General features: G+C 29.3%; 10 protein-coding genes and 1 non-coding gene across 17 annotated transcripts; 2 read left to right on the top strand and 9 right to left on the bottom strand.

Moving 5' to 3' along the window:
• Positions 1-16,846: 16,846 nt before the first annotated feature.
• Positions 16,847-20,280, top strand: LOC137812078 (uncharacterized). The gene is made up of 3 exons (XR_016518755.1): positions 16,847-17,013; positions 19,153-19,311; positions 20,035-20,280. It is a non-coding gene; the product is annotated as an uncharacterized LOC137812078 (transcript).
• A 5,287-nt stretch (positions 20,281-25,567) lies between these two features.
• LOC137812077 (protein DEHYDRATION-INDUCED 19) lies at positions 25,568-28,620 on the top strand. The gene is made up of 5 exons (XM_068613966.2): positions 25,568-26,022; positions 26,137-26,276; positions 27,260-27,337; positions 27,449-27,741; positions 28,081-28,620. The coding sequence occupies exons 1-5, from the start codon at positions 25,938-25,940 to the stop codon at positions 28,187-28,189; spliced, it is 705 nt and encodes a 234-aa protein (XP_068470067.2). The 5' UTR covers positions 25,568-25,937; the 3' UTR covers positions 28,190-28,620.
• Positions 28,621-30,451: 1,831 nt separating this feature from the next.
• LOC137812076 (18.5 kDa class I heat shock protein) lies at positions 30,452-31,271 on the bottom strand. Its single transcript, XM_068613965.1, has one exon. It carries the CDS (start codon positions 31,062-31,064, stop codon positions 30,582-30,584), a length of 483 nt encoding a protein of 160 aa, XP_068470066.1. The 5' UTR covers positions 31,065-31,271; the 3' UTR covers positions 30,452-30,581.
• Positions 31,272-33,510: 2,239 nt separating this feature from the next.
• Positions 33,511-34,285, bottom strand: LOC137812075 (18.5 kDa class I heat shock protein). The gene has a single exon (XM_068613964.2). It carries the CDS (start codon positions 34,123-34,125, stop codon positions 33,643-33,645), a length of 483 nt encoding a protein of 160 aa, XP_068470065.1. The 5' UTR covers positions 34,126-34,285; the 3' UTR covers positions 33,511-33,642.
• A 3,650-nt stretch (positions 34,286-37,935) lies between these two features.
• On the bottom strand, positions 37,936-38,713 carry LOC137812072 (18.5 kDa class I heat shock protein). The gene has a single exon (XM_068613962.1). It carries the CDS (start codon positions 38,537-38,539, stop codon positions 38,057-38,059), a length of 483 nt encoding a protein of 160 aa, XP_068470063.1. The 5' UTR covers positions 38,540-38,713; the 3' UTR covers positions 37,936-38,056.
• A 4,114-nt stretch (positions 38,714-42,827) lies between these two features.
• Positions 42,828-43,644, bottom strand: LOC137812074 (18.5 kDa class I heat shock protein). Its single transcript, XM_068613963.2, has one exon. The coding sequence runs from the start codon at positions 43,431-43,433 to the stop codon at positions 42,951-42,953; it is 483 nt and encodes a 160-aa protein (XP_068470064.1). The 5' UTR covers positions 43,434-43,644; the 3' UTR covers positions 42,828-42,950.
• A 3,583-nt stretch (positions 43,645-47,227) lies between these two features.
• LOC137812071 (18.5 kDa class I heat shock protein) lies at positions 47,228-47,955 on the bottom strand. Its single transcript, XM_068613961.2, has one exon. The coding sequence runs from the start codon at positions 47,857-47,859 to the stop codon at positions 47,377-47,379; it is 483 nt and encodes a 160-aa protein (XP_068470062.1). The 5' UTR covers positions 47,860-47,955; the 3' UTR covers positions 47,228-47,376.
• Positions 47,956-48,750: 795 nt separating this feature from the next.
• LOC137809491 (18.1 kDa class I heat shock protein) lies at positions 48,751-49,155 on the bottom strand. The gene has a single exon (XM_068610599.1). It carries the CDS (start codon positions 49,153-49,155, stop codon positions 48,751-48,753), a length of 405 nt encoding a protein of 134 aa, XP_068466700.1.
• Positions 49,156-49,835: 680 nt separating this feature from the next.
• On the bottom strand, positions 49,836-53,658 carry LOC137812070 (mediator-associated protein). 4 transcript variants are annotated; one of them, XM_068613959.1, is made up of 6 exons: positions 53,084-53,189; positions 52,850-52,972; positions 52,326-52,466; positions 51,678-51,762; positions 51,507-51,587; positions 49,836-50,404 (listed from the first exon to the last, which is right to left on the bottom strand). In XM_068613959.1, the coding sequence occupies exons 2-6, from the start codon at positions 52,850-52,852 to the stop codon at positions 50,052-50,054; spliced, it is 663 nt and encodes a 220-aa protein (XP_068470060.1). In that variant the 5' UTR covers positions 52,853-52,972; positions 53,084-53,189; the 3' UTR covers positions 49,836-50,051. The 4 variants fall into 4 exon arrangements, with proteins under 4 accessions (XP_068470060.1, XP_090154949.1, XP_068470061.1 ...); XM_090298823.1 differs by having other exon boundaries at positions 52,805-52,972; positions 53,084-53,155; XM_068613960.2 differs by lacking the exons at positions 52,850-52,972; positions 53,084-53,189 and adding an exon at positions 53,524-53,658.
• Positions 53,659-57,305: 3,647 nt separating this feature from the next.
• Positions 57,306-60,403, bottom strand: LOC137812069 (phosphatidylglycerophosphate phosphatase 1, chloroplastic/mitochondrial). Of its 4 annotated transcripts, none has more exons than XR_016518754.1 (7): positions 60,188-60,325; positions 59,241-59,826; positions 59,068-59,166; positions 58,894-58,971; positions 58,656-58,729; positions 58,450-58,557; positions 57,306-57,613 (listed from the first exon to the last, which is right to left on the bottom strand). XR_016518754.1 is itself a non-coding variant. In XM_090298825.1 (7 exons), exons 3-7 carry the CDS (start codon positions 59,366-59,368, stop codon positions 57,500-57,502), a joined length of 675 nt encoding a protein of 224 aa, XP_090154951.1. In that variant the 5' UTR covers positions 59,369-59,634; positions 59,718-59,826; positions 60,188-60,371; the 3' UTR covers positions 57,306-57,499. The 4 variants fall into 4 exon arrangements, 3 of the variants coding, with proteins under 3 accessions (XP_090154951.1, XP_068470058.1, XP_068470059.1); XM_090298825.1 differs by having other exon boundaries at positions 59,068-59,634; positions 59,718-59,826; positions 60,188-60,371; XM_068613957.1 differs by having other exon boundaries at positions 59,068-59,826; positions 60,188-60,403.
• A 1,161-nt stretch (positions 60,404-61,564) lies between these two features.
• NSL1 (MAC/Perforin domain-containing protein) lies at positions 61,565-66,908 on the bottom strand. The gene is made up of 7 exons (XM_068613956.2): positions 66,372-66,908; positions 65,362-65,600; positions 64,633-64,837; positions 63,845-63,919; positions 63,547-63,730; positions 62,871-63,043; positions 61,565-62,459 (listed from the first exon to the last, which is right to left on the bottom strand). Exons 1-7 carry the CDS (start codon positions 66,636-66,638, stop codon positions 61,773-61,775), a joined length of 1,830 nt encoding a protein of 609 aa, XP_068470057.1. The 5' UTR covers positions 66,639-66,908; the 3' UTR covers positions 61,565-61,772.
• Between the last annotated feature and the right edge of the window lie 4,594 nt (positions 66,909-71,502).

Below are 71,502 nucleotides of genomic sequence, written 5' to 3'. Positions count from 1 at the left end.
AGGTCAATTTGTGGTTTAAGGTGTACAAATGTGGAGTTGTTGTGAATTTGGGTTTCTTGAGATGGAACTAGAAATATTAATTATTTGTTGGTTGGGTGTGCAGAGGAATAATAATAATAATAATAATAATAATGAAATAAATAATAATAAATGGAGTGATTTTTGAAGGCAATCGATTGCGGTTCTTTGGTCCGTGATTGGGGGTCTAGGAAAGAAATAAAGTGTTTGGTTGCACTTTATTTATTCGAAGGGTTGTTACGGTTTGAATATTTAAAAGTTGGGCACAGAAAGACCACTGCACTTGCCTCTTGCATTTCCTTAAATAATTGACGAGGGAACACACTTTCCACAACACTTAGACACACTACCAAGCAACTAAATCTAAAGTCTCACCTATTTTGCCTACACACTGTACAACTCTACAACAATTTCTCATTATTTCACAATAATATATTCATATCTCGTATATCCAATAATCTAACATCAATTAAAAATTAAGATAAATAATAGTTTACCTACATCTTTCTTCTTTAATCTATGACATCTTTTAAGAATAGAAGAGTGAGAAAATTTCAAATATGAATATGTAAAAAAAATACATATACACCATTTTGTTTTAGTTTTCCTTTTTATTCTCATAGTTGTTTTTATTTGTATTACCTAGTACACTAAATAGTGAAATTGTATTGCATCTACCAATTTTCTTAATTTGGATAGTACATGTTTTGAGAGATAGGGGGAAAGAGGGCAGTTGAAAATGTTAGGTTTAGATTAATTGACGGATAACCTAAAACACCTAACTCCTTTCAGACACACCAATGCATGCAAATAACCATACATGCCATCAATTAAATAACCTTCAAAAATACCTCTATTCCTAACTTTTTTTTAAAACCTTTTACTCATTCTTTCAAATTTCTCATAAAATATCAAAATATTATAACTTTCAAAGAAATGTTACATATTTTTTTCTTGTTAACTGTGAAGAAAAAAATGTATGTATTATGAGACTTATATCAATACTTTACATTTTATCTAAATTTTGTAATAGACGTATTTGTGTTACATTTATATTTGATCATATGTTGGTTATAATACACAATAGCGCGTTTTCATAATATTTTTTTTTTTGGGTAAATGAGCATTTTAGTTCTCAAAAATATAATTCATTCTTACTTAACGTTATGAAAAGTATTAAAATTTAAAAAATAAAATAAAATTAATTCATGTCATTTTATGTTACTTTTAGTTATGTTTATATTTATCTGACATTACTATGATAAACTTAACTATTAATATTCTAGTTTATGGATGTTTTTTTTTCTTCAAATTTTGAATTAAGTATATGTAGTTTATCAGCATATATTATAATTCTTTCGTTCACTTATATTTATTTATTTTATATTTTTCTTACCTTTTTCTCACATGCTTTTATAGTTTTTCTGGACTTATATTATATCTCCACGTTTGCTTACCGGCACCACTGTTCAAAGTTTAAATGAACTTGGAGTAAAATGTTAAGTCCAAATATTTATTTTTCATTTTCAATAGTATAGTGTATTTTTTTTATAGAGAATTTTAGAAGGAAAATTCATTTATATGGAAATTTGAAATACTTTACAATAAAATAAAATATATTGTTTGGGTATTGAAATATTAGAATTTTATTAGAGTCATTGAATTGCTTAAAATTAAGTAATTTTAAATTCCACCTACTGACATTCTTCCTATTTTTAAATTTATATGTGTTTTTTTTATATTATTTTCTTAATTTGATTTTGATTTGAGACTTGTTAATCAAACTAAAATTCATATATTCTTGGGATGATTACTTTTTTATATTCTCGATTAAGGATTTTTTTTATTAATGTTGATAGAAAATAATTTTTATTTAAATTATTATAATTATTTTTTTATTATCGTAAAAGACTATTATATTTTACTCGATATTAATGAAGATTTTATTGATTAATATTAGGGAGATTATCTTTAGACAAATGTAAATTATGATTATTATTATTTTTACAATGTTTATAGTAAAAAAAAAATCATTATCTACACAAATATTATTCTTTTAGTAATAGTTTCTTTGGATTTTTTTTAGATATTGATTGAAAAAAAACCACCTACATTAAATAGGATGGTTTGACATTAAAATAATTTTCTGTATTTGATAGTAATTGAAATACTTAAAGAAGAAAATTAAAATTCAATAAGTTTAAATTCACTTATTCAAATATAATATAGTTGAAGTTACTATAAATTGGAAAATTTACTATGCAAAGCGAAGGTAAAAGTAAATTTTAACTTGATATCTACATGTTAATAGCATAAATATTTCAGGTGGTCAAATCATCTTTAAATTTATTTAATCATGTTATTAGCTTGGGTAGATATATAGGTTTAAAGTCTACCTTTTATAAGAAAAAATATATTTGAACTTACATTATTTATGTATTTTTAAATTATAAATGCCAAATATATAAATGGTGAGGTCATAGTTAATATAAACTAAAATGTATATCCTAATAATTTTATATTCATAATGATACTTAATTAAAATTCAAAAGTTTTACTAAAAAAACTAAAATAACATAAATGGTAAGTTTGGCGTCAAAATGACAAAGTCACACAAGTACAAATGTTAACTTTAATGGATGTCTTATAACGATAAGATTGACTAATTTTATCATATTATTTTAAAACATTTTTAATTTTGATAAATGTTATTTTCAATTACTCCGGGTTTAGTTATCACTTTTAATAAAAGAAATATATTTTTATTAACATTGTTGAAACCAAATGATATTTAATTGTAGGCTTAATTTGTTAAAGCTAATTATTTCTATTTCTATTTCTATTTTTGTTTAATTTAAAACTTGTGCGGATTAACTTTTCATGCCACCAACTTAGGTCCCTGATAGGCGAGGCTTCCACATGGTTTTATTAAGAAGGCACAAGCTAAGGGTACTTAGGGTATGCCTTCTAGATAGAAAAAAAAAATTCAAAATAAAAATTATTTGGTTAAAAAAAAAAGTAAGAAATATAGAATGAATAATTTAGTAATATTTTTTTTATGCTCATAAGATTGTTTGATCGAAGAGAAATATAAAAAAAAAATAGAATAAAACTTACTTTTCTAAACATTACTGTTTAAAATAAAATAAAATAAATATTATTTTACATTTTTCTTAATTAATAATTATATTATTTATCATTTAATATTTTATTATTAATGATATTTATTATGATGTAAAAGAAATCTGTAAAAAAAAAACAAAAAAAAATAGAACTCCGTGAATATTTTTTAAAATAACACAACGGAATCGTATTTACGTTGTGTCATATTTTTCAGACAAAAAATAATAACAAAACAGATAAAACTTAAAATTAAGGAGAAGGAGTGAGAAGAATATGGGCTCTTGTTCTGCTCTGCTTATAATGAAGGCCCAAACTTGTTGCAGTTAACATTTGGCAACTTCTTCCTGCACCTCTACAAATTTCTTCCTGCACCGCATAATTTTCAAAGAAGACTGTTTTATCAATCCGAAAATAATAAAAAAGTGTGTTCCAGAAAAAAGTGTTTTAGAATGATTTTTTTGTCTTTCATAATTTTTATTTCGAAAATATCTTTTACTTAGGGAACTACTATTCTGGAAATATCTATAACTGTAAAGAATAATTTCAGTATTTTTGAAGAAGGAAGTAAAATGTAGAGGTGCAGGAAGAAATTGCCTTAACATTTTGCTTTCTGAATCCCCATAATTACTAACCTCCTCTGCCGCATCACACTGCTGCTGTCACCGCACTTTCCCTATGGTCATCACTTCCATCACCGCTACACCGCTATCTATTACATACACATTTGTTCTCCATCGTCGCTGCATTTATTGAGAGGAAAAAGAAGAAGGGAGAGAAAGTTGCTCTAGAAAAGTTATTCTAAAAGATATAATATATATTTTACTATTTTAGAAAGTTAGTTTTGGAAATTTTGTTTTGGAACACATCATTTATATGTTTTGGAAAGCTTATTCCAAAAATTATCTTTTAAAAAAATTGTTTTGAAATGTATTTTATATATTAAAAAAAATTGTTCTGAAAATCTGTTTTCAAAATTTTATTTATACCAAAATTTGTGTTTAAAAACTTATTTTAAAATATTTTTAAAACAGATAATCCAAAATTCACATTTACTAAAGATAAAATAATTATTTTAAAAATTATATGGTGCAGTTAAAAATTATAGAAGTGTATGAAGAAAAAGCCTTGTAGTTTTTATCACTATTCATCAAGTCCATTCTAATGGATCAAAATAAAATTTTAATTATTAACGTGGCACCGAATCAACAAATATAGGTATTATGAAATATGAATATTAATAAGAATAAAATAGAAGTATATGTATTAATAACTTCCAAATATAAAATGTTTAAATGAAGTATATGTATAATTAATGCATTATCAATGAGAATTTTTTTAACCTAATCAATATATCTCCTTTTAAGACAAACAATCATGATTAAAAAGTTCACTGAATATTGAAATAAATTAATTTTCACTTGAACAAATAAATATCATTATTAATTTTAAAATATTATCTTTAAAAAAAGCTTGAAATCACCTATTACATATACTGAAATCTTTAAGAATCATCAAAACTATGCAATCATCAAACAAAATATAGATAATCCATAAAAATTAACCCATAAATGAAATCATGTTGTTGGATCCCATGAACCACAGGTCCAACTGGTGCAAAAGTTCAATAAAAGAAATGTAACCTCTCTAGGAAAATAATATAAAGTGTATTTCATCAGCCTTTTCATCTCATTTATTTTATTTATTCGGGTTATAAAATTGTTTAACTAAAATAGGAGTATATCTAACAAATAAACTTATTTTACTAACTTAATGTAATTTTTCAGAAACTATCAAAAATGAGTTTATTAATAATTTGTTTTTCATTTTCACTCTCAATACTTTAAAAACAATCTTCATGCTTGCTAATCATTGGATACTACATTATTTATTTCAATTATTATAATATTTGTTTTCAATAAAAAAATTAATTAAACAAACCATAAATAATTCAAAAAATTGAACTTGAAATGTGTTAATCTAAGTGAAGTTTAATTTATATTTATTAAATAGCATGTCATGTTTAAATTTTGTAGACAAAACATTATAATAAAAATGGAGATATGTTAAAAGTAATCGACTAAGTTTTTGTATAAAAACGTAAATAAATTTAATATATACTTGAACAAAATAAAATAATAGTTAACTCATTATTTTATATATATACTAACAGAAACACAGGCGTTGTTGCGCTTCTGTATCCACATTTTTCTCTTTTACTCAACTTTCATAATGATAGAAATTTAACATACATACATAACTAATTTAGGATGAGTCAAAATTGAAAAACAAAAATTAACATTTAAAATAAAAATGATGAATTAATTAAACAATCTTTTTTTTTCTTTTTCTCTAGTTTAAGTTTCTCTTATTCTTCAAGTTTTTTTTTTTCTTCCATTGACAGTTTTGAGTGTGATGGTGTTCACGTTGAGGTTATGATTGACTTGATTATAAATACAAAAAAATAATGACTTTATCAAATAATATGGTTGCTTTAATGGAGTGAAGAGAGTGATTGAAAGTGAAGGTTATTTTATTTGATATATGATATTTGATGTGGAAATGGATGAGAGTATGCTCTCTCTTTCTTCTTGTTGTTACCTTAAAATAAGGAATTAAAGGAAGAGTGGAGGAGTTAGTTTGCGTATAAAAATTGTACATTAATATTAATTTAAAAAATTAAAAAATAATTTTATTTTAATTTTAAGTAATTCATATGAAATGACAAAATACTCTATTGTACTAATAAAATCAGATATATTAAATAAGGGTAAAACCGGACAAAAATTATGTACACCAAAAAACGGTCATGATGGGGAATCCCCTTTACAAAGGTCATACAAAGACCGTTGAATTCCCTTTATATATTGTTCTTTAAAAAAAAAAACTCAGAAAAAGTGTCGGTAGTAATCATATTATTGGTTTGAGATGTCATATTGGTGAATTTGTAGTAAGGAGGGAACCCATGCTTACAGGTGTCGACACTGTAACCAAGACGATTACAAAAAGTGCAGACTTTTCTAATAGAAAAAAACTTTGAGGTTTTAACATCACCAGAAGGAAAACACACATTGCGAAAACAAACAACCTCAGTATGACCGTATTTACCACATAAATTGCATGTAATAGTGCGACTACTGTTAAGATTATGAAGACTAGGGTTTTCATTAGACATTGCCTAAGAGATTTTGAAACTCAATCAAGATTTTGAAAGAGAACAGAAAAAATACCAAGAACAGCAAAGAAAAAAATAAAGATCAGAGAGAAACGCTATATTACAATCAATGAAGATGAATATTTGTCTAATGTGGTGTTTCAATGAAGCGCACCTAATCACAATGGAGAAATGAAGGTTCTGATGAACCCTAATTACAAATGAAAAAGAGACAATGACTCAAGCGTAAAAGAGAAAAAAACATAAAAAAGAAAATACAAAAGAAACTCTTATTCACTTGTGTATTAGATAATAAAATACATGGTGTATATATATAAAAAAAAACACTAAGACCTAACTAAAATAGAAAAGGAAAGTTGGAAAAAAAAAGTCTAATAACTTAAAACAGAAAAACTAAATATATTAACAAAAATTCTAGAAAATTATATGAAACACATTATCTAACAAAACACCTTACAACAATTAGAAATTTACCAAAAGTCTTTCTTCAGAAAAAAGAAAAAAAAGAAAACAACTTACTAAAGAAAGCTCAACTTTAGAAGTCTGTATTCATTTTGTAGCCATGTTATTAAGATGAAGCATGAAAAAAAAGGGAGACGAAGGAGTTGAAATAGCAAACACGTGAGTTTCGAGAATTAATAATAAAAGTCAGTGACTATCTTTAGAGAGAAAAAAACATGTTCATTTTCGCTAATCACACTCTAATGTCTTGTTAAAACAGCACTCTCCTATTCTTTTATTCTAATTAAAACGAAGTCTATCTTTAACCCACTTTAAAACCCATTTATTTACTTTATCAACATCTAAATTTTATCTTCACCCTTTACTAAAAGTCCTACCTATAACTTTAAATGAATTAAAGATTTAAACACATAAATTTTAATTATCATTTATAATTTATTTCATACACTTATTTCATCATACAAAGCACAATTCCTTGTATGTATTTTGAAAGACAAAATTTTCATTAATATATTATCAAAGAAAAAATTACTTAAAATATTATATGTAAATATGACATAATCTGATAGTAAAAACGCACGCGGAAGCAATACACACAATCACGAATCAACTGCAGAAAAATAAATAACACAAGATTTAACGTGGTTCGGTCGCCAACTGCAACCTAAATTCACACGGGCAACTATTAGGTTTACATTATATCCTGTTGCACACCAATTACAAGTACAATGATCTCTTCAAATAGAGATAAATAGAGATAATAAAGGGACACAATGATTAAGCCCACTCACTAAAACATGGTGTCTACTCAGCCCAACCCAATTGGTTCTGGCTTCATACCCAACAATCTCCCACTAGAAGTCACGGAACAATGTTCACCTGCGCTTCAATTGTGTACATGGTGTCTTATTAGCCCAACCCAATTGGTCTTGACTTCATACCCAACAATCTCCCACTTGAAGTCACGGAACAATGTTTACCTGCGCTTCAACTGTGTACATGTACTTCTGTAATCTGTCGACGGAACTCAATGTTCCACCTCTAGTTGCCACCCGCCTTCTTAATCATTTTGAAGACTTCGTTAAAACTCCCCTGAGTTTCAACACGTCAATCACTGACCCGTTCTCTGTTCCTACCGACTCCCACTTACAGGAACTGCCGGATCCTGAAACAACCTGAGAACAAACACTCTCCATATTCAACAAGAAATTTTCTGGAGAAGTTTCAACCGCTGGAATACTGGTTCTCCTAACCCACTGTCATCTAGGAACCTCAGCTGAAGCAGAACCCGTGCTCCCACTGCCACAAGTACCTCTGACTGGTCTACCTAAACCTTTCCTTGCTCGTTCATCTTGAATCTGACCTGTGGCTCTGGGTTTCTCTCTTGTAAAGACAACCCTCTTCTACCCACGAGATTCTGTGAACCAGACTTTGTTTATCTTCTGAACTGGGATGGTCACTCCCTCAGACATGGTAATCCGACCATATACAACTAACCTCTCTTTCTTCCGCAGGCCATGACAAGATTTCCCTTGACGACCTTCCACTGCTGATTTCCGAACTTCACTTCATGTCCTTGTTCGTCCAATTGCCTAACAGAAATCAAACTTTTCCTCAAGCTTGGAACAACTCTGACATCCTTCAAAGTCCATAAACCAACTGGTGTCTTCAACGCTATGTCACCCATGCTCGTAACATCAAGAGTTCTGTTGTCTGCTAGTCTTACCTTTCCAAAGTCTCCAATAACTAGATTCTGCAATGCTTCAGAATCCATGACCCAGGAATCCACACTACTATCTGCGCAACAGACTAAAATGTCCTCGTCCGCGAAGTCTTCTGCAATGTTGACTTATTTATCATTTGGGCATTGATTCCTGAAATGCCCCACCTCCTTGCAGTTTCAACATGTTACACTTGAGCAATCTCGAGTCTTCGACTGACTCCTTCTTTTGTTCTTGCTCCCACTATCTCTGATATTTTTCTTACCTCTAATGACATATAGAGATTCACTAGATAATTCCCCAAAACTCCTTATTCGACATTCTCGCCAAGAATGAGATCACGAATTTTCTCAAAAGTGAATCCATCGGATCCCGCTAAACTGGTAACTACTGTAACCATTCCGGACCAACTGTCAGGCAAAGATAATAACAGTAGTAAAGTTTGAACTTCATCATTGAACTTAATGCCCACTGACATAAGTCTAGCTAAGATCGAATTCGTTTTATTGATGTGCTCAGTAACTGAAATCGCAAATCCTCAATTTGCATTTTCCACCAACTGAAATTTGTACCATCGAATTTTCAATTCGGAACTTTCCTTCTTCTGCCATCTCAAATGACTAAACGAGATACTCGGTACAACTAATTTCAGATCTTGGCAATCCTTTTTTTTAAAAATCAAAACCACAAAAATTGCACCACCCAAAATCACTCACCAACAGACCTGGTCGCAGTCCCCACTGCACTGGCGCTCCGCCGCACTGGACCGCAGCTGCCAGGACGCGCACCACCGCTGTTCGCGCTCCGCACCACCACCGTTGTTGGTCACCGCTGTCACACTGCACTTCGTGCCGTCTCAGACCAGCACACCTACAGAACACACATGCAACCCTAACTTTGGATGTCGTTGCCGCCTCTGCGAAACCCTAGCTTTGGGATGCCGCTGCAACCCTTGCAAAACCTTAGCTTTGGGATGTTCTTGCCGCCTCTGCGAAACCCTAGCTTTGGGACGCTACTGCAGCCGTAATTTTCATGTCTCGTTGATTAATTTCTGCTGATCGGATCTCTGGTGTGTAAACGAACCAAGCTCTTGATACCACTTGATGGGAAAAAACGCACGCGGAAGCAATACACACAATCACGAATCAACTGCAAAAAAAATAAACAACACAAGATTTAACGTGGTTCGGTCGTCAACTGCAACCTACATCCACACGAGCAACTATTAGGTTTACATTATATCCTGTTGCACACCAATTACAAGTACAATGATCTCTTTAAATAGAGATAAATAGAGATAATAAAGGGACACAATGATTAAGCCCACTCACTAAAACATGGTGTCTACTCAGCCCAACCTAATTGGTCCTGGCTTCATACCTAACATAATCTACCAAATTTCAAATAAACAGGTGAAAACGTTAGGAATGCAACATACACAAAAAAATTAATCTCATAGTCTAACTCAATCTCATAAAGCTAAAATTAACTTATAAGGTGAAATTTGTACTCACTTATACTCCTTCACGCCGAGACTGACAATTCGTATATGGAACTATATATTGTATGTATCTATGATGAAATGACTCCGATATTATATTAAAAAGTAAACTTTAAGCCTAATTCAACTTCATAAAATTCAACTTATAAGGTGAGGTTTACACCTACTTATATACTATAAAATATTCTAATATTTAGTCGATGTGAAATCTCTAACAATTTTTCATGTTGCATTATTTTGAGTTGCATGTTTCTCCACTTGTGAAATTATGTAAAAAGATGTGTAGTAGTTATATATTTTCTTTATTTTATTTGATTTGGTGGCAAAGGAAAGTAAAAAATGATTTTGTCCATAAATGATTTAATAATATTAATGGAATACCTTGGTGATAATAGTAATAAAACAACTTATTATAGAAGAAGGAAAATGAAGATGTTAATATAGTCATACAGAAAGTGACAATGAGTTTGTGTCCATATGTGTATTCCCTTTCATCATAATATATTCTTTTATGTGTCGGCTATAAGAATAATAATAATAATAATCAATTGGGAATTCATTTTCATAACAGACACATAAACTTTCTGTAGCCATGTGCATGGATTCCACAATCAAAATCTCTAAGAACTCATTATCATCTCCTCCATTCTAAAAAAAAGTTCATATTTAAAGATATATTTTAGTTATCTTAATTTAATAGTTTTAATCATATATTATTAGTATTTTTTTAATTAGTGGGTTATATTTTACGAAACATGATATTACAAATATGTTTTTTATTTATTTTATACTTATTTAATTTTACCATCTCTACATAATTTAATATAGTGTAAATATATAATTCATGTGCAATGTCCGTAACTGTTTTTATATAATTAAAGTTTGTAGTAAATAAGTATCTTTGGAGACATCAATCATATTTTAAATATGATTAGCTTTTTTTAACTACTTGTACTTTTTTAATGATTGCTCATTTTTTGAATAGGAATAAAAGAGGCGAATGGAAAGAGATGTGTATTAAAAAATAAACAATTTAAATTATGATAGAATTTTCATTCAAATAAATATTGATAATTTCATTCAAAATGATTAAAAATCAATTTAGAAAGGTTACTTGAGATTATTGTGAGAGATTATTATGAGAGAGATATGTGACTAGTTAGGAGAACAACATCATCTGAAATGTCTACAAAGAAAAAAAAATTATAAATATTTAATTAGAAAATAAAACCTCCTCTCTTTTATTTTATATTTTAATTTATAATATTTGAATAAAAGTTGAGTTGACCTCCCTTGTCTCACGAATCATCAAATCCTGATTAGTCATATTATAAGTTAAATAATTCATAATGCTATTATCAAGGTAATGAAAATAAAATATATCTTCTCTTATGAATACCTCTTATAATTATAATCTTATTTATAATGATAATAAATACATTTTTATTTTTTATATGATTTAAACTTATTCTGATGTTTATGGAAAATATTTGAATTAACTAAATATGAATATAAATATAAGGAATATTTGACTTTTAAATTGAGTTTGAGAATGAAAATGAAGTGCATATATATAATTGTTTTGTATATATATAATTATAATTTATTATTATTATTTAATATTAGAAAAAAAATGTATATATTTTTATATTGGATTTTTAATAATATGATAAATTTTTGAGAGAGAGAGAGAGAGAAATATAGATACAACCTCCACTGAAAATTTTATAAAGATGAAATAATGATTCTATATTATATTTTGTATAAATAAGGAGAATCTAATAATGATAAAGACATAAAGTTAAAAATCTTTATATAAGTAATATATTTATTTGCCCAAACTTCAACGGGGAAAAAAATCTCAGCACAAAGCTTTTCCAAGAACAACACATTATCTGTTAACACTAACTTTTGTGTACTTAGTTGTAAATTTCTAAGTGTTTATCAGAAAACTAGCTTGGACTTGACACTGGTTTTAATATCTTCATTCATTTAAGTAGGCTTGTTTCAATAGTTGTCTTATAATTTGTTCTGAATGGGTACAAAGTCTTAAGAGGCTATTGTGAATATAATATTTGAAAATGAGTATAAATTCTCGAGAATCTACCATGAAAGAAATAATAGTTGGAATTAAACGAAGCATGAAGAGGCTACTATGAACAAAATAATGGAAAATTGCTTGGAGAAGCAAGTTAAAAAATATACTTGGATAAAAAAAATGTTTGAAAACAATACTTGTAATATTTAATAATTAGTAGAACTTGAAGGTTAGAATGACTTAACAATCTTTTCATAGGATCTTTGTTTTTTTTTTATCTTCGGTTTTTTTGTTTGTTTTGTATGGAATAAATGTTTTACTTGAATGGTGGTCACAATAATGTACTGTGAACCAAATAATCACTTTTGTCAATTTTCTATATGTAGGTTGAAGAGAGCTGACAATAAAATTTGGGCTTATAAGTAGTTGAAATTTGGATGTAGAGAAATCAGATTGTGTTCAAGAATGCAAAACCAGATCCGTTGGAAACTTTTGCACTTGTCCAACTCAAAACTTAGATCTGGTAAAGTAAAATCTGCCGCATTTGCATATTTTGAGTGAACAAAAATCCATTTTGGGGTTTCTTTCATCTATTCCATGACCGGAACAGGGGGTGATACACGTTACACCACGATTTTGAATCAGAAGATCTATTTCAAGAAATGGCAGATCTCCTTGAACATCAAAAATTCAACATTTTCAATCTAGTAAATAGGTAAACCTATTCTATATATATATATATTAGATACCAGATGAATCAATGATTTATAATCATTTTGCTAGACATGTTTTTTTTGACCATCGCAAAAAGAAAAGATTTTGTTGCGAATGAACAAGATTTTGAGGAATTGTCCATACGTAAAATCAGAATTATTGATACGGGCCTTTTCCACATAAAAAGGGAATCTTTTGTTACAATAGAAGCAGGGTTTTAGATCTCATACATTGTCTAAACACCATCAAATATAAAACTGAATCGAGAAAGTGATTGAAGATAAATTGTGTTAAAAGACAATCAATATACTAGCGATCTTAATTTGGTACACTTAAAAGTTTTGGTCATATAATAACCGAATTTTTTATTTAGGTAGGATATAATTTTTTGGTTAAAAGATTTTTCCTCATGTTGATCTTAGTGAAATATAGCTGTAATTTTTTTTTATACGGTTGGAGTATCTCTCAAATACTCCAAATAACTTAATTTATTCATTTACGATTATAAAAAAAACTTAGAAAATTTTCCAAAACTTAGATATAATTTGATGATTAAGAAAAATAGTATAAATATACTTGTGCATTTTATTCTTATTGTCTCTATGTTTAAAACTTGTTTAAAAAAATATTTTCTTTACAAAGAATAAAATGTGCGTAATTTTCTTTCAAAAAGACTATTTCTTGCGTTACTTTTTTATAAGTGTCAATGTGTAGTTTTTATGATTGAGAAAATTGAACACTTGGGAACTTAATTGTTACTTAATGAAAGAAAATTACTCTAATCTGATAATTATTGAATCTGATTATATATTTTGAACCAAGAAACAAATGAAAAAATTTAATTTCAATTTTTGTGTAAATTGCAGATGAATATGAAGCATTGAAAGAATTATTAAGTTGGCATTGAAAGAAAGAAAGTAAAAACTTAATTGGATCACAAGAAGATTTAGCTCAAGCTAGAGGATTTAGCTCAAGCTAAAACTGTCCAGAGTTGATTAAAGGTGCAGTACAATTCTAGCTCAGGCTAGAATCGCTAGCTCAAGCTAAAAATGCACCGAAAGATCTAGCTTAAGCCAAAACGGGCTAGCTTGAGCTAAAGTTGATTATATAAATTTTGAAAGAAAACTCAAAACAAGCGGTGGGAAAAAAAACTGAGATCTTTAGAGAGAAGTTAGTGAGAGAAGAAGGAGAACTCTATTCTTGGAGAAGAACTTACTCAGATCAGCACTTCTTATGCAATCCAGATCAAGAATGAAGATTGGAAGAGCTGTCATGAGTGGCTAAGTTCAATGTTGTTAAAATCGTAACTCGTAGACGGATTGAAGAGGGAAAAAAAGATCGTAACTCGGGGATCGTAACTCGACTCGGAAGAGTTACTATCCGAGTTACTATACATAAGATAATTAAAAATAGACTCATAATTCATGAAATGGTCCAAATATATAACATAACTAAATGGTCCAGATATATAATATAACTAAATGATCCAAATGGCGAAGGCAAATGACGAAGGCACGATCGACGAAGGCACGATCGACAAAGGCGACGACGCGTAGCGTGGACGGCGGCGACGACGACAGGTAGCGTGGACGGCGGCCAAACGGCACGACAGAGGCACAGGTTCTTCAAATTAGGATTGCGTTTTGGGATTAGGGTTTCTGAGACTCAAATTAGGGTTTTTAGGTTTTTTTAAAATTTAGGGTTTTTTTGGGCCGCGTCATGGATCGCGGAGGCCCATGGATCACCGATCCAACCCCTGGATCGTCAGATCGCTCCGATCCGTTGAGAAAACAATCCAGGCACCGATCCAGCACATTTTTAGCATGAAAGATCGTAAAATCGCGATTTTTCCTATCTAAATCGCAATTTTAACAACACTGGCTAAGTTCTTTCTAACTTGGGATTGAATGTAATTTACCTTGATCAAATGTATTCTTGGTGATATATATATAAAATTCTATTTTCTACTTGTTCTTGGTATTTTCGTTTTATGCTTATTGCTTGATTCTGTCTGATCAATAGAGTCTTAATTTTGATCCTTAAATTTAACTGGAAAGTACCTTTAAGGATCTGAAATAGACGAAAATACTTGATAACTTGTAATGCTAGGAATAGATTCCAGGTTATTGATTGCATTATAATTTTGTTCCTAAATTTAGTTAAAGATGATTATATAATTTTGTTAAATATCTGAGGAATCAGTGTTTGAGAAATTATCTTATGAATTTCATCTGTGAGGAGTCAAGATGAATGACTTTAAATTAAGCATAAAAAATAAGTAGTTTTGAGTATTATATATTGTATTATTCAAAATATAGATGATTGAGATAGACACAATTCATTCCCAAGTATCTTTCTCTATATTTGATAAGTTGGCTTTGTTACATCCTGAATCAAACCCTAACTCTCCGAATTTGGTTATGAACAAAGTCTCAAAATTATTTTCTATACTTAATGAGTTTTATAACATAACATCTTAATTAGAATTGTTCCTTGTGGGTTTCAACATTGGTACTTTAAAAAATACTATATTACAATTGATTCGTTACACTTGCAGAGAGAAATCAACACTTTTACATTATATATATTTAAAATTAATTCAAAATACTCAATGGTAATTTATTAAAATGGTTCTGTTGTACAGGAGTTATATTTCATATACATGTAAGGAAAGAGTGAAATTCATCATTTTATAAGGAGAGTGTTAAAATAAAATGAATTTGAGTAAAAAGTAAATAAATTTTGGATTAAAAAAATTTAGTTTTACATGTAGGTAATTATAATTAAATTAAAGGTATGTTTTGGATAAACTTTCCAAAGAGAAATTTTAGAAAAAAATAAAGAAATAAAATTTTGTAGAAATTAAAATTAACTTATACAAAAATAAAAATTTAAAATAATTATATAAAAGAACTTGTGAATAGACGTTAGCTCATCATGTTAGTAAAAATATTAATATTAAAAATATTATTTTAGATGTAATTTTAATATAATAATAATAAGAGGAAAAAAAAAGTAGTAAAGTAGTTTATACTATTACGATCAAGTTATTTTTCAAATAGCTTAGAGTTAAATTCTTTTTATTTAAACTGGCTAAATAGCCATGTAAATGAATAGCTAACTTGCAAAAAAAAATATAAAAACAAATAAAATTAGAGTACTTATCTTGTATTCATCGTCATATTATTAAATACCTTTTTTTCCAACTTAGTAATCATATGATTTGTTACTCCTAGAAACTTTAAAATATGGTGCTAAATTAAAAAATTAATTTATTTGAAAAGATAATTATTAATTTAATATTTGTATTTGATAAAGAAACAAATTAAAGTTCTTGACCGTGACAACTACAAATCAATATGATATAATTCTTGATATTACGGAAAAGAAGAATTTAGTTATTGACTTTTTCAACTATCAATTAATTTAGTTCTCTACTTCCATCTACATAATCAATTTGGTCTCTATCTAAAAATTAGATATAATTTGTCACTGTCGTGCATAAAACATAATTTTGTCTTTATGAACAAATTTGATCAATATATTGGGAAACAAAGTAGTTAATAGTCCCAATTTCAATTTAAGTATTAAATGATTATAATCATCAGATTGGAGATAAAAATGTTTTACTATTTTCTTAATTTTTTTGGAACTATTTACTCAAAACAGGGAATAAGCTAAAAAAAGGTATATATATGTTTACTTCAGAGGTTTTACTCTGAAACTTGCATACCATTTTAGACCGATTTATAATACGTTAATAGAAAAAGTGTGTAAATTAATACAAGTTTTTTCATCCATTGACCAAAGTACATAACATTTGGGATTAATTTCTGAAACATCATGAAAAAATTGATCTTTAACTCAAGCAATGACCCACCGGTGATGTGGGTCCACAAGCATGTCTTACGTTTAATGCAGGATACTATTACACTAGTTAGGAGACACGTATATTTTCCTTTGGTTTCTCTCCAATACAAATCCTCAGTTTTTTTCTCCGTGATCATCATTTTGTCATCAATTTCTCGGTAGAGCCAACTGACACAACATGGTTTCAGAGGTAATAATAATTCAGTACCCTTTTGCTATTCTTCTGCACAAATTACAACCATGACATAAAAATATGCCTTCTTTTTCCATTTTCTTCTACCATTCACCATCTCTCTTACCACTCCCTTTGTTTTTTCAGTTTTTTTATTTATTTATGCACTCCAAAAGAACAATACTTCTTTCTCGGTGTGTTACTGCTATTGATGAATACATGGTGATGTGTTTGAAGTTTGAAGTGTTTAAATTGGAATTGATACTGAATCTCTCTGGGTTTGTTTTTCTGTGTGTGGATGGTTATGTTCTTAGTGTGCAGTCTCTTGATTAGTTGAATTAGAGAGTAATCAGTTTGTAAGGCACATATTTTCTACGTTTTTGTTTTTGTTTGCTTATAGTGGTTGATAGTATTGCAAGTCATGTTTGATGGAACTGGGAACTGAATTTTGCTGTTATGTGAAGTTCTTGTTATTTTGCTGAAATTATTGGGTGAAAGTAATGTTGAGCATATATAATGCAGTCATGTGTGTGTATGAGTAGAAGTTGCATTAGCCAGAAGGAGTGGCAGAATGAAAAGAAAACAATGTGTATGGACTATGATGAATGTGTGTACTGTAAAATTTGTACTTTCCAGATGGACTGACATGAAGAAATGACCCCATTAGTGTCTCAAGTAAGGACCGTAATGGAAGTAGTAGTTGTGAGAACAGTGGGCATGCGAACTAACATTTCATTAAAACCCATCAATGTTTGTTGTCCGAACTTAGTTGTAAGAATGCGATTTGAAGGGAAGGATAGGTCTTTGTAATGCCAACATGTCATTTACTAGAAGCAGAAAATGGGGTAACAATGTTAATGGCCCTGTCCGGAAGATTACTATTTCATAATTTTGGCAACTTGAAGAGTTAAAGCCAAGGAAAAGGTAGGTCCAATTTTAAATTTTTAGCTTAAAATGATAAATTAGATGGTGTAGGAACAGAGTTTCTCTTAAATGAATGTCTTTCTCACTGGAACAATTATCTGTAAACATAACCATTCATGTATCATTTTTGACCTACTATTCTTTTCATTTCATATAGTATGTAACAAGATAAGGAAATCTAGCAAAGCCACATGATGTGGGCCAAATCCAAAATCAAAATGGAGCAAAATATTTTTTAAAAAAGGTACGGGGTGAGTGTGTGGCAAATAGATCTGGGAAATTTCTGGAGAAATGAGCCCATTCAATTCACACTGAATCGTGAGCATTCTTTTTAAAGCGCTAGTGAACACCAATTAAGTGCAAACTATTCAGACAGTTTGATTTCTTTCTGTTCTATTTCCCCTTGATAATTTGGTTTATTTTCATTTTGTAATTAGCCATACCTCTCTGTTAGAAGAGTTTGTCCAGTTAGCAAACCAAGAAATAGCACTTAGTTTACCATTATGTAATATACAACTAGAAGATTCATAAATGGTCGGTGACAGAGTTTGCTGTGGGACATGAGACCAAAAGGTGGTCAGAACAAATTGTGTGGGTTTTAGAATCTAATGACATAATATTTTACCAACCTCACCTATTTAGATGATTCTTCTGACAGATATGTAGGCCTCTTGGTCATTTGAAAATAGATTTTATGATCTTCTTTTCTACCGGATTTGTGGATCAATTTACTTTCTTTCCTTAAATCTTTGAAAGGGAAGAGCTGCATTGTCATATCAGCAAGATTGAAGGAGCATAGAATTAGCACCACCAGGAGGATAGTATAGAACAATTATGCAATGTTAAGAATTTCTGAAGATTTTCATAACGCTTACACCTGCTGAACTTGGTCTCCAATGGTACCTTCAATATTGCTTTACCTTTCTCTTGTTCTAGCATAATATTTGCTATACATATCTCAACTTCTCCAATTCAGTACAACTGTTTTCTAAGCTTTTGTTTGGTAAGTTGAACTCTAAAATTTCTTCATAATCCAAATTCCAAAAATGAGAAGAGTGACGATTAACTAGATTGAAGTTTGATATCTTGATCTTTAACATTTGATCTACATAGTCCTCATTATTCTTTCAATGAAGAGCTCGCCTTTATATTTACTAAATCCATATTCTTGAGTTGAACTCATTTTGTGAGCTGAAGTGAAGTATATGACATGATAGGTGTGATGCAATACTCGTTGTATGATTTCAAGTATTTTAGCAAAGGAAATGCCAGTTTTTGAATCATAAATTTCTGTCACCTTGCTCTTCAGGGAACTCTTGTAAACTGTTCTTCGGATGCTATACGTTGGCTAAAATTGTACTCAGATTTTCATTAGGCTCGTTTAAACTTTATTTGTATTTCTAATGTTACTACTTTTTTCTTGCCATCAATTCTCAGAACGATGAAATGCCTATTGGATGGCCATTTGGTCTTGGCTTCTTGAATACAAGACTTAGAGATGTAGAATCACTCCCAGCTGCTCCAGTAGAGACACACTCAATGCACATTCCGTCCACCAGTTTTTCCTCATTCTCATCCTCCAACCTTGATACTGAGGTAATTTGAATTCACAGATCCTATTTTCTTTCTTTCTCACTGTTGATTGGATACAAGGGTTTTTCTCGTGTCATTAAATGAAAATAACTAAGGATCAAAGAGAGAGGATTGAAATAACTAGTTAGTAGGAACAGCAGAAGTTCATAGTTAAAGTTCAACTATCTAAGGAAACTGTACTTCTGATCAAAGTGTACACAAATGAACATATTAACAACTTATTTCAAAGCAATAACTGATAGAATCTATGTTATTATGGAAAAGAATTCTGTGTAAACCATGTGTGGCTGACATTTCTTTCATGTTATACAAAAGATGAGAACGTGTCACAAGCCATCAATTTGCCAGATATTGGTCTACACTTCTAGCATTAAGTCAATGTAGAGTTTCAATGTGAGAACTACCAATTTCCCAAAGTAATGTATTTCATATAGATCCTCAGAGGCATAGGAGGACCTACATAGAGTTGAGGGTAGGCAAATGTACCCTCTCATCTAAGGAACACTATAAGAGAAATCATTGTTTATGTTTTGCCGCCACCTTTTATAATTTTGAACAGCCTAAACCCATACTCAATTATATGTTTTTAGTTGATAATGAAAAGGATTCATTAAAGAAAACATAGGAAAATTGCCCCCACCAAGGTCCTGAATTCAGCAGTAGTAAGAAAGAGGAGATGTAAAATAAAGGCTCCTTTTAACTGTTTTCTTGTGTTGGAAAAAACAGTCCACAGCATCTTTCTTTCAAGACAACAGTGTATCCCTTGGGCATCTCATTGGACTGAGAGAAGGAGAAAAGGGACGCTTGTACTTTCCAAACTCATTGAGAATAGAAGAAAGGGAGGAGAAAACATTAGCAAAGGGTTCCAGTTCTGAAGTAAAACAAGAGGATATGTCTCGTGGAATTTGTATACCTATACTACTTGAAGCCCTTCTCAAGATTAGCAAAAGTAAGAAAAGTTGAAGTAACTAGCACATCATGGTGTAACACATTCAGTTGCCTTGCCTCTACTCAAAATTAACAACAATCATTTTTCTTTCATTTCAGCATCAGTTTCTTAAATCATCCATTTAAAACTTTCACAAGCTTCTCTGTTGTTGTAACTTTCTTTTATTTCAAAATATAATACAAAAGAGACTGTAGTGTATTTTATTTTATTATTCTGTTCTTTTATCAGCATTCTAATTTATATAGTTTCTTATATAGTTTTATAAAAAAAATTCTGAATAAGTTAATGTTGTAGCTTACTGAGTAATCTATTTTAATTCTTTCCTACAGGATAACCTTCCCAAAATATTTATGTTTCTCTACCTCTAAATATTTGTTACTGTTTTTCTTGCTGAACTTTCTATGCTTGTTTTCTGTGGATACACTACTGTATAAATAAATGAGGGCAGAAAAAGAGTAGTTTTTTTTTGGTTTTTCTAAATTCACTGGTCAGTATTCAGATATTACTTATTCAACATATTCTTCATCTTTTTTCCTCCCTAATCAACAATCATTATGTGTATCTAAATATGTAATTTTGTTTGTCGAACTGTGAAATCAGATTGAGCCAACCCAAATTTCGTTTGGGCTACAATTATTTGTCCAGCCTAGCTTTATATTAGGTCAGATTGATTCTAATTAAAAATGAATAAAGATAAAACTAATCATGTAATATAAAATTTCTCAGAAATACAGTTAAATATATGTAAAAAGAAAATAAATAAATAAATTGTTAGGGCATGTAGGTTCAATTTTTTGGACCTACATTTTATCAATCAAGTCTAGTCCATTGGACCGGGTTCAATATGCTAAATTTCTCAGACCTAAATTTTAGAAACCCAATAAAACTTTGGTTGTTTCTTCCTGCACTTCCATAGGTTCTTCTGTCACCCCATACAAAACGTACTTTTTTATTCTTCTTGTGCCACTCCCATAGAGTAGCTTCTGAATTATGGAATCCGGACACGCATTTGAAAAAAGACTTCCAGATTACATAATACAGAAGCTAAAAAAGACTTATAGATTATATAATCCGGAAATTAATCATGCATATAAAAAAAGGCTTATGGATGATGTAATTCGAAAGCTAATTACGTATTTTAAAAAAAAACTTCTGAATTACGTAATTCGAAGTATTAGAGAGGTGTATTTTTGGAAATAAAAAATTTATGAAGGTGGGAGAAGAATATATGGAGGTGCTGGAAAAAAACTCTAAAACTTTAATTGCACATTGTTTGGTTCATCCCATTATAAACATCAATTTGCTACCTCTAACCTTTATTGATTTCTATAGCCACCTCTAACCTTTATTAAGCAGTCAAAGACTATTTTCTTTATGCAAAGAGATAATTAAAATGTACAATTTTTCTTAATAAAACGTTTTTTTATATATGATTAAACTTAAGCGATATAATTTTTTTAAAATCTAACTATTTTACCAACAATGTCCCACTATTCGTATAAATAGGGCAGATAAATTTAATGGATAAAATAAATTTTATTTAGCGTTACAGGGAATAGGATTGAAAATTCCATTCATATACTTTTATTCATTTAAATTTTAGTTAAAATTGATCGAAGTCCATTATAAAATATTTTTATAGATGAAAATATAATTCATCCCCATAAATAATATATTTCAAAAATTTATTGGTTTATTATTATTTTTTTTAAAAATTATGAATTATATGAGTATTTCATGTTGATAATGTTCTAATAGAAGTAAAAAAGGTTTAAGTCAATATGAAGATAATAATGTTCTTAAGATAGAACAAATGGTATGACAATTCTGAGTTGACGTTGTTTGGTCAAGTTTATAGGAAATGTCTTAATTGAGGTTGAGTTTTATATTTTTGTTGAGGTTAAGTTCATGATTTCTTGATTGAAGTTAAGTTGAAGATGATTTTATTGAAATCAAATTGATAATGTCTTAGTTGATATCAAGTCAACAATGTCTTAATCGATATTTATGAAAGTCGAGTTGATAATGTTCCAACTAATGTCAAGTTGACGATATCTTGATTGAGGTTAAGCCAAAGATATTTCAAAATCAATGATATATTGACTATGAGTGAATTAGTGATTCTTTGACTAATATTAAACTAAAGATTTTATGAAGTGAGTCATCGATTGAGTTAACGATATTTCAATTAAGGTTGAATCAATAATATATTTATCAAAATCAATGAAATAATATTGTAATTGAAATTGAACTAAAAATCGAATCAATGATATTTTAAAAAACAGTAAAACACTTAATTTAATTAATTTTGATTCATTAAGTTCAAAGGATCAATTGATTTTTTAAAATGTAATAAATAAGTTATTAATAATTTATAGAAGTGAGTGGATGAATTTACTTCAAATATTGTTTTATAATTAATTAATTTACTTGTTCATGATGTATAAATAGATTGTTTGACACCATAATTATAATCTATAATTTTTATTAATCAAATTATCTATCAATTCACACTTTAAGTTCTCGCTACAAATAATAATAGTTTCAAGTTGTTATTACTAAATAATGATAAGCTGGTACAGATAAGGGAAATGAAAGACGAGAAAGGGAAGCTAAAATGTTTTGGACTAGACGCAAAAGCAATAACATTTCTGTATTGCTACTTTTTGTTGAAATTAGTAATTAATTCATGCCCTCTCGATGAAATATTCTAAATTTTTTAAATTTCAGAATTTATATTCATTCTAAAATTGAATATCTGAAATTGAAAAAAACATTTTGAAGAACGAAATCCAGAATCAATCTTTCAAATAAAATTTCATAATAGAATTAGAAAATCAATATCTCATTTTAAAAGGGCAAACTCAAAATATTATAAATAACATATTTTGAAAAAAAAAATCTAGAAACATATTTAAAAAAAGGATTATAGATAACAAAAATCTGAATACATATTATAAAAAGACTATTCCAGAAAGTTGTTCTAGTAAACCTAATACAAAAAGGTATTCTGGAAACCCAAACCACACTCATTTTGGTAAAAAATCAAATACACTAAGTAAAGTAAATAAATAAGAAAAAGACCACTTTATACAAGAATAAATAAAAAAGAAGAAGATAAAAGTGATATCAAAATGACTAAACCAATTATCTTCAAGAATCAAATAAAGTGTTATTCTAAGTAAAAGAGTTGTCCTCAGTATTGAAAATCTTCTGGAACTTCCTCAAATCCAATATTTTTCAAAATTGTTTGAAGTTGTTCTTAGATATAGGTTTGTTCTATTAAAATGTATTTTAGTTCATTAAAAATCCTAATAGTTGAGAATAATATTTTAATAAATTAATTTTGATTCATAAAAATGATTGATAGATGGGTATTCTATGTGAGATTATAGTCAACGAAAAGCACACAGTATTAAATACAACATCAAGCAACCAAACTGGATCAACGTCAATTTGGTCATGATCATTAGAGTCATTAAATCTTCAATGTTCAAGCTTTTGAATAAAATAAAAAAGGCCTTTTATTTCTAAGAAAATAGAAGGTTTAAAATTTTGTTTCTTGCTTTTGCTTTGTAAGGAAGAACACAAGTCGCCAATTGTAAAAATATCAACTCGTCACCAACAAATTTTTTAACATACATTTCTTCCAAGCAACCACACGTTTAACTTGTGAAATAAAAAAAAATTATGATATTTTTTATTTTAATCCTATAAATAAGATATTTTATTTATTTATTTTAACCTTTAGAAATATGTTACTTTGTTATTTTAATCTTTAATATTATATATTGATGTGATGATATTATTATAGTTAAGTTGATAATTTTAATAATAGATACTAAAAAATTAATTAAACCTAATTTCACTTAAGAGAATTTAAATGTACTACTTAACCAATTTAATCTTTTTTATAAAATTCATGTTATACTATAAAATCTGATATGTCAACTAAACTAATATTCCAAACTTTATTTCTCATCTATCATAACATGAAATATTCGATTAAAAAAAAACAACAACAGACAAACAAACATAAATGACAAGACAAAACTCACTATAGAACTAAAAAAAAATTATATGAAAAACTCAAACAAAACTATACCTAAAGAGTTTAAACCTGTTATCAAAAAAATAATCTATATGTTGTTAATATGTTATATATGTCCTCTATATCTGTAGACGAGTCAATTATATAATCATAAACTCGTGCTGATTGAATTATATTGACTAATTTTTTACTTGATAAAAATATACAATTTTAAGTCTTATCATATAAGAGACAATGAGCTAAGAAATATTCACATTATTATTTTTAAAGGGAAATAATGTACTGTTATTGTAGAATTTAACTATGGATTTATGTATATTTTTTTTATAAACTAAAAGTATCTTTTGAGGTAAAGATTTCACTCTAGAAATTTAACACATCTAAATACTCATACATAGAATACGGATTTAAGACAATTAATTAAGTCAACATAATTTCACGCTAAACTTGATTTACGTATTTTGTCATATATAATAAGATTGTTAAATTGTATTATAATTTCATACAGATTGATATAAGAAAATGATTTTTACTTTTTTTTTTTCATGTAGAATATTCATATTGTTTGAGAATACAAACTCTTCTTACTAATTTGAAAATATAAAACTCGATAAATTTTTTTAAAAGAATTGAAAAATCGTTATAACTGCCATGTCAGAATTTGCTTAGTATATTTAAGTAATATATTTGAACTTGACACCATTTAATATATTAAGATTAAAAAATAACCCAATGATAAAATATTCTTCTAATCAATATTTTCTTTGAAACAAGCACAATAGAATTCGATAATTGTATGGATTTTTAATTTTTTTGGAAAAGAAAACGTTTTGTGCAATAATAATGTAATGTTATAAAATGCTTATAAAATAAAGTAATCTGAAGTATTGTGTAAATAAAGTAAATTTAATTAAATCTACCACCAAACTAGAATTGCTTTCAATATAGATGTTGAAAAAGACCTACAAACAAACTGAGAATAATCTTGCAATGTGTTTCATTATATTATATATCTGAAATAACATTTCACTCACTTTTCTTGTTAATTAATTAATTAATTTTAAAACATTGACTTGTGACAATTAAATTCTTGGGTACAAAAATTCTTATGGCTTTATCTCGTTAGAAAACTAAAATTTGTTTTACAATTACATTAAAAGTGAACTAAAATTTAATTAAATATTTTAAAATGAGAAAGGTAGAGAGGGGGAAATAGGGTGAAAAGAAGAAGAAAAGAAGAAGGGAAAATTGTGATAACCACATAATAATGAATGAATAAAAAGAAAGAAAAAAACCAAAGGTGTGTATATCTTAAGACAAACTCTGACATCTCCTCTCCTTTGTTTAATCTCAAGTTTGATGCTAACCACAAAACTCGCTCCATTACAGTCGGCAATTCTGAAACTCTTGGAAAAAGTCAAATCATTTTCGGAAAACAATATTAAACTCTTTTTTATTTTTATTTTATTTTCTCTCTACACTTGGGACCTGAGATCACGTTGCATCTCAAACTATTTTCATCCATTAGAGAGGAAAAAAAGTGTTCGTTGAGTCTGTTGAAGGTGCTGATTTGATTTGATTTGATTTTTTTACATAACCCTTTCATCAATTCATCTCTTCGATCTTTCAATGGATTCTGACTTCTGGACCTCGCGTCTTGCCGCCGCTAAACGCCAATACACGCTTCAGCATCACCATCAAAATTCTCATTTAGGTTCGTGTTAACTGTGCTACGTGACAATTCCCTTTTTATTTTTTTCTGAAAAAAAATTTCTGGGTTCAATCAAAATATGTTTTTTAAATTTTTTGAATATCTGGGGTGTGTCAGATCGGTTGGGAATCGATGATTTTGATGTGGAAGAAGAGGTGCGACCCGATTTCCCTTGCCCCTATTGTTATGAAGACTTTGACATCGCGTCTTTGTGCTCTCATCTCGAAGACGAACATTCTTGTGAATCAAGAGTCACGGTATGAGGCTTATTTTTTCTCTGATGTTTTTTTATGATGTTTGTTTCGTTAAAAAATTGGAAAGCTAGATCTTCGTTTCTTTGTCTTTGAGAAATTGGTATCCTTGATAGCATAGTTGTCGGAAGATTAATATTTACTTGGAAGCATGTTAGCATGGTTTGTGTAGAGGAAACCTATGGACATTTCAATTTTATATAGATTTCATTTTCATAAGAATTCTAAGACCATGACATATTTTGAAGTTATTGAAGTTCAGGATGTTGGAGTGGCACTCTGCTGTAGGTCTTACCTTTTGATTGACCTTAACAGTAGCCATGACTGCAAGGGTAGTTTGCTGTTATCCTTGTTGCCAGAAGGTTTGTGATTTATTTATGAGAACATCTAGAAGTGGTGAAGGAAATTTGTGGAGGAGGAAATTTGCTCCAGAATGTATATAAATAATTAATTTAAACTTTGTGGATGAGGAAATTTGCGTGTCAAGATATGATTTAGTTGTATAAGCTTGTCATCGATTATAAAGACCAGACAATCAAGGATTCAAAGGAAATTTAGAAAGAATAGGGTTCAAGGTTAAAATCAAGAGGGCTTAGCTCCTAGGAGAATTGTCTTTCTTTTTAGTAGCACTTCTGTATTGTATGCCTGTGCTTAGGTCATAAATACAATATATCGAAGATCGTTCAAGAGGAATGTTCTTAGCAACCACTTTTTCAGATGGAAAATAGTTATATATCATATCATAAAAAAGTAACATGTTGATTGATGATCTCCTGAACACTTAGTCGTGAATTTTACCTGTAATTAACAATCTTGTGATAACTGATATGGATAAGCTGCCTTAGTGCACTATTAGAATTTAGCTCATTTTGTGTGTATGTCGCATTGCATATGTGTGTGTTAATAAAAAAAATCATTATCCCTGCCTCAATGATTGGCTTAACTGTATCTGGCTGTGGTAGCTCATGCTTGGTTTTTCTGGGATGCAGATTTGTCCTATATGCTCCGTTAAAGTTGCAAGGGACATGTTAAGTCACATAACGCTGCAACATGGGCACTTATTCAAGATATCCTTTATACCCATGTTTTGTTTGAATATTTTAAACATGATCAGATAATGAATTGTTTCTCGAATGAAAATTGAAATAATTTAATGGATTCCCTTGACTAAGGATTACGTACAGAGAAGACGCAGGTTAAGAAGAGTTGCTCTTCCAAACAGTCAGACATTGTCTATCTTGGGTCGAGATCTTCGTGAGGCTCATCTACAAGTGCTTCTTGGTGGTGGTGGCGGAGGAGGATACCGGTCAAACAGTGCAGCAGTGTCTAATGTTGCTACTGATCCCTTTCTATCCTCATTTATTTTGAATTTCCCGGCCTCTGAAGCTGAAGAGATTTCAAAATCTGTGGTAACAACGGCTGAGGATTCTTCTGCCAAAAATGTGACACCTGAACATATTTGGAAATCAAGGTGCTTTATTTGAATTTTAACTGCCTTATCAGTATCCAATAGAAAGATATTTTGATGTTTAATCCCTCAAGTCATCATCTAATTAACACACATTTATATAATTCAGACCCTAATGATGAGTCATTGTCCTCTCTATAAAGTCCATCCCGTGCATTATTTTTTTAACAAAAAACACAAGAATGTCTCAAATATTGGCCCTGCTACTAAACTGTAATCTGTTTTCTGTACTTTGGCTGCGTAGATAAACTGGACCAATCGGAATAGTATGCATGCTTAATCATTATCATTGTATCAAAGATTGACCTGTGAATCACAACTTTTATCTGTCTCCTTCTACAGTTTTGATCCCTCCTTGAGCACTGAAGAGCGAGAGAAAAGGATGAGACAAGCTGCTGGGAGATCTGGTTTTGTGCAGGACTTGTTTCTTTCAACTTTGTTAGGCGACTGATGAGAGCTGTAAGATGCTTACAGAAGAATAATCAGCATGGTTAAGGATCTTGAATGAAGGATACCTTTAGTGGGATCAGTGGTTGTTCGACAATCCATGTTAGCCTGATTGGTATCTTGTCAAAGCGGCAACTTTGACACAGTGCCGAATCTGATCATATTTTCCATTTATATCCCACCCTTGTAACTTGTAAGCATCTTCACTGGGGATGTATTACTCTAAAAAAAGTTTTATAGCTTATGGAAAGACCTATTTTGTTATTTTGCTATTTATAATTCCCTTGACTCAGAACAGTAGGATCCTTATGCTCCCCTTCAAGTGGAATATGTGAAAAATTCTCTTTAAGATAGATTGGAAAAAACAAGTCAATCTAATGTATAATAGTAACTATTTTGCTTTGCACCATAAATACGTATTTGAATTTGGATTAATTAGTTTTTTTAAAGATACTCACCTTCTTTTAGCTTACTTAAAATATAATCCCCCCTATAACTTGTATTCCCCATACATATACCAAATGGCATGTTCCAGAGAATGCAAATATGTGGAAGTGTAGTGCATTTATCAGGTAAAGAGAAGTGCTAACTACATTTTCTCTATCCTTCTATTTGAAACTCTATGTTTATATTTCAAATTTATTGAAAATTTCTTATGAGGTCTACTTTATTGGTGGTTATTACCAATCAGAGTTCTAAAAACAATGTCAGAAAGAATCTGACCATCTTGTTCGGTTTTTTGGATACTAAAGCTCTACAAAATTGGTAGGACGATGAAATCCATCATCGTTGTCTAACTCATCTGATACCTTATCCTTTTAGGGCAACTTCTCCCTGCACCTCCATAAAGAAAATATGGAGTTCCTCCATGGGGTGGTGAAATTATCATTTGACACTGACTAAAAAAATCCTCCAACACCCCTCATCTCTTATGTTCTTTGTTTTTTCCATGCACCACAAATCTCACCATCCAAAACTCAGCCGCAGGCAGTGGTCAATTCATTTTGAATTCTAATATTTAAAATTTAAATGTATTTCAAATTTTATACGAAAATATTTTTTTAGCTTTAGAATTCTGAATATAAATTTGTATTCAAATTCTATACTTAGAAATTTGTGTTCCAATTCTATACTTAGGAATTCTAGAATTTGGAGGTTTTAGAGATTATATAGTTCGGAAATGAAACACTTTTTTTGTCAAAGGGTACTTTTGAAAATAAAAAAGTTATGAAGGAGCAGGAAAAAATTACGAGGTGTCTCCTTTTAGAACATCTGATGTGAAAATTCTTAACTTAACTTGATAAGACCCATTATCCTCGTCACGCCAAAGAAAAAACAATGAAAATCCACTGTGGATTATTCGTGTAACAGTACCGTGAATGAATTCAGGGACCTTTGTTCTTCTGATATTATTAGTTTTTGAACCATTGGATAAATAAAAGAAACTTGAAAAGTAGTTTATTAGTTGTTATTGTAATATTGATTTGTCTCCATAAACTAAAGAGGTCTTAACAGTTTATCAAAAGCCGAAACTGGGTTGGGTAAAAAGTTGAACGGGTTGTTAAATATTTTTTTGGTTGACTTAATATAAATTTATACTTCACTGGAACACACGGATATCGGCATTAGTTAAAGTTGCAAATTAATTTTATTATGATAAGAACTTCTAGATGGTAATGAATATTTGATTATTCTATGTTCATAATATTCTACGTGTGCCACTGAAGTTATTTTAATTTATAATTAACTATATATTCAACAACTAATAATTTATAATTGATAGACTGTGATTGGCAAGAGAGATGAATTCTTAGGCATTGTTGTGAAGAAAAATATTCCAGGGAGAATTGACTTTTCGTTGATAAAGGGCACTCTGGAATGTGAATTTGTCTTCTCTTTCCGACAACTATTCTCTTACTGATTCCTTTCAAACTTCTTCTTAGATGCTATTAAGCTTCTTCAAATTAAAAAAAAATTCATCCTCATGCTTATCATAATTTACTTTTCTTTTCCCTTTGATTCTGCAAACTTATCCCTTCAAAAGTTGATACTATCATCACCTTCTGCTCTCCTTAATTAAAAAAAATTCTCCGTATGTAATTCGACCACAAGATAGTGCAAGAGATAGCTGTTACATTAACTTCTCAAGAAAAATGGGTGTAGCCTCTTAGAATGACCTAAGTTTGGATCTACATTTTCTTAAGCATTAGCAGTACCTGTGCAAGTACAAATATGAAGAAATTCTGAGACATTCTTAGAAACAAAGTTCTTAAAATCATATTTTATTTCTCAAAAACCATAACCATTACTTGCATTTTACATCATCTTTATTGCATCAGTCACACACAAGATCGTCAGCAAAACAAAACACCCAATTATCAACATAGGAACATAGCTTAACCAGAAATTTCAATGGACTTGACATCAGGCTTCTTAACCTCTTCCTTGGGAACAGTGACAGTGAGAACACCATTTTCCATAGAAGCCTTCACTTGATCCACTTTTGCATTCTCCGGCAATCTGAACCTCCTCATGAACCTCCCACTGCTACGCTCCACGCGATGCAATGTGTCATTCTTATCTTCCTTCTCCACATTCCTCTCTCCGCTTATCTGAAGAACCCTATCGTCTTCAATCTCTACCTTCACTTCCTCCTTCTTCAGTCCTGGAATGTCAGCCTTGAACACGTGTGCCTCCGGGGTCTCCTTCCAATCCACATGGGTGCTCACAAATGCTGAATTCTGGCGTGAAAATTCAGGGAAGGAGGGAGAAAGAGAATTGGGAAATGGAAAATCCTTGAAGGGATCCCACACTTCCAGAGAGAAAGGATCAAAGACATTGCTCCTTCGCCCACCGAAGAAACTTGGAATGAGTGACATCTTGAGTTTGTATTACTCACACAGATTCGAAAGTGAGACTTAGTGAAATAGTAAACAGGTAATTATTTTCTGGGTTGATGATATGCAGAGGAACTGATGCAGATTTATAGGAAGTGAAAGGATAATATAGTATGTTCCAGAAAATTCTGGTTTCACTTTGATTTGTTTTCACCTGTTTCACTTTATTCCACAAACTTCTATATTTACCCAGCATGATTAAGAACGTTCTAGTCTTTTATATATCATTCTGTTTAATTTTTTATTAATATTATTATTTTGTTCCATACAGTACATTATAACCATTAAAAGCCCAACACTAGAATTCTACAATACCCAAGAAACACATAGTGGACTGTTTCTTTCTGCACCATCATATTTTTTTCTGCCACCACATATAAAATATTTTTTTTTTGTCATTTTCATATTTCGGATTACATAATTTAAAAATTAATATTAAATTCAAAAATAGTTTATAAATTATATAATCTAGAATATACTTTTAAAAAATAGTATTCTAGATTATATAAACCGAAAGTTTGAATTTGAGTAACTTCCAAATTATGTAATTTAGACACACATTTGATAAAAAGGCATTCAGATTACATAGTTCAGAAACTAATCTCATATTAGAAAAAACTTACAAATTATGTAATCTGAAAACTAATACTGCAAATACAAATAAAAAAAGGTTTCTGAATATATAATCTGAAAACTAATTATAAATATGAAAAAATACTTTCAAATTATATAATTTAGAACATTACATACTTTTTGAAAATACGGGATGTAATGTTTATTAAATTGTGGGATTATTAATTAGAGAATATATTCAAGTTTTACTAATTCACTTAGATGAGGATTTAAATTATGAGAAGCCAATAGAAGTTTTTGCTTGGATTTGCATTTAGTATATGCAAGGAAATATCGTGACTACTTGTAAACTATATTGTGAGTGAGCGTATTTAAATCTTGAATAAGTGTCAATTTTTAGTGGACCGTACTCAATATGTTTATTGTAAAAAAAATTTGGGTGATGAGTTAAATTGAAAATTTTAAAATTCGTGTAAGGCTTTGAGTGAAGTTGGATTTGGAGATGTAATGGATAGAGTTATTCATGTTCTTTATAATGGTTATGTTGATGCTAAAGTTTATATGAATTTTTAAAATTTCATTTACACCATATATATGTTACTCTATTTAGTCAATTTTCTCGTGGACAATAATAAGATGCATTTATTTTTAATATTTTAAAATGATTATATATATTTTAAAGTGATTATATATTTATTTTTAATATTTTAAAATTGATTATATATATATCAATTTGTTTGGCATATTAAATATTTACTTACTATATTTTTTATATATTATGTATTTTATATATTTCACACAAAATTATTAGTGCATGTGGATATATTTTAATGATATTTTGTGAATAAATTTTATTTTTCATAGATAATTTTGATAATTAATTTTAGATATTACATAGTGAAAATAAAAAATAATATATTTTACATTTTATTAAAAATGATGATAAAAATAAGGGATAAAACATCCATGTTCATGATCGGAAGATTAAAAATTTATTTGGTGTAGTTTGTTAACGAAAATCGATTTTATTTTTAAGAAATAATTACCTTCATAAAAATTTAACTTTCTTTTAAATCCTAAAAAATCAGAACATAAAAATATTTCTGATTATTTTAATAAGATATTTTGAGTTGGTCCTAAAAACTTATTACAATTTTAATTCTAACAAAATGAAAATGATATCTACTATGCATAAATTGCTTTGTTCTAAAAGCTTAAAATTGATTATAAGAAGTGTTAGCTCAATATTTTTTTTAAACCTTTTCCCCTTAAAAGAAGAGATTGAACTAGACGTTTTTGTTTTCTTAAAAATTGGGTAAGTTATTTTCATACCAACCTTTTCGTCTCTGCAAGTACATATACTTTTATGTGCATTTGCCATATATTTATAACACCAATCACAAACAAGATCCGCCACAAAACAAAAACACTCGATTTTGAAATAAGGAACGAAGAACTCTTTACTTCATCAACTTTGGTATTTTCCGGCAATCTGAACCTACTCATGAACTTCCCGCTGCTACGCTCCACGCGATGCCAAGTATGTCCGAAATTGAATTAGTCTTCTCTTAGAAATATACTTTCTTTCCTTTCTTCAATTCTGTAAATTCTTCCTTTCAGGGATGTTGTTATACTTTCAATTTCAAAAGATTCAATTCAAAAGGTGACTCTAAATTCATATTGCTCTGTCAGTCTTTAAGTTCATTCCATCACAATTTTCTGTACTGTTATTTGCTGCTAATCAATCAAATTTAGTATTGAACCCTCACCAGATAATGGTTAACCTCTTATATATTAAGTCAGTTTTATTTGAGCTTCAGATATAAAAACTATTCTAAGATCTTACAATCCAAAGTTATCAAAATGAAATTTTATTTCTCAACCACCATATTGCTACTTGTATTTTACAACATCTTTGTAGCATCAATCACACACTTGATCCTCAGCACACATAACAAGAGATTTTCCACAAAGTAACCAAGTAACCTTAACCAGAAATTTCAATGGCCTTCACATCAGGCTTCTTAGTATCTTCCTTAGGAACACTAACAGTGAGAACGCCATTTTCCATAGAAGCCTTTACTTGATCCACTCTTGCATTCTCCGGCAATCTGAACCTCCTCATGAACTTCCCACTGCTACGCTCCACGCGATGCCACGTGTCGTTCTTATCTTCCTTCTCAACATTCCTCTCTCCACTTATCTGGAGAACCCTATCATCTTCAATCTCTACCTTCACTTCCTCCTTCTTCAGTCCTGGAATGTCAGCCCTGAAGACGTGTGCCTCCGGGGTCTCCTTCCAATCCACATGGGTGCTCACAAATGCTGAATTCTGGCGTGAAAATTCGGGGAAGGAGGAAGAAAGAGAATTGGGGAAAGGAGAATCCTTGAAGGGATCCCACACATCCAGGGAGAAAGGATCAAAGACGTTGCTCCGTCGCCCACCCAAGAAACTTGAAATCAGTGACATCTTCACTTTCTGTTACTTGCAGAGTTGGAGATTTAGTGAAATGGTTAACAGGTAATCCTTTTCTTGTTTGATGATGTGCAGAGGAAGTGATGCAGTATTTATAGGAAGTGAAAGGATAATGTAGTATGTTCCAGAATATTCTGTTCTCACTTTGCTTCGTTCTTTCTAATTTCATATGATTCCGCAAACTTCTAAACTTATTCTGCAGGATCTAGCAGGTTCTAGTCTTTTTAATATTATTGTATTTTTTTTATTGCCATATCATATTGATGAAAAATAAACCCGTTCCTAAGGCACCTCTCCGGATTTGGATAGAGAATCGTATCCGTTTTAATTTTAAATTATTAAAATCTTTATAGTTATAAAATAATTAAAAATAAAAATAAATTATTTAAAAAATATTTTATTTTATATCTTTTGGCTTGTTTAGTATTCACACAGTTCATTTATATGTTATTTAAATGAATTCAAATTTTATTTATTTAAATAAAAATATAATTAAATTATAAAAGTACTTTAAATAAATAAATACAGCTTCATTTATCATCAATAAATTGTTAGAATGTAGGAAAAATGAATGGATTTGAATGGAAAGTGGTATGAAAATTTGTAGATGTGATCAAATAAATAAAATAAAATAATTTTTTCTACAAATATAAATTTTAAATTAAAAAAGTAATTATAAATATTAATAAAAATCATATTTATATCTAATAAATCATAATATTTTTACAAAATATTAAAATTTCAATTATTTTATTTTAGTTATTATTATTTATTTTTATTATAATATAAAAAATACATCAATAAAATATTAATAATTAATAAATAAATAATATATATATATATATATATATTAGATTACAAATTCCGTAGTTATTTTAACTACTAATTATTTAAATTTTAAATTTAATAGCAAAAATCTTGATAATTAATTTGATGTTAATTTACAAACTATTTATCAATAATAAAAATTAATTTAAAAATTAATAATATTTTAATTTTTAAAATAGTCTTTAATTTAGTTACTATAATAATTAATTATTTTTTATTTCTAAAATAAGTTTCTATTTAATTTTGTAAAATAATTTTTCAGGATTGATTGAGCTTTAAGCATATGAATTTTATTATTTTTACAGATCTTATTATGTTCCTTATAGAAATGTATTAGATGGCATGATTCTTAATTGAATGATAGTAAAATTTCACAATATTATTTTGAAGATGCTAAAATAATTAATAAATTAAACATTAATGTAATGATGACAATTAAAATATTATAATTTTATTTTAATTGAGATGAAACAAATATTTATTCATGTTGATTTTGTAACAATATTTTTCTTAATAAAGAAAAATTTAGAGAAAAAAAAAAGAGAAACAAGAATAAAATTTCAAAATAAAATAAAAGTTTAGTAAATATAATTTTTCAAGGAATCTATACCTATATATAAAGGGATTCCCCTCTTAACTGCTCTTAATTTTTTTTCCTATTTTATCCTTATATTAATATTTAATTTTATTATTGTATTATGGTCATTGTGTCATTTCTTATTCCCACTTTAACTGCTCTAAATGGTTTTCCTACTTTATCCTTGCTTAATATTTTGTGATACGTTTTATTAGAGAAGAGTGGAGAGAGAGGGGTGAAATGTGGGTTTATGCACGATTACTTTTTTTAGGCAAAAAAAATTATATATAAGAAAACTATGAGAGAGGAAGAATATAGAAACATCTTAAAAACTATTATGCTATTTGATATTCTTTCTACAGAGTCCCGCAAATTCAATTTTGGTATTCTTTCAACAAATTCAATTTTGGTGCGTTTTCTTTCATATTTCTCAAGCACAAGAGGAAGAAGGAGATAGAGAAGAAGAAATCGAGAAGTTCCAAGCTGTGAAGCTCAGCGTGAGCAAACGCCTTCATTGTTGACCCTTCCAACATCTAAATGCAAGCGTTGGCTGCCACTATGTCTCCCGCCTCCTCAAAATTCTAATTTTGAGATTCTGAAACAGTGTATTACTGTTTCTCTTCACATTTCATCACAGTCACTTCACCATGTATTCCGTCTCTTCAATGCTTCAAAAACTCTAATTTTTAGATTCTCAAATGTGTATTGCTAATTTTCTTTATATTTCATCTCTTTTATTTATCTTATTTTGCTTTTCCTATTTCTTTAATATATACATTTTATTTTTTCCAATAGAGATGTTTAGTTTATTTTATAAATTAATAACTTCAATTTCTTTACTCAGTAAGAATCACATTATTAAAATAATATTACATTTGATTTATTGTGATAAAAAAATATAATTATTTAATTATTTTTAACATATTTAATTAAATATATATATACCTATATATATATATATATATATACCTATATGTAAAGGGATTATCCTATTTAACAACTCTTAATTATTTCCCTATTTTATCTTTATATAAATATTTGATTATATTATGGACATTGTTGTCATTTCTTATTTTTTCTAAAATATGTAATATATGTGGAGGAACAATTTTAAATTGAAATAGAGGTTGGAGACGGTGAATTCGAAAAATAGAAAGAAGAATGTCTCTTCAAAATTGAGAGAAAGAAAAATATTAGTAGAAATACGGGAGAAGATGAACAATTTTGAATTGCAAAAATGGTTAATGTGTGTGACATTCTTAGAAAATAAAATTTGTAAAGAATAAAACACTTAGAATAATAATCAATTATTCGCATTGGTTAAGCCAATTCCCACAAAGTATAATAATTTTACATAATGTCATTTTTTATTTATAATATACTATAAATTTATATTGTTAAGATAAATGTATAAATTATAATATTATTTATTTAAATTTTAATATTAAACATAAATATATATAAATGAAAAAAATAAAAAATGCGGATACACATACACCCGTAGTATTTATAAAGACTTTGTTAAACAAGTGAATTTGGTATGTGAATAGTCAATGATATAATTTTCATTACTGTTTGAATATAATTCAAATCCACGTACTTGTCATCAGAAAATATTAAGAATATTTAACACCACTTGTTTCATTAAGTAGTGTATAAGTTCTATTTATTAAAAAAAAATGCGAGTGCATAAAAGATGAAAAAATTATATATATTTATAAATTAAAATATTTAATAAAATATATTTATTAAAATATAAAAAAATATATATTTTGCATAACCTAAATGGGGAGTTACTAAATAAAATGAAAACCAATAACTACATAGTTTTATTAATTTCTAAGATTTTTATTTTGTTCTTAATTTAAAGTGGTTTCGAAGTGAAAAATAAATAAATCATACTTACCAATATAAATGTTTGAATTAAAGTTCCTTTACGATAGAATTAAAGTAAATTTTGTTCTTGTTTAGATAAGAAGTCATAAAACCCCATAACTCAGTGAAAAAATGGAGTCAAGTACTCAAGCCATAAGATGGCTAATGATTTGCTGGAAATTATCAGATGAAAAATTCAATTGCAATATATAAAAGGGTGGCAAGAGGAGCTGGATTCGTGTGCAATGAAGATATATGAAAGTGATAGTGTTCTTCTCCTTTCCTTCCTTTTATTCTATAAATTCTTGCATTAATCTGAATTGATGTTGTTCAATTAACATTTGAGTTCATTCTATTTAAATTATTTTATTAGTTATTATTTGTTGCTAAAAATGAGCTATTATTAAAACCATCAACAAATAATGATTTTACCCTCTTATCAATGCTTGTAGAGTTAGCATGATTCTACCCAGGCTTTACTGTCACAATATAAAACTGTTTCAAGATACTCTTACAAACCAAAGTTATCAAAATGAAATTTTATTTTTCAACATCCTTATTGTTACATGTATTTTACACCATCTTTATGGCATCAATCACACACAAGATTCTCAGCAAGCAAAACACGCCATTTTCAACAAAATATTACTCAGAAATTTCAATGGACTTGACATCAGGCTTCTTAACCTCTTCCTTGGGAACAGTGACAGTGAGAACACCATTTTCCACAGAAGCCTTCACCTCATCCACTTTTGCATTCTCCGGCAATCTGAACCTCCTCATGAACTTCCCGCTGCTACGCTCCACGCGATGCCACGTGTCGTTCTTATCTTCCTTCTCCACCTTCCTCTCTCCGCTTATCTGAAGAACCCTATCATCTTCGATTTCTACCTTCACTTCCTCCTTCTTCAGTCCTGGAATGTCAGCCTTGAACACGTGTGCCTCCGGGGTCTCCTTCCAATCCACATGGGTGCTCACAAATGCTGAATTTTGGCGTGAAATCTCAGGGAATGAAGAAGAAAGAGAATCAGGGAAAGGAAAACCCTTGAAGGGATCAAACACATCCAGAGAGAAAGGATCAAAGACGTTGCTCCTTCGCCCACCGAAGAAACTTGGAATTAGCGACATGCTTATAATTATAGAACTTGTCAGAAATTTGAAACTTAGCAGGTTGTAGTGTGATCGTAATCAGGTAATTCTGTTATGGTTTGATGATGTACAGAGGAACTGATGCAGTATTTATAGGAAGTGAAAGGATACTGTAATATGGTCCAGAACGTTCTATTCTCACTTTGCTCCATTCTTTCCAAGTTTCACATGATTCCACAAACTTCTGTACTTATCCCGCATGATTTAGAAGGTTCTGGTCTTTTAGATATTATTGTCTTGTTTAATTATTAATATTATTTTGATCCACACATTATACAATACATTATAACCGATAAAAGCCTACAGAATTCTACAAAACCCATGAAACATATACAAGATATCACTAGACATGAAATAAAAAATATTAAAAAAGAAAAAATAATAAAATCTTTCCTTTAAATGAATTCAAATTTCACTATTTAGATGAAAAATGTAATTAAGTTAAAAAAGTATTTTATTATAACAAAAATACCTTGATAAATTTGTAGTGATTTGAGAGGAAAATATAAAAAAAAAGAAATTATTTGGATTAAGATATATTAAAATGGATTTGTGAGAAAAATTATATAAGTTTGTGAATGATAGGATGATTGTAAGAGAATTTTTAATTTTTTTAAAATATGTAAAGTGTAGATTTATAAATTTTCTCATATCTTTAAAATATGAGATTTTTAAACAAATTACAAATTACTTAACATATGAAATATTAGCATAAAAGTAAAATTTCAGTTATAAAGTTAGGAATGTAAAAAATTTAAAAAACTTTTATTTCAACTTCAAATAATTTTTTATGTAAAAACATAGTTTTATTTATTTTTATTTATTTTTATTATAAATACATATGCAAAATATTTTAATAAAATCAAATCAAAAACAATTTTTTATTGTTATTGTAATATATAAAAATGTTATTTTTATATGTGTATAAAAAAGTTAAGGATAATTTTAACTTTTTAATCATATTATATAACTTCTGGCATATTTCTTTGCTTTTCTTCTCTTCACAGAGGAGAATGATTTTATTACTCTTCCACAATTCATTGCCTTTCTATCTTAGCAATTGAATGGATACAAATATAAAAGATATTATTTTTTTTTTCGAGTGAACAATGTTCACTCAGATCCAAACGAACCATAAGAATGGATAATTTGTGACTTTACACTAGGGGTTTTGACAGCAATTTTAGGTGATTAGAATACAAGTACTTATATAAGAACACACTAACAACAAACACTTAACATCATAATAAATTAATATTTTATTTATTTTTATATTATTATAAACAGTGTTAAATATATATTTTTTACTATTCATATCATAACAACACTTTTTTCTAAAAAAAAATAGTGATGACCTTTACAATTCAATCAATGACAAGAGAAGATTACATTACATTAGAAGATAATTATGAAATAAAAACCAATTTTAAAAATAGAAAATAATTAGTTATTATAGTGACTAAATTAAATATTATTTTAATTTTTTTTAGTTCTTAAATTAATTTCATTTATAGTTAAATAATTTCTAAATTGGTATCTAAATAATTGGTAATTAAAACCTTGAAAGTTAATTAAATATCAATTTAAAAATTATTTAACAATAATATAAACTAATTTAAAAATCAAAACATTTTTTAGTCTCTAAAATAATTTTTAATTTAATCATTATAGCAACTAATTATTTTTTGTCTATTATTTTCTTGTAGAAAATCTTTAAACAATATATTTTTAGGTTTTTACTACTTAAATCATCTTTAAAACAATCATTATAATATCGAATCCTATTTTATTTTATGTATTTTACTATACCACCTACTTTTTAATATATATATATATATATATATATATTAATTTTTTACTGTAATGAAAAAGTGTTATTAAAAGCTATATTGTAGTAATTTTTTATTTACATTTTCTAAATTAGTCAGCAATTTGTAACTTACAACTACAATAAAATTATTAAATAAAAATTAATTTTAGAGATAAAAATAATTAATTAATATAATAATTAAATTAGAGACTAAAAAATTATTATTTTTTAAATTAATTTATATTATTGATAAATAGTTTCTAAATTGGTATCTAATTAGTTACCAAAATTTTTACTACCAAATTTATAATTTAAATAATTGATAAATAAAACCTTGATAGTTAGTTAGATATCGATTTAAATTTTTGTTGTCAACAATAAAAACTAATTTAGAAACTAATAATTTTTTTAATTTTTAAAATAATTTCTAATTTAATCACTATAATAACTAATTATTTTTATGTTTAAAATTAATTTTTATTTAGTAATTTTTTTTATTGTGTATGATAATATATATATATATATATAAATATAGGTCCTTTAAAAAAATTATGGCAGACTAGAGTAATAATGCTGACATTAAGTTTTGTTTGGTCACACATAACAATGTGAAAGTGATAGATGAAGGAATTTAAGAATGAGTATTCAGTGGTATGAAAGTGACTTCATTAGCTAAATCACATTAATATATTACAATATTAATTTTTATTTTTACTTTTATTTTGTAAATATATTTATAAATTTATTCATGAACTAATTCAATATAATGGTTTTAATTATTTAGAAGTTGTACATTTCATTAGAAAAGTTCTGTGAGAAAATAGGGTTTTAATGAAGTATTTGGTGACTTCTTAGGTATGATATATAGAGACTTTATTTTTGTGAACCTTGATTACTATTTGTAGTTCAAAAGAGTTTTAGTGAAAAAGTTTAGTCACGTATTTTTTTACAGTTTCTAGGATTAATGGGAAGTTCAACTTTGTGAATCTTAATTGTTAACTATATAAGTTTTATTTTCCTAAAGAATCCAACTTTACCATTCTCAATTCCAAAATATTTGTAGAAATGCATGCATGTAACTAAGGCATTGAAATGAAAAAAAAAAATAGATTTTTGGTGGAAAAAAAATTGTCATTTGGTTTTTTCTAATAATTTTTTAGGTGTAGTGGAAGAATTCAATTTTATGAATCTCTTTTGTTTGTTGTAATCTTTTTGGTCAAAGAATTTAACGGTATAAAAAAATTGTGGAATTGCATAAAAGTAGAAAAGAAATAGGTTTTAGAGGAAAATTTAGATCACTTGAGTATGTTGCAAGGATTTTTGAGGTACTTCACTTTTGTGAACCTTAATTCTTCACTATAGTCTTTTTATTAATAAATTCAATAATCCTAATTTTTTATTTGAAATTTTTTTCTAAAATTTATATAACTAACACATTAAATGGGGAAATATGAGTTTAGTAAAAAATTTAGATCACTTGAGTATGTTGAGACTTCATTTATATGAAATTTGGTTGTTCATTGTAGTTTTATTGTCACATAATCAAAAAATATAATTTTCTATTCCATAATATTTTTTTTAAAAATGTGTGGTGATAGTCACAAATAAAAAACGAAATAGGATTTTAGTGTAAAATTTAGATCACTTATGTAATTTTTAAAGGTTTTAAGGCATGACGAAAGATTTTTTTTTTTTAACATTAGTTGTTCAATGTAATTTTTTTTGCCAAGGAATAACTATCCCATTATCTATTGTAAAAGATTATAGAAATGTGTGAATGCATCAAAAGTGAAAATGTGTGTTCTTATAGTATGTTAGTACTTATAATGGTTTATTTATACTTAAGCGATAACGATTTTACGATGTTTAATTATACCATTCAACACCATAATCACATTTATAATGAATTAATGTATGTATTTATCTTTACTCCTATTTGATAATGGATAAAAATGTCACTTGATAATTCAATAAACTTAGTTGGTAGACATTATTGGAAGGTGATGTGATGTACTCTGAGTTAAAGAAAATGTACCAAAAAAATATATGTGGAAGTTGTTGTTCTCCAATATCGCAAACACAGAATTTGATTTTTCATATATAATCTGGATATTATAGTCTTCTCTTAGTAGTATTCTTCTCCTTTCCTTCCTTTAATTATGTAAATTCTTCCTTAAGATATTGTTATACTTGTTCAATTTCAAAAGATTCAATTCAAAAGGTGACCCTAAATTCATATTGCTCTGTTAATCTTTAAGTGCATTCTATCACATCTTAGTGCAATAGGCAGCTGTTATGATAATATACACTACATTATTTTATTTTCTGTACTATTATTTGCTGCTAATAAAACTTAAATATTAAACCATCAGCATATAATGGTTAACCTCTTACATTAACTCAGTATTATTTGAGCATCAGATAAAAACTATTCTAAGATATTCTTTCAAACCAAAGTTATCAAAATGAAATTTTATTTCTCAACAACCACATTGCTACTTGTAGTTTACACAATCTTTATAGCATCAATCACACACTTGATCCTCAGCAAACATAACACCAGATTTTCCAAAAGTAAACTTAACCAGAAATTTCAATGGCCTTCACATCAGGCTTCTTAGAATCTTCCTTAGGAACACTAACAGTGAGAACACCATTTTCCATAGAAGCCTTTACTTCATTCACTTTTGCATTCTCCGGCAATCTGAACCTCCTCATGAACTTCCCACTGCTACGCTCCACGCGATGCCACGTGTCGTTCTTATCTTCCTTCTCAACATTCCTCTCTCCACTTATCTGGAGAACCCTATCATCTTCAATCTCTACCTTCACTTCCTCCTTCTTCAGTCCTGGAATGTCAGCCCTGAACACGTGTGCCTCCGGGGTCTCCTTCCAATCCACATGGGTGCTCACAAATGCTGAATTTTGGCGTGAAAAATCGGGGAAGGAGGAAGAAAGAGAATTGGGGAAAGGGAAATCCTTGAAGGGATCCCACACATCCAGGGAGAAAGGATCAAAGACGTTGCTCCGTCGCCCACCCAAGAAACTTGGTATCAGTGACATCTTCACTTTGTCTTACTTGCAGAGATTCGAAAGTTGGGAGATTTAGTGAAATGTTAAACAGAGGTAATTGATTTCTAGTTTGATGATGTGCAGAGGAAGTGATGCAGTATTTATAGGAGGTGAAAGGATAATGTGGTATGTTCCAGAAAATTCTATTCTCACTTTGCTTCGTTCTTTCTAGTCTCATATGATGCCGCAAACTTCTAATCTTATTCCGCAGGATCTAGCAGGTTCTAGTCCTTTTAATATCATTGTCTTTTTTCTTTTTAAATCCTTTCCTAAGCTACCTCTCCAGATTTGGATGGAAAATTATTTCCGTCTTTAATTTAAATTATTAAAATATTTATAGTTTATAAGATAATTAAAAAAAGTATTTTATTATTTTTTCTTTTTTTCACACAATTTTTTATTTTTATCTCATATGTTATTTGATTTGTTTAATATTCACAAAAATACACTTATATACTAAAATATTTATTTCCATATCACAATGTTTATTCTCGATTACACATTTTCTTTTATAATATTTTATTCAAATGTTAACTGAATTTTGGAAAATTTAAATCTCATTTTATCAATCAAATAAGACACACATTTACTTATTTATCATTTTTTAATATTTATTTTTTACATTAAAATATTTTACTTTTAATTTTAAGTGTTCTATAGTCTAAATTCTTAGAATACGAGTTCTTTGAACATTGAATCTTTAATAATAACATGTTTTTTTTAAAAATTATTTAATTAATATTTAAAATAATAAGAGATGAATGTGAACACAAATATAAATATATCCGTTATTTGACTAGAATGATAAAAAATAAAATTCCATACTAATTGAGTATATGTGAATGAATTTTTATTTTAAATATGAGAATATATAGTGAAATTTGTACGCACCTATAACCAACATTATGATATCCAGATGAACAAACGAAATATCTAGACATGAAATAACAAAAAATTAAAAAATGATAACATTAACGCAATTTTCACTTTTACAAATTCAAAACACTTATAGTGACACAGTTTTCTTTTATAAATTCAAAACAACGTGTCATGTATGATTTATTTAAAAAATTATTATATAATGCTAATCCGATATGGACAAAATTTTCAAAATCAACCCATTTTAATAATTGTTTACGAAAATTGCACGATTTTAAAAATTTCCCCGTTTTTGTTGTTACACATAACAATGTGAAAGTGAAAGATAGAGGAATTTGAGGCTGCAGAGTCCCCCTTAATAATATATTAGCTTACATGATGATGTGTATTGAGCTGTGTCAAAGTGATCATTAGCTACAACTACATTATTACATTATATTATTAATATTTTTGTTACTTTTATTTTGTAAATGTAATAAATTTACAAACTTATTCATCAAATAATTTAATAGTTATATAATCATTTAAAAGTTATACATTTCATTAATAACTTAGAACTTCGAAAAATTATGTGAAAGAAATAGGATTTTAATGAAATATTTGGGTGGCTTAGGTATTTTCTAACGAATATTTAGGTATGATGGAGACTTCAATTTTGTGAATCTTAGATGTTATTTGTAGTTTTTTTTTCTACAATTCCTATAGTGATCATTTTCGATTCCAATATATTTGTTCAAATGTGTGTAACTAATACGTAAAAGATGAAAAAAATAGGTTTGTGTAAAAAAATTGGTTCACTTAAGAATATTTTTGCTACTTTTAAGATTGGTGGGGAGACTTCATTTCTCTTAACCTTGACTTTAGTGAAAAATTATGCCATTTGAATTTTTCAAACGAGGTGTAATGAAATACTTCATTTTTGTTAACCTTGTCTGTTTGTTGTATTTTGTTGTGAAAGACTATAACACTATCATTTTTAATTAAAATTTATTTGTTTATTTGGTGAAACAAAAAAATGCATCAAAAGTAGAAAAAATAGTTTTTTTTTATATAAGTGTAGATTCTCACTTATAACAATTTATTATTTTAATTAAAATTTAATAATTGAATTTATATGTGTTTTAATTTTTTTTAATTTTGTGTTTTTACAATAAATTTTTTAAATAAAATGTCTATATTTATAAATGAACAAAATATGCAAAAGTTCAAGTTGTTTTCTAGATCATAGAATCTCCATCATAGAATGTGGAAAAGAGAATTAAACAACATATACATAGACATCAATATATAATTGAGTGCAAAGTTGCTTTCTTGTTTATTATTTTATATTTTTATTTTTATATTTTGCCTTTTCATGAAATGCTAAAATTTTTTAATTGATTCTTTTGTAATTTTTCATTGAATTTTAATAATAAAAATTTTGTTTTTCAATTTTCTATAACAGTTGTTTTGATTTTATCATTATTTAAAAAATTAACTTTTGTGAAAAAATCGTACTTTTGAACGCATTTTAAAAAAAAATTTTAAAAAATTCTACTTGAACGCATGATTGAGAATGAATTTTTATATTTAAATTTTAATAATTAAATAATTATGAGAAATTTATCAAATATTAATAATTAGATAACTTATGATAAATTTATCGATGAAAAAAACTTAAGAGTAAATTATATTTTTTTTTATTTTTAATCTTTTTATATTCTCATGCTAAATCAACATAATTTATTCTTTTTATTTTTACTTTTGTTACTAGTTTAATTGGGTTGGAGATAATTTGAGAACTAATTTTCACTGAATCAATTGAGAGATGACTTAGGATTATAGACCTTCAATGATTACTTAAAACCTTTGATAATAAAAAAATTTACTTTTGTAAATCTTAACTATTCATTATATTCTTTGTGTTAACGAATTCAAAAGTACTATACTTTTGACTCAAAAAGTTTTTTTAAAATACGTGTAACTAACAAGTCAAAAGTGGAAAAAGTAGGAGTTTAATAGAAAATTTAAGTCACTTAAATACTTTTTAACTAATTTTTTAGTTAATTAAATTTTTGGCATGGATGTGATGTTAGATTATATATAAGAGGGAAAGAAGTTCCAACAACAATTTTTGGATTATAAACTAAACTATAAACATGTTTTTTTAAATATAATAATATTAATACTGATAATTAATTTAATTAAGAATCCAGTTTAGTATTGTAAAATTAATTATATTTAAATTAAATATTAATTTTAGATTATGTTAAAAGGATTTTATAATTTTCTTTTTATATAAATTCTCATGTTATAAAAAAAAATTATAATTGAATCTGTTGATATATGTAATTAGTTTATACATATTCACCAAAACCTACTAAAGACAGATTTTATACTAAAAATACAACTTCTTATTCTTAATATGTTTAATGTCACTTGAATCAGATCATACAAATTTATTTATTCATTGCATTTCATATATCCTATGTCAGCCTCAGTTATTACCATTACATATATACGCTTTGCCACGTCAACCTCACTTAGCCTCAAATGAAAGTTTTTCAAGAAATAGTGTCAAATAAACGCTTTCGTTTTTCCTTAGTTGTGCTAAAATTTTCTTGACTCAAAAAAACAAAGTTTATCAAACGAAAAAGTTCTTTGACACTCCCAATAGTAAACAACCCCTAAAAATAATATAATAATATTTTACATTATAAAGCAGTTTTAGAACTTCTTTTGTTAACGAAAAACATATCCCGATTGGTAGAAGTAATTTATTTGAAGAGATCTAGAATGAAATGAGTTGACATTAAAATCTTTTTAACCATATGAAAAAAGCTCATTGGATTGAGCTATGAAGGCTACAGGTAAAAGCATAAGAAACACCATTAGCTTTGATCATTGCATGGAAACTCACACACAGAAGCAAACCATACTCTTAATGAAGGGGATTTTACTTTTCCAAAACATATTATACAAATCAAACTTTATTTTTCTTATGCATTTCATACAACATCTTTATAACATAAAAAACACAAGATCATCAAATTTTCAACAAAGTGACAAAGTACCCTTAACCAGAAATTTCAATGGACTTGACATCAGGCTTCTTAACCTCTTCCTTGGGAACAGTGACAGTGAGCACACCATTTTCCATAGAAGCCTTCACTTGATCCACTTTTGCATTCTCCGGCAATCTGAACTTCCTCATGAACTTCCCACTGCTACGCTCCACGCGATGCAATGTGTCATTCTTATCTTCCTTCTCCACGTTCCTCTCTCCGCTTATCTGAAGAACCCTATCGTCTTCAATCTCTACCTTCACTTCCTCCTTCTTCAGTCCTGGAATGTCAGCCTTGAACACGTGTGCCTCCGGGGTCTCCTTCCAATCCACATGGGTGCTCACAAATGCTGAATTCTGGCGTGAAAATTCAGGGAAGGAGGGAGAAAGAGAATTGGGAAAAGGAAAATCCTTGAAGGGATCCCACACTTCCAGAGAGAAAGGATCAAAGACGTTGCTCCTTCGCCCACCCAAGAAACTTGGAATCAGTGACATCTTGAGTTTGTTTTACTTGCACAGATTCAAAAAGAGTTAATTGATTTCTAGTTTGATGATGTGCAGAGGAAGTGATGCAGTATTTATAGGAAGCAAAAGGATAATGTAGTATGTTCCAGAAATTCTGCTTTCACTTTGGTTTTGCGTTACCTGTTTCAGATCATTCCGGAAACTTCTATATTTACCCAGGATCATTGAGAAAGCTCTGTTTGTTTCCATGTACTTATGGATATGAACTACTTAGGCCCAATGTACATAATAACAATTAAAGCCCAATATCAGAGTTATCTAATGCGGAAGAAAGACGAAAAACCTTCAAAAGAAGTGGAAAAAAATAGAATTGTAGTATTACTTAGACGGATAAAAGAATGTAATTTTTTTATGTAAAAAAAAATATTTTTTCTTAACATAAGTTGTTTATTATTTTAAAAAAGTAGTTATAGAAAACTATACAAGTTAAGAAATTAAAAATGAGATATCTTAATGTTTACTGTACTACTTTTACCATAAAATTATCGTTTATTTATGCTAACAATTATTTAATTTTAAAAACTGAAAAATATGTGATACAACAATAATTATTAAAAAAAGCAAATAAGTTGAGTAATAAATTAAAAATTATTAAAAATTAATAAATAAATTGAAGATAAAAGGATAAAAACAATAATTATTTATCTATTTATGACAAATAATGAAAACAAAAATTATTTTAACTACACGAAAACTTGTCAATAAGAACTGAATTGAAAATTTTAAAATTTATAAAGTAATTAAAATTGAATTAAAGTCATAAAGAAAAGAATGATAATTGTGATACAAGAAATTATGGATACTAAGATTACATATGAAGAAATATTTTGTGAAGTGAGGTAGATGTGATAAGAATGGATGTTATGAGTTGGAGATGGCGTTGGCATGGTTGGTCTTGGGAAGCGTGATGGTGAGAACGCCGTCTTCCATGGAGGCCATCATGTGATCGGGTTGGGCGTTGGGAGGGACCGTGAAAGACTTTTTGAAATTGGAGCTTCTGCGGTTGACGCGGTGGCTGCTGTCGCTGTCTTCTTGTGTCTCCACCGTCATCGCTCCGCTCACCTGAAGCACTCTTCCGTCTTCCACCTCCACCTTCACATCCTCCCTCCTCAACCCCGGCACCTCGCCCTTCAGCACGTGCGCATCCGCCGTCTCCTCCCACTTGAACTGCCCACTCAGAAACGAGGGGTCGCAGGACAGTGCGGAGGTGGATAGCGCCGTGAAAGGGGAGTCCTGGAAGGGGTTGGCGTTTGGAACGATCGACATTTTTTTTTATCAGAGAGAAAGAAAAAGATTATTTGGTTTGGGAGCAGTTTTGCGCTGTATTAAAGGACTTTTTCTAAGGTTACGAGAATTCTTCGCCAACCCTCACGACGGAGTATTGCATGTGGACATCATTTTCTTTTTCTTTTATTAGATGTCATTTAATATTTCAAATGTGCATTTATCACTTCTTATTTAGTTTTGTTCCTCTAAGTATATCAAGTTAAAAAATAAATTCAGACGATTCAAAGTTATTTTAAGCGTTCATTCATTATTTACAATTAATGAAGAGAAACTGAACATGTATTGATTTCAAAAAAAGTAGAAAGTAGAAACATAAATGTACATCGCCAATAATTTAAATAATTTAGTTAAAGAGGAAAAATAAACTTATTTTACTTTATATATTTATAAGTAAGTCCATTTTTATTAAATAAATTATAGTTAATTATTTTAATATTTTTAATAAATACTTTTTCAACGAAACACAAAAACTAGACTCAGAAGCATACTACAATAGAATCATGCAATCAAATTAGTCTTTATAACACTAAGTTTTTAGTCAATGATGTATTAATTCAAAATGCTTTCAAACTTTAATTACTCATTTCAGTGATTAAAACAACCCAACCACAGGAAGAACACAGCTGAATTCATATCGCCACAAAAAGAGGCAAGAAAGATGAGAAAAGAAAGGGTTCTTAAATCAGTGAACATTGTGCAAGTGAATCCAATGACATATTGAAAAAAAAAATGGTAGAGACAAGGGAAATACAGACATAATGTAATTTATCATCCTTTTGCAACATAAAAGTCTTGCCCTGTTTTTTTCCTATATAGTTAGGCCGGAGAGAATGTTACCTTTAAATATTACACTATAAAGGCGAGTATAGGAAACATTATTCCTTATGTTTTCTTCTCTTGGGTTTTCCTTCATGAGAATTGTCTGCGGACATAGAGGAAATGCCAGTGCTGTGACCATGTGAGACCTCAGACAAGTTGAATTTGGATTTAGATTTAGACTCGTGTCTTTTTCTTGAAAAACTTGATGGCTCAGAAACTTCAGACACAGAGCTTTTCTGTCTGCTACCTTTTGATGAAGCTGCACGTCCACCACTTTGCATAGGAAAGTATCGAGATGAAGTTGTACCTGTGATTCCAGAAGAATTTCGATCTGCATGTCTTACTCTGGTTGACTCTAGTTCTTTAGGATCAGGGAAATTGACGGTTGATACTCGCATTGAAATCTTTGCTGCAGTAAAGCAAAAGAGAAGATAATTAATGCTTGAATTCAAAGGCTACAAAATTAAAAACCTATAAGAATTAAAAGTATCACTAAACACTCCCAAGAACCAGAGTCTAGTAACACAAAGTGATAAAGAAAAGTAGTCAAACACAGCAAGGGAAAATCCAATCCAACATAAAAAGGGTGGGGGGAGGGAGGGCCGGAACAAAAACGGGAGTGAGATCCACGTTAATGCACACAGTTTCTAAAAAACATAGCTAATAAGAAAACTGCTGGTCAAGTTCAAAATCAAAAGTAAATCATTTGCTACAGCACTTGCAATATAATTTTCTGCCATACATGAATATTGAACTCATATTCACATACTTTTGTTAAGAAAAAAAAATCAATTGAACAAATAATGAAACCTCAGATTAGAGGTTTCATGGTTCACACATTGAAATTCATGAAAATTACAAGCAAATGTTGAGCTGGAGAAATGGCTGGTTTGCCAGTTTGGCAGAAGAGATAAGGGTCGAATCTAATAGTTTTTCAAAAGCTACTAGTAGCTTGTAAAAAATAATGAGAATTTTCATATTCAGTTTTATTATTCTAGAAGGTCAAACAAACACACAGAAATTTTTTAAAAGTGATTTTTAAAAGAAAAATACATGTGAAGCAAATGAACTCTTATCACAACTCATAAACTGACTATATTAGCAAACAAGATATACATTAAGTACTAACTCATGGATGCTACAGCAAGTACATCCAACACATTGTTAAAGCTATTTACTCAGACAGCTCTTGATGCAAAACCAGGTACTGCCCCATCTTACATGTTCTTATGACTTGAGATTGTATCTCAAATTATAGTGACTAACAATAAAGCTCTCTGGGAGAGCAGGAATAGTTCTCAAATAATTCTTACATTGAAATGGCCAAAGAACAAAGATTAGCCATTGCCCCCATCTTACATGTTCTTATAACTTGAGATTCTGCCTCAAATAATAGTAATAATAAAGTTCTTGCTCTATGTGAGCTAGAATAATTCTCAGAATTCTTGTAGATATCCTTCATTTTACAGTAACAGAGGTCATTAAACAAAACAAAATCTATGGATGCTTACCAATTTTTGGTTCTGTAGAGGAAATAAAAACTGTTTCGTCTGGCTCATGAGCAGAAAAATTTACAAAATCATATACCTTTCCTGCCACCATAATACGAAAAGTAAGGCACTTGCACAAATTGAAGTTGAGAACATAGATTGATGGTGTCACAGATGATTAATTTTATTTACCTGATGAACCCTCAAAGCTGGCTATCTTACCATCATTATGAAGTGTGACAAACAATTTCTGTCCATGTATATCAGATAAAAAATCCTGGCCAACATCACACACACATCAAGCAGGACAACAATGGCAATAATTAACATAACATCAAGCAAGGCTCTTCCATCATCTAACTCCTAGATGGAAGGAAACACCGCCAATACAGACACAAGCTTATTAGAATATAATGCAACCTTAAAAAGTTATAAAAATTGACCAGTTTCCTATGATAAGGTAAGGGGGTAAATGTCAGCAAATGAATATAGAGGTAATACACAGAAATGTATTTTTCCACACTCCTTAATAAGATCTAACACGAGAAAAATTAACATGAAACGTGTACGGCAACTTTTAATCTCCAAACAGAATCTAACACAAGAAAAATTAGGCTTAGTAGAAAGGCTTGATAAAAAAGAAGCCTAATTTTTTGAAAACTGAAATCAATGTACTAATTTTTATTTTTAACTTTTCTTGATACCACACTTGATTTTTCGCTTTTGTAATGACAATGATATCAAACCTTAGTGACTTTTATTTTTCATTTTGTTGGCAACAACAATTCAGATTCAGTTTAAAAGAAATAAACAAACCAAAGGCATAAAGGACAAACTTACATTGGAAGAAGGCAACTTAAGAAACAAAAGTTCAGTTGAGTCAGTCAAGTTAATGAGCGCTTCATTGGTGTCTTCCACGTATTCTGCAGAAGGCATGTAATCTTCTGCACCCTCCAAATCCCCCATTGAAATTTGCAGAGCCTAAAATAAACCCCACCCATATTTAAAGCAAACACAGAAGAAAGGAAGACAGAAAATCAAATAGCGGAAAACAGTAAACAATTCTTCAGTTCAAATGCAGATAAACATACTGTGATGCCAAACTGGGTTGGATTATGAACACAAGTTGAGTCCATCAATGGTGAAAATTCAATTCTACTACTACCCTAACACATTCGCTCTACAATGATTAGCATAGTCACTTCAGACCATCCCGAAAAAAGTGGAATGGCTAGTAGTCAGAAAATTTATTTACAGATTAATAAATTTATGCTGTATATGCATAAATGCTCAAAAATTTTAAAAACTAAATTAATTACATTTACATAATTAACAAAAGGTGGCCAGAAAACACTGATCATAACCATAAACAGAAATGCAGTATGGTAGATGAGATGACAGAAGATAAGGTCCGAGTTGCCCACAAGGGTTGCAATAGGGTATTCAAGGATGGAGGGTGGAAATACTTCAAAATTCAGAGAGGATGGCTGTGCTTCAAAACAGAGATTGCTCAATGTTGAAAAACTGAATAAGGATGGTAAAAGAGAGTTTTATTGAAAAACTGAATAAGGGTGGTAAAAGAGAGTTTTTCGCCAAACCGTTCCAATGTTTCATTTGATAGTAAGAGAAACACGGTAATCATTGTTAATTACACCATGTTTATCATCGCCTAGCATTCAAATATAGATGTCAAGAACAACTGCACTTTATCAATAGTCACCAGATCAGGCAATTGCGAATTCAATGCTATATACTCATATTTCCCAATAACCGTTTTTTATCTCAAAAATTCTATCAGAAAAACAAGTCATTATATCTCTAAACTAAGCTGAATCAAAGACACAAACATGTTCACAAGACAGAAAAATAAAATAAAAACTCTGAACCCTAGAGCGACAGCCTCACTCAGTACAAAAACAATAAAATTCTACATAAACAGGGTTCCATTTGATTTAATTTGGCGAATCGTATGGTAAAGAGAGAAAAACGAGTTGCGTGAATGGTTTCTAAAGAATACAGAGTAGAGTGAGTGAGTTACCGGAAACTGCGCAGTTGCAGGGTTCGTCGTCGAACGAAGAAAGAAAGAAGAGGCGCAGACAATGAAAGAGGCAGCTTCAACATATATTCACTAATTTAAAATAGATAAAAAATAATTAGGGCCTGCATTTGTTTTATATAAAAAACATTCTACCATATATGTTATAAATGTGAATAAATAAAACTGGTTTCATTTTTAATTCATTTTAATATATTTTTAATATCCATATAAATGAAAAAAGAAAGTTGTGTTAAAACAAGTTTAGGGCTGTACAATATTAATATTAGGGTTCAAATTGTTGCATTCGATAATTTTCCTGGACTATCCTTTTATTTTAAAATGAGCTTTTAAATATAATTTGTTACTATATAACATTTAAATATAAAAAAAAAATATTTTAAAACTTTTTATTTTTATTTTTTTTCTAACAAATCAATTAAAACATAACAATATTATTCATATATATATATAACAATATTTCTTATTTTCTGTTGATAACGTATATAAAAAATTTCAACTATTTTTTTTTATTAATTATATTTAATGTGTTAGCAAATAATATAATGATATTTCATTTAAACAATTTACTTAATTAATTATATTTTTTTTATAATTTAATAACTAAATATTAGTTTCTTTACAAAGATTATAAAATATATTAATTAAAATTGAGTATCTAAAAATAATGCTTAATGTCTGGATAGCATAATATAATACCATTTTACTCAAATAACATAATATTTTATTTCATCCTTTGCAAATTTAAATCAATATAATGTCAAAATCCAATAACTTATATCAAATCTATTTTTCTTCCTTTATTTACCTAGGAAGGTTGGTAGATAATTTCTTTGATAAACATTAATCTCGTAAACATATAATTATATTTAATATTTGTTTTCAAAAGTATTAGATGTGAAATTAAAATGTAATACATAACTTGTCAATTATATAATAATCTTACGTTAAAGAAAATATTTTTTTTTTCTTAAGATTTTCCAACATTATAAGGTAGTATTAATCATTAGTAAATCTCATTTAACTTAGTTCAATAATCAGGTTCATATGTTTATTATCTATATTTATAAATTAATAAATGAGATTTATTAATACTCATCGAATAAATATCATCACATATACATTGATCTATCGAAGTCATTATTCACAGTGATAATCATATAATAAAAAATAATTTAGATTAAAATTCTAAATGACTTAATTCTTATTGTTATAATCTTTATTATGATGATAAATCTAAAATTATAATGAAGGATTTTATCAAAATAATTATTATATTAAATAATATTAATATGATAAAGAAAATATTTTGTTATAAATAAAAAATAGAAATAAGTAATGTTTTACCTTGAGACATACATTTATTCCTAAGAATTTCCCACTTATATTAGAGTCAATTAGTTATATATCTCATTTTATTTTCTATTTCAGTTCATCAAACTCCTTTAGGGGATTCTACAAGAAAACAAATTTAATTATTATTAAAGTTCTTTTAATATAAATATAAATTTATTTTTTTATTTTTTTAATTTAAAAATGATTTATATATGCTTAGAGGATACCTAAACCTTTTATCTTAAATCAATAAAAAACAATTATCAGTATTTTAAAATTACAACTTAAATGAGCTATCATAAGTGAAATTTCAAATTTTATAATTGCTAAATTGATATTTAGTTGATTTTTTTCTCTAATTCAATATTAAATTTGAAAAAAATGTATGTGTTAATGAAATTAACAACCAAAATAACTCCACATAATTTTAATCCTAAAAGTTTAGAATCAAATATAGTTGCTAAACATGCTACTCATACATGTTATCAAGATTATATGAGTAGTGAAAAAAAATGTATTTAATCCCTTTCATGTGAATAACAAAAAAAAAAAACTTAGTAAACCAATGACAATCATAATACCATGGAAGAGATTAATTTATGACATAATTCCATGAAATAAGTGTACCATTATTTGTATTTTTTATTTATTTATAAGTATTTGCTACGACTTAATTATAGGAGTTGTCATTTCAACATTTAAACATATGCTATAAAACTTAGTTATTAGTGAGTTAAAGATATGTGAATTTTTTTGCTCGTCTCAATCCCATTGGACTTAGGGTACGGTTGGATGAGTGTCTTTAGAAGTTGTTAAAGGAGAGAAACATAATAAAATAAACCTTTTATATGTTAAAATTAATTTGTGAAGAATAAAATTTGGAGAAGTTATATAATAATTTTAACAAATTAACATAATTTTAAGCTAATTTTAATTCATGAACAAGTTTATTTTATTTTATTTTCTTTAGATTTTGTTTAAATAACTCATCCAAATTGTGTTTTCCCATTATCAATTTGTTACCCAAAGTTAAGTATAGATTGCAACCTGTCCATTATGAAAGGATCTTGTGGTGGAGGTATAATAGTAATATTCACTTCGCTCTCAAAGAGATGGTTACTAAGATGATAGATAATAGTATAAAGATTCAAACAGAAGAATAAATAAGGTTGAGTTCCTTAGAGAAGTTGAAGATGCTACTCTTTAGGAAGCCATAACAACTAGCTTTCTAACATTTTAGCAAGTCATTATTTTGAAGACTCACACATATAACCCTTCATCTTAAAATTCATCCTTGTTCCCATTGACCACATGGGTATAATTGTTCCTTCAGATTACATGTGTCATGGTTTCTCCCAAAACAATCCACCTTAACCTTCACATTTGTTCCAATACAAATTTTGGTGGTACCTATACTAGATTGATCTATGTTTTCCACCCTTGAACGTTCAACCCCAACAAATCAAGTTAGATGAACCCTTTTAACCCTCAACCACGCTCACACTATTTTCCTACTTATTATGTGTTTTTCTTTCCCTTTTATAGTGGTTTAGGGTTTATCTTTCCCCGTTAAAACCATCATGTAACCTCCCCACTTTGTATTTAAAGTTCTAAAGTACTAATTTGAGGTTGAATTATTTCAATATTAAGAGTAATGCTGTTTTTGACTTACTCTAATTTTTGTGCAGATTTAAATTAAATAATATTTTTACAGAAAAATAAATATCAAAAGTGAAAAAAAAATGATATTGTGAAGAATTCAATACAAAAGTAATATTAATGACTACAACCAATTAAATAAATCTAAAACAAAATAATTAAAACATAAATAAAAAAATAAAAAAGTAACAGATCAGCCTTAGAGGTTACTAATTTCAACTCATATAATCTTAAACACACCTCACCCCATTTTTGGCAGGCCAGGTCAAGCCAAAACGAGTCGAAGTGACCCGTTTTGCTGTAACTAGTTATATTTAGAGTGAATAGTTCTCCTTTAAAAGTATACACAATTGTCATTTCAGTCTCATAAGATATTTCAGAAAGAAAAAATTTCAGAAAAGGTCCTTCTATGTACAATCCAAGAATCTATAATTCAATTTAGTCTAAAATTGAAAAACTTATGTAATTTAATAATAATATTTCTTCCAGGATTAAAATTACAATTAATAATTAAGTTTGACCTACAGAAACATCCTATGACTCCTTTTACTTTCAAAAACTACGACAATAGTAGCCGCTGCTCTATATAGCAAGGTGTAATATAAACTTAAAAAACAAGGAGAAGATTGTGAAAATTACAAATTTCACTTTTGTAATTTTTCTCTCCTGAAGTTGTAGGTACAAAAAATTAATAGCTTGTTTGTAAATGATTGTTAAAAACAATTACTTATTTTATTTAAGAAAATATTTTCTAAGAAAACACCGGTAAATTTTTATTTTTTTTAAAGCTAAGCTATTTAAACTAACTTTAACCAGAGGAGATTAGTACCATATACAGGACAGGTGGGGAATATGTTTTCCATCTGCTAAAAAAAACTAAATGATTAAAAAAATATTGACATGTATGCATAACTCAAGGGTAGTAAGATGGTCAAAAAATAGGGCAGTGTTGAGAATTAGTTTATCAAGGATATGGCTCTCTGACACATGGCTTTGGATCTGGCAATAACTTCTGGCCAAGTGGCTTCAACCCTCTTTTGGACCAGTACCTTACAAATGAAGTTTCTAGCTTCCTCACCTATCATCACAATCATTAAGGAAGTGTTATTTCTTTTTCCAAATTTATCCATAGTGATAAAACATAAGAACTTCATTAATATTCATGAATGAAAAGAATAAGAGAGGAGTTCCATACAAGTAACACATTTTGTACCACTTTTCGTCTTCCTTCTATCTAACTATGTTTTCTGATTCTTACCTTTTACATTTCTATTTCATACACATTTCATTGCCTTGAATAAAATTAATCTCTAGAAGTGAAGAATGTCAATCATGTGTTGATGTTGAAAGTCCCGATAGATCTTTTATGTGGCTTGTTAAGAGTAACTTGTTTGATAGAAATAATCTCCATAAATAAAGCACTTAATCACTATTAATGTATCTTTTGTCAATATTCAGATCAATTACACAATGTGTGATAACCACTGTCGTATATGGTTTCAAACAAACTTAAGTGCAATATAGAGGTTATAGAAGTTCCCATTGGCACAAAGAAACATGCCAGAGATGTAGAACAGTTCCATTAAATGAGTGGAGTTAGTTTACTTGGTTACACAAAAAGCTTTTCTGAGAATTTACTACACCAATGCTTTGGATGAAGACGAGTCATTCTGGAATTTTTGTGGAAAATATATTTTCATTTTTACTAGAATCTTAGTTGTTGTCTATAAAAGAGGTAGAGGTATCGGAGCTTTTAAGCTTGAAGATTTTATTTCTGCTACATTTCTCTTTCGTTATAGGATCTGTCAAACAGAACTTCTCATTCTCTTCCATTAATGAAAAAGTTCCTCTTATCAAGAAAAATTAATCACAACAAACAATTCTACCACCCAAAATGTAAAATGAAAAACATACCTGCTTAACAATAAATGGCTCCTCAGCAAGACTCAATGGCTCTGTCAAAATAGTTAGAAACCCATTCCGATTGCCATAAACAATGTCAGTGAATGGTCGATCACCCACCTGCCATAAATATTATGCTTTAACTTTTAACATAAATCTGAATCAAACACTACAAAAAAGTAGCTGATAGAAGATAACACTGCAGAATTCTTATGTACCATAATTAATCGTGAAGCTTCACAACCAAAATGCTTCTCGATTTCTTCAGCTGTACCGGCTGGCTTCTTCACCCCTGAAGCATTCGTACACATATCAACATCACTACTAAAGCCATTTATCCCAAGGGAATAATTCACAGTCCCAGTATTTTAAACAGAGCAGAGATATCATGTATTTTCAAGTTTCAAGATAAAGAAATATTGCAGAAAATACTCTAAAATAAAAGGCAAAACTCACTATGTCTGATGACTTTAATTCCAATTGCACCTTCAAGCATCCTAGCTTTTGAACCATCATGGTCATATTCATGAAGTCCTGATTCAAAAAAAAAACACAATACTTTAGGTGATATAGTGAACAACTAGTACCATAAAATTCAGAACAACTTCAAATTGCTTAAGCTAGTATTACCAGCAGAGTTACTAAACACAGCAATATCATGACCAAACTCCAATTTACAAGACTCCAATGAAGACTCAAGTGGTGGCCAGGGCTTCAAAGAGTAAGGTGCTGTAATAGTATTATCTTTGTCAAATACAACTCCCTTAAATCCCTTTCTGCGCAGCTCAGCCCAATCAACGTACCTTATATCAGGAACAGAAATATGGGGCATTGCCAATTTCGGGTCTTTTAAGATCACCATAGTTGAACATATAATGCCCTCCAAGTTGATTCTTTGGCCAATTGCTGCTTTCACATCTACCCACCACATGTTTGTGAAAGGCCTGGCCTTGTTATTTTCCTTGAATTCTCCTTGTTTGTCTACTTGATGTTGATAGTGGTTTCTTGTTCTTATATTTTGATTATTGGTGTCTTCTGTGTCACTGTCAAGGAAGAACTGTACAAATAATAATTGTTTGTGGTTCTGATTTAAATTGGAATTGTATCTAGAACGGTTATTGCTCTCTTGCCCTTTGCTGCAATTGTGGGTCTGAGGAAGACTTGGGCCACAGAAGTTTCTAAGGGAAATTTGGCTATCTGCATTGGCAAGTGATAGAGTGGTGAGTTTTCTCTTTTGTTGAGCACGATGATGGACGTTAAGATGGCTGGGAATGTGGTACCAGCAACTTGGAAGCTGAGCAGCGGCAGTAGTTGACAGCATTTTATAGTTTTTCTTGCTTAACTAATGCCATGACCACATGTTGCTACAGATGTATGCTTCAATCATTGCTATTGATATAATAGCAGTGATCAGCTTAATTAGAAACATTAAGATCAAAAGAAAATTACAGTTTTTAATTAAAGATCAATAAATAGCAAAAGCAACATCAATGAAGGTATAATGAAGATCAGCATCTTACATAAAAGATTCTACATTCGAGAAAATTTGAAAAATTAAATATATAATTTCATAAACACAACTCACGATCGCTTCAACGAACGAATAATTTGAAATAAATCGAAGTAATAATAAAGAAAAGATTCAACGAACAAAAAACCAGATCAAAATCAAAGGGCAATCGTTTATAAGAAAGAATAAAAACCCTACAATCGGAATTCTAATCGAAAAGAGAAGAGGTGCAAAAGGTACCTTGAAACGGTGCGCTAGGGTTTTATTCTTCAGCTATAATAGGAATGAATGTTGGGATATAAGAAAACGTTACGTTGTTTCGTCACCGCATCGGTATCTCGTTCAATAACGTTGTGACACGTGGATGAATTGAGGATATCCTTGATATTGGTTTTCTCATTGCATGTTTAGATATGGATCCCTTGCGTGAGCTCAGCCTTTGGAAAATTATATTGCAAGAAGAGAAGGTAAAATACTTGTATTCCGTTTTATTTTCTTCTATTTTTTAATCTCAATTTAAATGTCGAGAAATATAGTTCTTTTACATTATTATCAAATAACTTAAAACATATAGCGATATATCACAAGTTTATTGAATTTTATGTAATTACTTTAAAATTTATAATTGAAATGAAAATTATTATTTAAGGATATAAATATTTATATAATACAATACATGAAAACTTAAAAGATGTATACTCCAATTTTATAATTATTAAAAACATAAATAATTAAATAGTTTAACGTATAATAATAATAATTGAATAAAAAATTGAAAATAGCATAATTTATTAAATTTCCTTTTTAGGAAACTAGTTCAAAAATATCTTATTTTTATGATTTTTTAATTAATTTTTACATATTATTTGAATTAAAATGCAATCAATTTTTTAGTAGAGTGTTTGTTTTAGATTATTTATAAATTATGTTTTTTAAAAGAGGTGATGTGTTTTTCATGTATATTCTAGGCTCGAAATTCATTCACTTTTTCATTGACCGTTATACCCTTAATACAAAGTGATCTTCCATTTGGTTTAAACTTCAACACCTGGTCCTCCACTGCATATAACTTGAACATTTGTTCATCTTTTGCTCATGCACCACCAAAGAACTTTGTAGTTCATCAAGGGAGAGTTTATCTATATATTTGGATTCTTCAATTGCACACACAACATAATCGAACTTTGATATCAAAGACCGTAGAATCATTTCTACACCAGTGACATTTTCCATCTTGTCGTCATGGAATTACATCTTGTTGCTAATCTCCTGTGTACTTGCAAAATAATATGTGATTGATCCTCACCTCCTTCATTGACACTTTCTCAAAATCTCTTCTTAAGGCTTGAAGGGAAATCTCAAATATCCTTGGAAGTTTCTTAGCAAAGAACAGTTTCCAAAATTAGACGGAAAGAGATTATGTTTTGCTTTTAGGTCCTTCATCTTTCTAGCTTCTAGATTCTCGGAGCATCATTGACAGTTAACACATTATGATTCAATGGGGCACTCAATTGGAGCACCACCTCCTTGTGTAGAAATACATAATGCTGATATGAAGCAAATTCACCAGCATGCTACCATAAGCTAGAATTTCTAGCATAAAATAAAACGCTTTGATTCCCCATTCCAAATACTATTATTTATTATTGAAGGCATTTACACCAAAACAAAGTAAGAAAACCATAATCCACCAACAATCAACTGATATTGTCATACTCCGGGCACTTAGCACGAGATGACACTCCCCCTTATCTATTTTTTTCTTCAAATAAATGGTATAAGATATTTACAACAAAACAATATTAACATCATCAACTAATTTCTCCTAGAGAAGAGATTCTTCCGACAATATAGTCAACAACGAATACTTGGCCTTGATTGAGATTCTACCACCCTCTACACACAGCTTTGCCCCAGTGACCACCCAATACCCTGGTTGATCCTCAGGACCCCTAACCATTTCCTTTGTGTCCACTAAACTCAGCATTTTTGGAGCCCTTGCTGGCACAGGTGGTCCACCATGATAAATTGCTGAGTTTATATCAACTTTAGTAGGCTTCTCTGCTGACTGCAATTCTTTGCTAAGCCTGGTACTCATCAATGCTGAGAAGAATCCTGACTTTCTAGACGATGTTGAAGGTCCATCCCATTCTGATCTGCGAATTGTGGCAGACGCTACTGTGGAGAATCCAAGTCTCAAGAAAAGAACTTTCTTCATTCCCACAAGCTTAACTTCAAACCAGGCTTTTGTCAGAATGGCTGTGGACTCGTCCATTCGGGAGCTACTGTACTGCACAGGTGCTGTGTAGACATGGGAAAACATTGTCCATTTCACAGGCTCATAGTAGCCTCGGTCATCTGGTTCATCAACAGGATCATAACCATGATCTTCTGAAATTTCAAGGGCTCCAGGAACCTCTGAAAGATGCTGCAGATGGATTGCCAGGTGGTCATTTTTCTTGCCTTCCAAGTATAAACGAATACCTGTCACAGGCCGGTTTCCAGAGTCAACCTGCTTAACGAAAATACATTAGTTAGTTTTTTAGCATTAATTTACAACTTATTTGGACACGTAAGCACAGATCTTTAGATTAGTTTATTAGAAACAACATACAACTTATATGAAAATAATTTAATCATGTTTTTCCTTTGATTACAGAAATAACTTATACATACTTATATCAGGATAAATACTTATTCAATAAACTATTTACCCAAACACAATGATTGATTATATAGAAGTACTGTTACTGAGTTTTTGGAACAAAGAAGTTCATAATGTAGGTAACTAATTCACATTATGTGTTCTTCCAGCCCCATCTAAATAAAGTTTCCAATTTGTAAATGGTTGCAAGAAATTAGAGCACAGGTAATGTCTGGGCAGATTTTATGACTTTTAAAGAGTAAGAACCAAATTAATTACCTTCATGATGTTAACATAAAGCTTTGGTCCCATGAGAGAGAACTGAAGTGATGGAGACATGCTCTTTTTATGCTTATGGCCGAATCCAAGAGGCAGATCACCATACATTGGGGCCCATTGCCGAGGCAACTGAAATTCTAGAAATTGATGAAGCTCTTCTATTTCAGGTTTATCTGTTTGAAACAGGAAACTGTTAAAACACTGTACCAGATGAGGCATGTAATAGAAAAATATAAATAATATATATTGATTTAATATTAGGTACTTGCGGTTTATGGAACATACACACGAACATTGGTTAGTATTTAATGAAAATGTGAGAAGTGTGAGGAGTTGATTTTGAAAGGTCAAGATTAGTTCTTCTCATGAGAGTATATGTATCTCAAAACTAATCCCAGGATAAACATGATACACATGTAAGCTTGATCTGATTGTATGTCTACTTATGTTATGAATCCTACAGCCATTCAAATAACCCTGAAGTCACAGTTTTATGTCTTCTTATTCTCATGAAAATAGGCCACATCCTCTTCGGTGCTGCAGGATTTACATGATAATGATAGAGTTTTACTTCCATAAGATATCTCGATCAAGAAATTTAGAAATGAAGTCCTAAAGAAAAAAGTTCAAGATAATAACAGGCTGGAAAGAAACTAAAGTTGCAGGTGTCACTCACATCTAAGATACAAATTCACTGCATGACTTAAAAATCCATTGCCTGGAACAGAATTCAGAAGGGAAGTGATAGGCACGAAAGACATTGATACGACATTAGGACACTGTGATATGGTTGAAAGCCACTTGTTGTAAGATTGACCATTATCAATACCCCCTCTTCGAACAGAAATGCTCACAATATCCTGCAAAGCAATTTATATGAGAAGTCCAACTCTGTCAGATGCAGGATGGCTAGATGGTGCTAGAGCTGAAATGATGAAAATATCAACGTTCTTGTAACACAAAAATATACTAACATCATTCTTGGAGTGTCTTCTCACGATTGGCCTGCCAGCAATAGGATTAGGTTTGTTCCTGTGCCCATGACTACCCTGTAGACATGATTACAGATATATTTAGACAACTACTAGATTTCCATTTCCATTCACATATTCCAAAGTCATGCATATTTATTGTTGCATTCTAAGCCAGCCGTTTTCTTCAGAACATTTTTGTCGGATTCCTAGTGAGCAGCACTGTGTTTTCACAGTGAAATATAAAGCCATTCTTGGCCTCTATATTGGAACTTCAACTATTGGAAGAGTCAGCATTATGACAGTTCATTATGAAAGGCTTAGGGTAAAAGCAAAGAAGCTAAAATTTTAGGAGTGTACTGTGAGCAACCCTTTGTTGCACCTGGTTTCAGCAGAAAGCTATCATACCATCTTAAAGGTTGTTTATTCTTTCTGTAAATTTGTAATGGGTGTGTGTGGATTTGACTTTTTTCTTTGGTGTTCTTTCTGCACATGCTTCTAAGGGACATGCTAGTTGAGATATGATGAGAGATTAGGAAGACTGGTTGCAATCTTCAGTTCATTTGTGTATTTAATATTTTTATGTTGCCATATGGATCTACTTACATATTTCGACTAATATATCTTCCATGTAGTTTCCTACTTTTCTTTCAAACAAATTTCTTTTTCAACCAAATTAAAAACTCTCTAAAATCATATTCTGCACTTCACTGTGTTTTTCATTTTAAATGCAAGTGATGGAATGGAAGGCAAGCTGTCCTTTATAAGAAAATATACTGCTTCATCTTAACCTTTAATTTTCTCGATCTGTCTGCAGGATTGACATTAGAACTTTGATTTGAAACCTCAGAAAACCTCTCATCAGCTAATTGCTTTAGCAACTTCTGCACTTCAGTTGACGTTAAATCTGAATCTTTTGTCTGCTTGATATGTACCACATCTTTGCCTCCCATCTGCACCCCAACTATTATATGGGTACCATATTTTTCAATGAACCTGAAGAATCACATTTCATATGGAGCACTATTTAGGTCCAGCCAACGTAAAGAAGGATTTTTTTTTTAATTTTATCAAAGAAAGAATTAAACGATTGTTCAAACAGGAAAATATACACTAAAAGCTTTTAAGAGTATATTAAATTGTACACCATATTAGTTTATCCTATATAATAATACAGTAGGAAAACAAGTGCAAGTTTAAACATTATCAGGATAAAGTTTCTCTACTCTCTTTAAGGACAAGTGTTTTTTTAACGTTAGGAGACTCTTTGACATCAAAGTAGGAATTCTACACCTGGACCCAAAACACACGCAGACAAGTAAAATCATCATGATCTAACACACAAGAGTCTTCTTCCTTAGTCCATATCATTATGGTTTTAGTAATCAAGGAGTAGGTGGTGGTAGGCAATCAAAGTGATACCATTCATAGTTAAGAAAACAAATTATATGAAAGCTCTTTAATATTTTGATACTGTTAACGAGAAGAAAATGAAAAACAACAATAACGATAAGACTTACTCGGCAAGTGCTGCGGGGTTCCATGAACAAGGCACTTCTTTTTTCACATGTTCAGAAAGGGATATGTTGGATCTATCTAATTCGACATTATATAATGTTATGAACCATCCATCATAGGCAAGGTTTTTAGTAGAAGCTGCATCTGTAGCCCAGCATTTTTTCATGTTGAACATGAAATTGAATTGGCCAGTTGGAATCTTTCCGGACAAGGATAACTGTTTGTTGAAATGCTCAGACATCTGCAACGAACCAAATTCGTGGAAATTCAGACTTTCTCATTTTACAATATCGAATCATAGAGTGAACCCAAGATTCACTCCTTAATTTTAGTTTTATATTAAAAAACCATATATGACAAATGGGAAGGAAGAAAGAAAAATAAACAACAGGGAAGTGGGGAACTCCAACAAAACACTAACATGTTTGGTTGTGTCTAACCAAAGTCAACTTTGCTCTTAGAAGTACAGCTGAGTAGAAGTGAAAAAAATAGCTTTTCCGTCGTTAGGTTAAGAAGTCTGAACAAACTTGCTTTTGGGATAAAAGTTTCTGAATTTTAATCAGCTCTCTTCAACTCCAGTTTTAACCAAAAAATCATATTTTTAAATCAAAAGACTGATCAAAATCATGTTTGTAAATAGTCCAAACACGGCACAAACAAATATTTAGTTCTCAAAAGTCAAAACAATACCGATGAATCAAGTATCGGTTAAAAAAAGGAAATTTCAGTAACCCAATTTCAAATACGCGCATCCATCCACCCCGTATGAAGCAAGAATCCCAAACAAATATCAGTAGCAGCTACTAATTAAAATCAAGATTTCATGGTCATTATGACAGGCAAAAATGTGGAGGACACAATCACAATTGCGATATCAGACATCCCAAAACCTTGATTTGCAGTCAAAACAGTGGTTGTGGACTGTGTCTTTAAAACCCTTGATAAAAATTCAATTCTGGCAACAACATAATTAAAACATTAGATGTTGTCGGTGATGTGATGATGTACGTACCTGATTGAAGGGGAGCACATCAGAGTGAAACCTGGTGCGTTCACCCTTGTCGCACTTGATGGAGTTGGGAACATCGTCCACAACCACCCCACCGGGAAAAACAAGGTCTCTTGTGTGTGTGGAATCGATCTCGATCAATTTAGACTTACAAACTGAGAACCTTATATCTCTGCAAAGATCATAGCCATGGCCAATGACATTCACAGCTTTCTCTGCAGCCATCTGGGGATCCAAGCCCGCAACGCTGACGTTGATCATGCCCATCATTCCTCCGAAGGTGTAGAGTGATGATCCAACTGTGGTTGTTTGTCTTGCCTCACTCTTTGTTCATGGATCACAATAAGAAGAGTTAACGAGTCTTTTAAGTGATTGTTGACTTGACCACGCTGTTCTTGTTCCTGCAATACGCAACGTTTCAAAGGGTGTTGTAGTTCTACGCGGGGCATATTTTTTTTCCTTGGGTGCTTCTGGGAGCGTAAAAGGGACAGGTTGGTTTGTGTTCAAAGATTGGACCATCGAGGAAGGTGACAAGCGAGTGGGAACGAGAAAGGAGAGAGAGCATAAAATGGCGGCTTCGTGTCTCTCCGTCCTCCACGTGGCACCCTTTTTCATGGTAAATAACGACGAAACGGTTATTTTTGTTAGGTGGAACTGGTCATGGCATATGGGTTTGTTGACTTGACTTGACAACTAAACATGTTTTAACAAATAAAAAGAATTAATTACACTCTTTTGCCACTTCCTAGAAATTCAATGAGATAAAGGGTGTCTTCGTTTTGCACTTATTTAATAAAAAAAATTGCATGTTTTTCACATTTTTAAAAATAAGTAGATGTGAAAGTTATAATTGAAGAAAATGCAGAGATGGCTTTGATGAAAAAAGACTTTTTTATTGGAACCAAATACAGAACCGTGAACCGTTTCTGCTTTATAAATAAATCACCTTTTCTAAAACACTTATTTTCAACCTAAACAAACTCACACTATTTTAAATTGTTATGCTATTACTTAAAAAATAAGTAGATCAATTTGTTGTTGTATTTAATATTTTTTACAATGAAATTCTATTTTTGTTTAAATTGTTTATGTTTAATCTTCTTAATATTCTAATGATTAAATTGTTCATTCTATCTAATAATGAAGGGGAGTGTATTCAGAGTGACTTAAAACGTTGGTTTATGTAAATTAATTGTCAATGGAAAAGAAGTATATGTAATAACATCCTAATTTCAATTTTGTAATAATAATAATTATTATTTTGTCGTGATTTTTATAAAAAAAAATAAAAATTGATCCTATAAAGATCAAAATGTTAATATTTATTTAATTATTAATTTCAATAATATTTTTCAAAAGGAAATTGAAAAATAAAAAAATCATAATTTTATCTCCTAATATTTTATGATAGAAATAGGCTAAACATCTTAAGCCACAAATAGCATTAAGAACTTAAATAAAAGTTAGATAAACATCCAATAAATTAAATAAAGAAATAAAGAGACAATTATCAAAGATATTTTTTCCTACAATGGGGATTAACATATGAATAGGTCTTTCACATTGCAACTCTTATTCTTTCTCTTTCACTTCCTACAAATTCTCTTTTGACTATTGTTGCTACAAGAGTGTTAAGTAGATTGAGTCCAATATAACAAGAATTGATAATTCCTGTGTTCAATGAAAGAAGGTTTCTCACCATGAAAAATTCTCAATCCATTAAGAAAAATTGATGACACTAAATGAATGGTTAAAATTCAACATCCTTCTATCTCATAAAGAAATTGATGGTGTGATAGATGAGATAAGAAAAACATCTACTTAGAGATATTCCTAATTATATGAGTATTACGATAAAGTACGATATGCAAGAATATATGTATTGACATGTAATTTTATATAGAAAGTCATGTACTAGTATGAATAATGAATCATATTGACCTATTGATTGAAAGTCTTGAGAAAAAGTTATCGAGTGATAAAAAATCGATAGTAAACATAACTCTTTAGGTTGAAGTATTAATCTGATCAAATTTAACTATTTAATAATTGTCAAACATTTTTATGTTTGTTGTGAGATCACATATTGTTTATAAACATATTTTATTTATGTTTGTAATTGATTACCTATAATGTTGATGATGTACGTATTTTTTAATCACTTTTAAAAAAAAGTTAAATATGAATTCATATAAAGTCAAAGTTTGATTTATGAAAATTTAAAAGATACCAATTGAAATGTTCTTTTATAAATACAAATATCTTCTTTATGGGAGAGTTTTGGTTTATAACCCTCTCATTAAACTAAAAAAATACAAGTTTATTGAAATTAAGTTATAAATAAGTTAATCTGTAAAACCTCTCTCATATAGTTTTTAACTTTAAATATGCCTAAGCTATTTAACCCGTAGAAAACTTATTTTCATTTTTTTCCCTTTGAATTTCTCTCCCGAAAGTTCTTATGGAAAAACTTGTCCAAATATATTCTTAAATTAACTTGCATTGTTAAGGTCACACAATATTTAATGTATTGTTTGTTCATTGGTTAAACTATCATAATTTTATTCTTAAAAATTATTACACAATATTAATAAAAAAAATATATTTATAAAGTAACATTGACCTAAATTTTTCTTCTAATGTGAATATTTTAACTTCAAATTCATAACATCATTAATATTATTATATTTGAAGTGTTGTTGTTCTTATATTGATTTGAGTCTCACGACCTCTTCTTGAGAGAAAAGTATTTATAATCTATTATTAGTCTCAATTCGTAAAAATTGTGTAACTTTTTTTAAATCAAAACATTAATTTTGACTGAGCGTGAAAAAATAGGTTAATATACTTGTTTTGATTCGATTCATCATTGAACCACGAAAACAAGTCGAGACAAGTTGATTTCTTAAAATTACAATGAGCTCTTTGTCTAGACCTACTCCACCAAAGAGTAGGAGTTAGTTTCTTTTTTGTTTATTAAATTATTTAATAATTATTATTAAATTATTTATTAAATATCACATTTAATTTTGTAAATACTTTATAACTCCTAAAAGATTAATTAAGTATCTAATTAAATAAATAAAGAGAAATACTAGTTTTATATATTAAATTATTTAATAATAATTAATAAATTGAACTTAATTATAAGTATTTTTTACTTAATTAAAATATTATTATATATTTATATCTTCCAAACAACACAATATAAAAATTTTAATATCTTAAATTATTTTCTATTTAAAATTTTAATAAAAAAAGTCAACGGGTTAGTTAATTTCACCCATATCTCTAGCTCACTTAATTGGTATATAAGATCAAATGGAAAAGATTTTTTTTTATGTGAATGAACTTAGTCTTTACTCTTATTTGATGTGTTTCCTGTATGAACACACTGAAGTCATATTTTCCACTTTTCACTAAATTGAGTAGATTGAAATGAAGTGAAAGTGGCCTACATGCATGGTTTACACACGCAGGACACACTTTCCTGGAAGCTTAGCTAACAACAAAATTGTCTTGAGTGCAATAAAGAACTTCACCAACATGCAACATTCATTCCAATTATTCCATATTCATCCATCACCAATATGTGTGAAAACTTTGCTGGACGCGTCTCAACAACAACCTTCTCAACAAGAACCTTTTCATGATATCCCTCTCAAACCTCTTTCTTTATGCGTGCTTTGCATTTCCTCTAAAGTTAGTAACATCTACAAAAATTCATTTCTTTTTATCTTGCTAGGTTCATATTATGTCCAAATTTCCATAATTAATATTAGTTGAGTAACTTATTATATGATAAAGTTTTCATTCACTTATATAATATGAAATGTCTTATCTCTAATTTAAGTGAAATCTTCAAAACACTTCCTCATGCCGATACTACCAATTCGTGAGACTATACACTTATGAATGGTCCGATAATTGCTCAATAGTAGTGATCGTCCAACAAATTCTCGCTATGATAAATTCTTAATAACTTCGATATCATATTAAGAACTTTAAGCGTAATTCAATCTCATAAAACCGTCTCACAAAATGAGGTTTGCACTGACTTATATATTATGAAATGTTTTTATCTCTAGTTGACGTGTGATCTAAAAAAAATATCTTTTAGTTATTTTTTTAAAATGATGACTTAAATGTTTACTTATGCATTTTTCAATTCCTTCCGAGGATAATGGAGTTTGCAGGATAAGGTATTATATAATTGTGTAACTTAACTTTTGAGTTAAATTTATAGAGTGAAATATGTTATAGGGTATAGTCCGTGCATTCCTAACTATAAAGTAAGAGTGGATGGTCTTTTGGATTACCTAAGGGCCAAGGTTTTGTGATAATTTAACACCTAATATTATTTGGTTTTTGTTAATTAACCACGTGGTATGTTATATAAGTAACGTGTCAAAAAGTATAACTTATTTTTCTACTTTCTTTAATCTATCTTTCTGTTTTCTACCTTTGTATTTTTTAATAATTCAACTCTACGTCGATAAGAACTAACGACAAAAATATTGTTCTACCATATTAAATATATGTGAAAAGTAGGGTCTTAATAAGATACTATAATGTCAATATTCGTATGCTATCATTTAAAAAAAAATCCGTATCTAAATTTATATATACGTATGGAACTTTAATTTATATGTTTTTATTCGTTTCACAATAAAGGCATGAATTCGTTTAAAAAAAGTGAGTCAAAAAGTAATTTCATCTATATTCATGTGTTTATATATCTTTTGTTTTTTATTTGGGTTATAGCATACATGCAACTAGTAGTTTCCTTCCCATGTATGTGTAACACATTGCACCCTCTCTTTTGACCTAGTCCATATAGCTGTCTAGAATAGTGTTTGTTTTTAGGTCTTATGTAAAACTACATGTGTGCTGAATAGTGTTTTACCCAAAATCATATACCCCTGGATCAACATTTGTTTATGGCTTTCTTTTACATAAAAGGTGATGCCTTGAGTTGCTCTAACATCACAACTTAATTTACAAGTTGGGATAGTTGGGATTCCTTCACACCAGTCCTCGGTTTGGCCTCTCCACTTAGTAGAATCATCAAGTAGTTGTTTAATTTATGTCAATATAACTTTGTAGTTAATTATCAAATAAACTTTGAAAAAAA

This window comes from Phaseolus vulgaris, chromosome 2 (genome assembly GCF_051622355.1).
Source record: "Phaseolus vulgaris cultivar YP4 chromosome 2, ASM5162235v1, whole genome shotgun sequence".
NCBI lineage: Eukaryota > Viridiplantae > Streptophyta > Magnoliopsida > Fabales > Fabaceae > Phaseolus > Phaseolus vulgaris.
This window is presented reverse-complemented; position numbering and strand designations above follow the sequence as displayed.

Bases quoted from the DNA above. Each gene is read 5' to 3' on its own strand.
- LOC137812077 (XM_068613966.2), top strand. From the start codon at position 25,938: ATGGATTCTGACTTCTGGACCTCGCGTCTTGCCGCCGCTAAACGCCAA. The intron at 26,277-27,259 runs GTATGAGGCTTA...TCTGGGATGCAG, and splicing joins CTTGTGAATCAAGAGTCACG to ATTTGTCCTATATGCTCCGT. The intron at 27,742-28,080 runs GTGCTTTATTTG...CTCCTTCTACAG, and splicing joins GAACATATTTGGAAATCAAG to TTTTGATCCCTCCTTGAGCA.
- LOC137812076 (XM_068613965.1), bottom strand. From the start codon at position 31,064: ATGTCACTCATTCCAAGTTTCTTCGGTGGGCGAAGGAGCAATGTCTTT.
- LOC137812075 (XM_068613964.2), bottom strand. From the start codon at position 34,125: ATGTCACTGATTTCAAGTTTCTTGGGTGGGCGACGGAGCAACGTCTTT.
- LOC137812072 (XM_068613962.1), bottom strand. From the start codon at position 38,539: ATGTCGCTAATTCCAAGTTTCTTCGGTGGGCGAAGGAGCAACGTCTTT.
- LOC137812074 (XM_068613963.2), bottom strand. From the start codon at position 43,433: ATGTCACTGATACCAAGTTTCTTGGGTGGGCGACGGAGCAACGTCTTT.
- LOC137812071 (XM_068613961.2), bottom strand. From the start codon at position 47,859: ATGTCACTGATTCCAAGTTTCTTGGGTGGGCGAAGGAGCAACGTCTTT.
- LOC137809491 (XM_068610599.1), bottom strand. From the start codon at position 49,155: ATGTCGATCGTTCCAAACGCCAACCCCTTCCAGGACTCCCCTTTCACG.
- LOC137812070 (XM_090298823.1), bottom strand. From the start codon at position 52,852: ATGGTTATGATCAGTGTTTTCTGGCCACCTTTTGTTAATTATGTAAAT. The intron at 52,467-52,804 runs GTAATTAATTTA...GGTTTATTTTAG, and splicing joins CTTTTGTTAATTATGTAAAT to GCTCTGCAAATTTCAATGGG. The intron at 51,763-52,325 runs GTAAGTTTGTCC...GATGTTGGCCAG, and splicing joins TTAAGTTGCCTTCTTCCAAT to GATTTTTTATCTGATATACA.
- LOC137812069 (XM_068613957.1), bottom strand. From the start codon at position 59,758: ATGCTGTCAACTACTGCCGCTGCTCAGCTTCCAAGTTGCTGGTACCAC. The intron at 58,730-58,893 runs GTGAGTTTTGCC...CGAATGCTTCAG, and splicing joins AATTAAAGTCATCAGACATA to GGGTGAAGAAGCCAGCCGGT. The intron at 57,614-58,449 runs GTATGTTTTTCA...TTGTGATGATAG, and splicing joins AGCCATTTATTGTTAAGCAG to GTGAGGAAGCTAGAAACTTC.
- NSL1 (XM_068613956.2), bottom strand. From the start codon at position 66,638: ATGATGGGCATGATCAACGTCAGCGTTGCGGGCTTGGATCCCCAGATG. The intron at 63,920-64,632 runs GTTAAGATGAAG...TCATGTCTACAG, and splicing joins ACAGATCGAGAAAATTAAAG to GGTAGTCATGGGCACAGGAA. The intron at 63,044-63,546 runs GTGAGTGACACC...TGTTTCAAACAG, and splicing joins AGTGAATTTGTATCTTAGAT to ATAAACCTGAAATAGAAGAG.